This window comes from Camellia sinensis, chromosome 7 (genome assembly GCF_055761805.1).
Source record: "Camellia sinensis isolate YWXY chromosome 7, ASM5576180v1, whole genome shotgun sequence".
Taxonomy (NCBI): Eukaryota; Viridiplantae; Streptophyta; class Magnoliopsida; order Ericales; family Theaceae; genus Camellia; species Camellia sinensis.
This window is the reverse complement of record NC_138967.1, coordinates 17,250,641-17,322,729: the sequence shown is the minus strand read 5'-3', so window position 1 is coordinate 17,322,729 and position 72,089 is coordinate 17,250,641. Positions and strand designations below refer to the sequence as shown.

Sequence of the window (72,089 nt, the reverse complement as noted above, 5' to 3'; positions counted from 1 at the left end):
ATGATATCTGAGATCTTTATCAAAATAATACATATAATAACTTGTACAAATCAAGGGATGAACCAAGTTCATCTATCAAATCTTTCAAAGCTTCAAGGAATGCTTACTAGCATCAATATAATACAAGGGATGACATTCTGGACAAACCCACGCGGTAAACCGTCGTGGCAAGACAAAGGAGATATCTCAAACAAACGCGCTAGTTGCATTATAGTCCCCTAGCACTGAGAACTTTCCAAGACAAACGCGCTAGTTGCATTATAGTCCCCTAGCACTAAGGACTTTCCAAGACAAACGCGCTAGTTACATTATAGTCCCCTAGCACTAAGGACTTTCCAAGAATGTCATCAAAACAAGATAATATTTGATACAAAACTAGGGATAATCATTCATGCTTGATCAAATACTTTTCCAAAATGAAGCTAAGCTTTATCAAAACTTTATAACATAGCTTTATTAAAAATACCACTCACATAACTCTTCGGGTGTGGGGATTTCAAGCAAGGATCCAAGGCCTACAAGTACATAATAAATCCCATTGAATGCATTTCAAGACGACAAGAAGAGATGCTCAAAGATGGAGATGAAATGCATTCCTAAAACAAGCTTTGCATGAGTACAAATGATTTCGGCATTCCCTCAAAACTAAGTCAAGCCAGAGCAAAACATGCTGGGGGTTAAAACACTATCTTTTCATCTCGGGAAAACATGCTGGGTACCAATCAGGTCTTGGCCGAGGTCCCACACCTCTTGGCCGAGGTATGGTCCCGATGACCATATTCAGGGAAATAAAGTCTGGAAATTCTGGGTTTCTTTTTGAAGAACATGAAGAACAAGAATGCTAAAATCTTAACTTCTTTATTCAAAATCTAGGATTTCATGAGATGAGTTCGAAAACATGGACCTGGGTACCCATACTTGAAAATCTAATTAAAGAAACACAAAAACATGGATCTTGATATAAACTTTCGGATTAAAACATGGTTTTATTTCAAGAACACAAGAACATCATTTTCTCTTTCTAAAACAAGCTTTAAATCAATGCATGGCTCATGAATAATGCTAGATCATGCAATGTGATTAGATGAACATGGAGAATAATAAGAGCATATCAAGATTCTAACCTCAAAACGCGGATCTAACGGCTCAAGGTGTGAAGATCAAGCTTGGAAATCTACTCTCATTCTAAAAACCCTTCTTCCTCTCTTCCTAGAGCTTCTCTCTCTTCCTAGAACAAAGATATAACAAAATAATATGTTTTCTCTACTGCCAGCTGACTTAACCCTCTGCTGGGACACGTGGCAACGGCTGGTTGGCTATCCTCAAAAAGGTGACTGGCTGACAAGACAAAGGCATGACAAAGTGTATACAACAAGTAAGGTGACAAAGGTACTCTAACAAGGTAAGGACCTCGGGTCAAGACATAGGCTTCAGCAAGTAAGGTCTCAATGATCTCGGCTAGGAAGGATAACACTCGGCCTAGCTGTGCCACACCTCGGCCTAGATGTGCCACACCTCGGTCTAGGTCATCTCAGTCCCGGTACAAGATCACTAGGTGCAAGGTTCAAGGATGTCGGATGCCTAGGTGATAAAATCTCGGCCTGGATGATGATATCTCGGCCAGGACGCCAGGGTGAAGATGGAGGTTAACCAAAGTGGTTCCAAGATGGTCCTAGGTGTAAGAAGTTCAAAGGTGACCTCGGCTTAACACAAACTAAGCAAGGAACAAAGCATGCAAGCAACACTTAGACATAACAATTCAAGGTCCGAAAAATGCAAGTTTAAGCAAGACAAGGATCGTGCAAATGCACGCAAGCATGATTAAGACAAAGTGAGGGTTGTTACACATAGTTATACTTATGAGAAATGGTATATCACGAAAGCTCAAAGCACTGTCAGCAAAACAGAATTGAATGAAAATGTAAGAAATTATCCAGTTAACAATCAGAATTATCTGAATAAAAACCAGAGAAAACAAGTACCAACATGTTTCCAACAATGTAAATGTGCTCAATATAAACCATAATCACATTTATTAGGAAGGCAAAAAGTAAACACTACAAAAGAGTGATATTTGAAAACGTAAATGCCTCAACTTTAAAAGTAAATGCCTCAAAGAAGGCGAGTAAAAAAACCAGACTGTGCAAGAAATGCCATAATTCATACCAAAGTTGTGAGTCTTTGATTGACCATGTACAACGAAAAAAATTAAAAATTTATAGAGTCATGAGAAGCAAAATTGAGAATTTGCAAGTATAGGAAAAGGTTTTCGAAAAAAAGTAATTTAGAGGACACAAAGAACATGCAAACAAAGTTAATACGCAACAATAGGTAGTAACCTCACCATCAATAAAAATAATTAACAAAAGACAAAAGAAGAAGAAAGAATATAACCTGGCCCTTCTAAAACAGTCCACAACTTTCCGATTCATTTTGATTAGCCCGTCACAAAAGTAGAACAATAAATAAAGTCATCACTTTTGCCAATTCTTTTATGGCTTTCCTAAATTCGCTCACTGCTTTTTCTATTTCTTGGTTCTTCTCTTTATAGGCAAATTTTTCTTCCACAATAATTCATTTAACATGTCAGCAACTTAATTTCTTGCCTAAAGGTACCTGGTTAAAGTAGAAAACCCCAAAGAAAATCAATGAATAAGAATGTATCACAACCCAAACCCGCCCCTGTAGGTTAGGCATCGTAGCCGGCCAGTAATCCATGGATTACCAAAGGCCTCTGAACAGATAAGCATATAATAAGGGGCTGCAGAAGCAAATATATAAAATAGACAAGGTCCAATGAGCTGTGGTAACGTACACGAGCTAGTAGATTTCAAAACTTATATATATATACATGAGCATGCCAGTCAAAGGACGCCAATATTTACAAAGTATTTACAGAAGTGTACATCCCAAGACCTGACTTTACAAACAGTCACAGAGACTAGCATGAATACAAAAACAGCCATGGCATTAGACTTCGATCGGAACCTCCTCGGGAGGCACAACGGTTGGCTGACAAAAACAAAACAGAAGGCCGTTAACTCTGGCCCTGGTCACACGCCGGCTCACCTACACACATAATATAAAATGTGAGCGAAAGCCCAGTGGATAATAACATAGTAAAGGGGTTTCAATGAATGGGTCTGTACAGATTCAGAAATCATAATTCAGTTTCGTATCAAATCCATAATTGGTCCAGATCATATACAGAAATAATAAGTCATGCTTGAGTTTACGTGATACAACCATTAGCAATAACATAGTAGATACAGAATAGAGGCAGACACGTGAGGGTTACAAGTAACCAGTTCCTTAAAGGAACCTTCGGATCTGGGTAACAGAACAGAAGCTGAGCCCCCATGACGGGGCCTCCGGTACAGGTAACAGAGTGCAGACGGATATAAGTTCCATAAAGGAACCTCCGATACTGGGTAACAGCCAATAAATATCACATGATGCTAAGGATGTCACGAATACATATCAGAAATTGGACAATCATTCATTGTACAAAACATATTATTTCAAAAAACAGCTCTCATTTTGTCATACAGAAAATAAGTACAGTTGAACATAACTTTACTAAGTTATTACTCACAGTTGGCCTTGAGACAAACAGACGGAGCAGATTAGTCAGACAGAACGCGGCACGTGACCTACATAACACATAACAGATATACACTTGAAACACACGTTCTAATTGTACAAAACTTATGTCGTTCGCTCTTAATGTGTTTATAACCTTTAATCCTCATTAAAGGGCCTTAAACATGGCCTAGGAATGCCTAGGATGGAATGAGGATGCAAAAAATGTCTTGAAAACCATTTCTTAAATTTTGCTGAAGATAAGGTCCACGCTCGAGCGTGGATTATCCCGCTCGAGCGGACATGCAGATATTGAAGCTCCACTCGAGCATGAACTTCCTCGCTCGAGTGGACTGTAAAATCAACAAAAGTACTGGATGCATGATTTTCACGCTCGACGGGTGTCACGACCCAAACCCGCTCCTGTGGGTTTAGCACTGTAATTGGCCAATAATCCGTGGATTACCAAAGGCCTCTGAACAGATTAGCAAATAATAAGGGGTTGCGGAAGCAATAATACAAAACAGACAAGGTCTAATGAGCTGTGATAACGTACATGGGACAGAACATTTCAAAACTTATTTATATATACATAAACATGCCAGTCAAAGGACACCACTATTTACAAAGTATTTACAGAAGTACACATCTCAAGACCTGACTTTACAAGACAGTCACAGAGACTAGCATGAATACAAAACAACCATATAACGAGACTTCGATCGGAACCTCCCCGGGAGGCACAACGGTTGGCTGACAAAAACAGAACAGAAGGCCGTCAACTCTGGCCCTGATCACCCGCCGGCTCATCTACATACATAGTAGAAACTGTGAGCGGAAGCCCAGTGAATAATAACAGAGTAAAAGGGTTTTATGAATGATGTCCAGCACAAGTTAGGATCCAATATTTAAATCAGAACATATTCAGACTTCAAAACAGAAATAGATTTAGATACACACTCATGTTCATATTCAGATTTTGCATAAGATCATACGTGGTACACCCATTAGCTATCAGATCAATTTGGTCCAGAGACCCATATGCATAGTTGGTACCAACGACCATAAGGGTCCATATCTTGCGCGCAAGTAGCCATGGTATTGTTACCCCCAGGCAAGGGCCACGTGCAGATTGGCCACGATATTGTTACCCCCGGGCGAGGGCCACGTGCAGATTGGCCGCGGTATTGTTACCCCCGGGCGAGGGCCACGTGAACTAAGGGTGCCACAAATACTTTTCAAAAAATTGGACATTCATTCATAATTCGTAAGATAACATTTCAGAAAACAGATCATATCATACCAGTCAGAAAATACTTAAGTTAAACATAACTTTACAGAGTTATTACTCACAGTGGGCCTTGAGACAATCAGATGGAGCAGGTTAGTCAGATAGGATGCGGCACGTGACCTACATAACACATTACAGATACACACTTGAAACACACGTTCTAATTGTACAAAACTTATTTCGTTGGCTCTTAGTGTGTTTCTAATCTCTTATCCTCATTAAAAGGTCTTAAACATGGAATGAGGATGCAAGAATGCATTGAAAACCATTTCTCAAATTTTGCTGAAGATAAGGTCCACACTCGAGCGTGGCTTTCCCTACTTAAGTGGACATGCAGATAAAGAAGCTTCGCTCGAGCGTAGACTTCCCCGCTCGAACGAACTGCAAACTTATGAAAAAGTGCTGGATGCATGAAATTCACGCTCGACGGGCACTCAAACCCCGCTCGAGCATGTGACACAGACCCTCGCTCGAGCGTGGCTTCCCCCGCTCGAGCAGACTACAAAACACACAAACTTCTAGGTATATGCATTTCACGCTCGAGCGTGACTCTCGCCGCTCGAGCGGAAGTGCATGTACTCAGTCTTCACGCTCGAGTGTGAAAGTCCCCGCTCAAGCGTGGGTCAAATTTCTGGAAAATCCAGATTGACCTCCAAGCATGAAACTCAACCTTTAAGCCTTCAAAACTCATTTTTCTGGGCCAATATTTGAGGAAACATATAATGACTCATAAAACAACATGTATTAAAAATCATTTCAAGAAATCATGGCCCAAGAGCAACCCAAATTGTGCAAAAGCAACATGAACTCTATGAATATGCTATTAATTCAACATGCAAGAACCTCCTTGAATTCAAACCCTCCAAAACCTAATCAAACTTGATAATTTGATGGAAAACAAGTTGAATGACCATAATGTGAGTGAAATTAACACATGCATGGAAGAAATCTTAGAATTCAAACTCAAAGCATGGAAATTTATGCATGCATGCATGGATTGACTCTCAAAACCACACATTGAGCTAAGTCACCATGAATCTAGCAAGGACAACTCAAATTCATAATTAAAAGGATGAACTCCCTACCTTAGGTCTTTAATTCCAAGTATAGAGGCTCAATTATGCAATTCTTCTACAATTCTGCAAATTCTCCAAGTAATTCTCTAGATAAAACCAAACTTCTCCTCTCTCTCTCTCTCCCCTACGGTTTTGGTCAAGAAAATGGCTGAGGAGAGATGCTTCTAAGTGTAATGAGGTGTAATATAGTTGATCTCAATTTAAGCCACTAAGTGGCAAACTTGTAATAACTCAAACAAGTGTAAATTAACATTATTTAATCTAATTTAATCATACCAAATCAAATTTTAATTAAATCTACCATAAAATCACATATATTCTAACTAGTATGAAACACTAATCAATTTCGAAATCGGACACAGATAAGGCTTTCAATTCGCAGTTCAAAGTCTAAACATGAACAGATCATTTTATGGCAAACAGATAGAAACGTAAAGATAATGCAATACATATGCAAAATAATTCTAGGTTCCTTCTAAATTACTATTAGGCATAACTAATCATGTATTAGCATTAATCGGAGGTCGGGGTTATTACAACGGGCGCTCGACCCCCCGCTCGAGCGTGAAACTCAGAGTCTCACGCTCAAGCGGACATGCAAAACACACAAACTTCTGGGTATACGTATTTCGCGCTCGAGTGTAACTATCGATACTCGAGCGGAAGTGCATGTACTCAGGATTCACGCTCGAGCGTGAAAGTACCCGCTCGAGCATGGATCGAATTTCTGAAAAATCCAGATTGACCTCCAAGCATGAAACTCAACCTTTAAGCCTTCAAAACTCATTTTTCTGGGCCAATATTTGAGGAAACATAAAATAAGTCATAAAACAACATGTATTAAAAATCAGTATAAGAAATCATGGCCCAAGAGCAACCAAATTTGTGCAAAATCAACATGAACTCTATGAACATGCCATTAATACAACATGCAAGAACCTCATTGAATCCAAACCCTCCAAAACATGACCAAACTTGATAATTTGATGGACAACAAGATGAATGACCATAATGTGAGTGAAATTAACACATGCATGGAAAAAATCTTAGAATTCAAACTCAAAGCATGGAAATTTATGCATGCATGCATGAATGGACTCTCAAAACCACACTTTGAGCTAAATCTTGACTTTAAATACCAATTTCACCATGAACCTAGCAAGAACAACTCACATTCATAATTAAAAGGATGAATTCTCTACCTTTAGGTCTTCAATTCCAAGTATGGAGGCTCAATTATGCAATCCTCTCTTCAATTCTTCTAATTTTCCAAGAAATTCTTGATGAACTCTATTTTCTCCTAACTCTCTCTCTCTCTCTAGTCGGTTTTGGCTTAGGAAGATGGATGAAAATGATGTCAACACATAACATGGAGAGTAAACAAGGGCCTAGGATTGTCCACTAAGTGGTAAAATGATAGATAAGTCTAATTAATGTAATTTAGCTTATTTAATCCAATTTAATCATACCAAATCAAATTTCAACTAAATTTACCATAAAATCACACTAATTTTAATTCACAAAACACTAATCGGTTCCGAATTCGGCCGCCGATAAGGCCTTCAATTTGTAGTTTAAAACATAAAACATGAACAGATCGTTAGCAGTCAAACAGATAGAAACACAAAAAAAATAATGCAATACCTATGCAAATTAATCCCAGATTCCTTCTAAATTAATGTTAGGCATAATTAAGTGCGAATTAACATTAATCAGAGGTCGGGGTTATTACAGAATGGTACCATTGCATGTTGGAGAAATTATGGAATCCCAATAATTTCAGTAACGAAAAGATACATACAAACAAGATTTATAATAGAATTCAGGCCTCTGCACAATCATGAAGACAGTGCAGCAGTTTGTATCACATCCTTAAGCTGTGACAGATACCATGAAAAATAGGACTATCAACTTCCACCACATGAAATGCCTCTAGAAATTAAAAAGATTTATATTAGAATTCCGGAACATTATTCATCATTCTTAAAAATAAAATAAAAAAAATAAAAAATTGATACTTTAGATTGAAACAACAGAATTCAAGTTAATTGAAAAGGACTCGATAGTCTTAAAATCAATCAGGTGTTGATTAATTTGGGAGGAAAGGTGACTGCTAACAATGGTTTTTTTTTTCCCCATAAATTAAAATGATGACCCATCTATTCTATTTTATTATATAAAGCATACAGTCTAATTTGCTTGTCATTGTTTTGTATATGTTAGCAGATAGATTTTCGGGTTATCCATAGGGGCAGATCAAAAGGCATAGAGGCAGAGTCTCCAAATTTGTATCATGTTAAACACAAATAGGAATCATAAATCAAATTTATTGTCTAAAAGCATTACAAGAACCAATCAAACAAGCTAATGAGCAGTTCCAATATCAAAAAAAAATATAAAAATAAAATAAAATCAAATTGTTCATCTGTTGGAAATCAAATGAATATATCCTTATTTCTAATGTTAAACACATATATAAGGAAACAAAATATCTTCAGTTTTATTATTTTCATCTTCTTGTGTCCTAAACCCTAAATTCCTTATTCTTGTAGGAAAAATGAAGGAGATTATATAAACATATATATATATATATATATATATAGGAACACATAGAATACACGGAGAAAGAGAGGCAAAGTGTTGTTACCCAAAAGACAACCTAAGAGGGAAGGTGAATTAGGTTTTTATAATTAAAAATAATAATACCCTAATAAAAATTATGACTAGCACAATAGATAAATATAATTAATGAAATAAAAATAATTAAAACAAGTGTCTTAACAACTATGTTAGTTAATGATTTTAGCACAGTAAAAATGTGAAATATAGCTATGGCAATTTAAAATAAAATAAAGAGATAAAGGAGAGAGAGGCAAATAAATTTATAGTGGTTCGGCTTTAACGCGGCCTACGTCCACTCCTCAAGCTTCACTTGAGATTTTCCATTATACTCTAGCTTCACAGGGTGCTAGCAACCTTTTCACAGATGGAGCAATCCTTCACAAATTTTACACTGACTTTCTAAGTCAAGAACACTGAGTGTACTACACTCTTACAATGTTGAAAATAAGGTATTTTTACTTTCACAGAAAACTACAAGAATTATCTTTCAAAGATAGATATAAAAATGAAGCTTTGATTATTCTGTAAATCTCACACAGGAAAGATGGGCTTAAAGCTATAAGGCTCAGTGTATAATTTTTTAGAATAGATGTGAGTGATTATAGATCAAAGAATATTTTCAGGTTTTTTTTTTTGTAGCTTGTTTACATTAGAGGCTTTGGTATATATAATGAAAATTATAACCGTTTATAGCCATTGTATTCATTTGAATTTATAGCCGCTTATAGCCGTTGTAGTCATTTGAATTTATAGCCGTTTATAGCCGTTATACTTCCATCACTACCAATTTGAATATCTTCCACTCCATCATTACAAATTTGAATATCTTCCACTTGAACCTTTTGAACCTTTTGGCCTTTTGAACCTTTATAGCCGTTTATAGCCGTTGTACTTCCATCATTACTAATTTGAATATCTTCCATTTGAACATTTTGAACCTTTTGACATGCTACTGTGCTAGGTTGTTTGAACCTTTGTTTTGGGCTGTTTGAACTCCTAATTTAATCAAATATTAAATACATTCTAACAACATTTAGGATAAAGGTTTAGGTGAGAAATAATGGGACAAAATAAATTTTGATTCTATTTTTCTCTTTCAAATAAATCATTAAAATAAATTTTGATTAAAATATAATTAAATAAATCATCAAAATAAATTTTGGATTCTATTTTTCTCTTTCAAATAAATTAAAACATAATTAAATAAATCATCAAAATAAATAAGTCTAACAATCTCCCCCTTTTTGATGATGGCACATAATGATGTTTTTGATTTGATTTTGAAGTAACAAGGGCTCCCTCTCAAGTCATGCTCCCTGAATCCATTTCTAAATACATAGGTTAGCACATGTGTAAAAAAAATAAGTTTTAATCAATAACATGATATAAGATTAAGATATCAAACTATAAATACATAACATCAGATTAGTTTGAAAATAATACCACAATACATAACATCATATAATTTTCTCCCCCTGTGACATTATCAAAAGGAAATTATGGCTTAGAATCTGGAGGAGGAGGAGGAAAATGATAGTGATAAATGGCATCAAAAAACAGATAATCAAAACAGATATATACATATATATATATATATATATATATATATGATTCGCCTGCGTCTCTTTTTTGTTCGTCGAAAATCACGTCGGACACGCGTCCTCGCTTTTGCGTCAGCCGACCGACAAAACCGAGACGGGTCAATCAGTCAATCAGCTGCCTCAGCTCTCTCTCCCTTTTGTCATCTTTTCCTCCGTCTTCTTCTTAATCACTCTCTTTGCCTGCTTCTTCCTCATTTGCTTCGTGAGAGAGATAGAACAAAGAGACTGAGCAGAGCAGAAAGGCTGCCAAAAAAGACTCTCCTTTCGATTACATCTCTCTCTCCTACTATATGGCCTCGTCCCGTCCCCTTACTCTCTTTCCAAACTTGAATGATCCTGTAAGTGCTGCTGGGCCGAGTGCCCCAGCTCCCACTCTTCCCAACCTTCCTATGATGTCGATTGAGCAAATAATGACAGCTCAATCAGACATTAAAGCCAATCATTTCACATTGACATCCTGTATGGAGACGGTGACTGCAGTCACAAAATTGGCTTACCGACTGCAAACAGGACGAGTGAGCTCCAACAGGTCAACGCCCAACTCACTCTGCTCCAGCACATGTACAAGGATGCGCGAGCAGAAATAGGCGCACTGAAGGCCGAAAATAAAGAGCTTAAACGAAAGACTACCTCCATGGCCCGATTTGGAGCAATGTCGTTCTTGGCCTTTAATAGTCAGCGGGGAGTCGTTGCTCTCGACGAAAGCACGGGAGCAGGGGCGTCAAGAGTCGCCCAAGGTGATAAAAAGAAGAAGAAAACGATGGAAGAGGCGAGTAAGTAAGATCGACGTATGGCCGAAAAAAAAATGAAGGTTTTTTTTTTGTATGTTTATTTTGATCGGCGTGTGGTCGTAAAAAAAAATAAAGGGTGTTTTTTTTTATGTAAATATTTGTATTTTGATTTGTTTTTGTTTTTATGTTTAAGTACTAAAAAATGAAATTAAAAAGAAGAAAAAAAAATAAAAAAATAAAGTCCAAACAAAAAATAATAATGAGAAAAAAATAAAAATAAAAGAAATTAAGCCTAATAGCAAAATAAAAAAATAAAAATAAAATAATACCAGCAGAAATTAAACTTAATGGGATGTTGGTGTTGCTAGAGTAGTAATGCAAAAAAAAATACTATGAGGGTTTAAAAAAAATCAATGTATGCAAAGTTAACTTTACCTCAAGATGCGGAACCAGAAAAAAATGACACAATTGAGAATATAAAACTGTTAAGGAGAATAAATGTATGAAGGAATTGAGAACATTCAACTGATATAAATGTTTCCATATAAATGTTTCCATATCAATGTAGCAATACACATATATCATTTTAACAAAAATTTAAGTTTCACAGTCATAACAAAACTTTTTAAGTAGAAATCGACATTCCAAGCTCGCCATGAATAAAATTGAAGCGATACTCGCTTAGGGGTTTTGTGAAAATATCCGCCAATTGCTTGTCGGTATTTACAAATTCAAGTACAATATCCCATTTTTGAACATGATCTCTTAAAAAATGATGTCGAATTTCAATATGTATTGTTTGTGAGTGTTGAACCGGATTTTTTTGATTAAATTGATGACACTAGTATTATCACATTTAATAGGGATATGATCATAATGCAAATCAAAGTCCTCCAATTGTTGTTTCATCCAAAATATTTGGGCATAACAACTTCCTGAAGCTATATATTCAGTTTCGGCCGTTGATAAAGCAACAAAATTTTACTTTTTGCTAAACCAAGATACTAATGAGTTACCAAGAAAGTAACAAGTGCCACTGGTGCTTTTTCTATCAAGTTTGCATCCGGCAAAGTCGGTATCCGAGTAATTAATTAAATCAAATGCAGCATCTCTAGGATAAAACAGTCCCAAATTTTAAGTGTCAACAAAATATCTAAAAATTCTTTTAACAGCACTGAGATGTGATTCCTTAGGATTTGATTGATATCTAGCGCACATACAAACACTAAACATAATATTGGGTCTGCTTGCAGTTAAATAAAGAAGTGAGCCGATCATACCTCAATATTTTGTTTGATCAATGGACTTACCTTTTTCATCCTTGTCTAGCTTAATGGATGTGCTCATAGGTGTTCCAGCTATTTTTGAGTCATACATACCAAACTTTTTGAGTAGTTCTTTTATGTACTTAGCTTGGTTGATAAAAATTCCTTCCTTATATTGTTTGATTTGAAGCCTAAGGAAATAATTTAGCTCCCCCAACATGCTCATTTCAAACTCACCTTGCATACACTTAGCAAATTTCTTACACAAGGTTTTATTAGTAGCACCAAATATAATGTCATCCACATATATTTGCACAATAAGTAAATCATCATTTTTAATTTTAACAAGAAGTGTTGTGTCAATCGTTCCTCTAAAAAAATTATTTTCAATCAAAAATTTACTTAATCGTTCATACCATGCATGAGGTGCTTGTTTCAAACCATATAAAGCTTTTGATAGTTTAAAAACATGATTTGGAAAAGCATGATCATCAAAACCTGGGGGTTGTTTAACTTATACTTCCTCATTTATAAAACCATTAAGAAAGGCACTTTTTACATCCATTTGATAAAGTTTGAAATCTCTAAAACATGCAAATGCAAGTAACATGCGAATGGCTTCTAATCTAGCAACCGGAGCAAATGTTTCATCGAAATCAATACATTCTTCTTGATTGTATCCTTGTGCAACAAGTCTAGCCTTGTTTCTTATAATTGTGCCGGATTCATCAAGCTTGTTTCAAAAGATCCATTTGGTACCGATAATGGTATGATCTTTAGGTTTTGGCACAAGTTCCTACACTTTGTTTCTCTCAAATTGGTTAAGCTCTTCATGCATAGCTATCATCCAATGTTCATCGAATTCGGCTTCTTAAAAGTTTTTAGGTTCAATCTGTGAGAGAAAAGCCAAGTTATTACAAATATTTCTAAGTGAAGAGCGAATTTTAATACCTTTTGTAGGGTCACCTAGGATTAAATCCTTAAGGTGATTATGAGCAAACTTCCATTCTCTTGGTAAATCGTCATTGTTTCCTCATTCTTCTTGAGGTGGGCGAATAGGTTATTCAATCTCTTTGTTCAACTTACATGGTTGGTTCTCTTCTTTATAGATACTTGAATATTTCACATTTAGTTCCAAATCTATATTATCACTAACAATTTGCTTTTGAGCAGAGATGTTAGTTTCATCAAATGCCACATGTATAGATTCTTCTACAACAAGAGTTCTTTTATTAAAAACATGATGAGCATTGCTAGTTAAGGAATAGCCAAGAAAAATTGCTTCATCAGATTTTGAATCAAATTTACCTAAGTTATCCTTACCATTATTATGCACAAAACATTTACAACAAAAAACATGCAAGTGACTAATGTTGGGCTTTCTATCATGCCAAAGTTCATAAGGAGTCTTTTTGAGAATAGGTCTAATTAATGCACGATTTAAAATATAGCATGCATTGTGAATGGCTTCGGCCCAAAAATATTTAGAAAGATTATTTTCGCAAAGCATTGTTTTACTCATCTCTTCTAAAGTTCTATTCTTCTTTTCTACTACACCATTTTGTTGAGGGGTTCTAGGTGCTGAAAAATTATGTCCAATACCATGCTCATCACAATACAATTCAAATTTCTCATTTTCAAGTTCTCTACCATGGTCGGTTCAAATATTAGAAATAAGAAAGACTTTTTCAATTTGAATTTTACGACAAAATTTTATGAAAGAAGAAAAGGTTTCATCTTTGTGTGCTAAAAACATAACCCATGTAAATCTTGAATAATCATCAATAATAACAAGACAATAATGATTACCACCTAGACTAGATGTCCTTGAGGGACCAAATAAATCTATATGCAATAGTTGTAAAGGTCCAGTTGTGGAAATATGAGATTTTGATTTAAATGATGTTTTAGTTTGTTTTCCTTATTGACAAGCACTACAAAGATGATCTTTTTCAAATTTAATTTTTGGAAGTCCAATGACCAAATCTTTTCTCAAAAGTTTAGCAATTAAATCCATATGAGCATGACCAAGTCTTCTATGCCAGAACCAACTATTTTCATTATTAACATATAAACATTTAACATCACTGGCATAGAGATCATTAAGATGAAAAACATAAACATTATCATGGCGATTACCAACGAATAAAGCTTTATGATCATTTGTGCTTTTAATTGTGCAATGTGATTTATCAAAAATAACTCGATTACCTTTATCACATAATTGACTAATACTAAGTAGGTTATGCTTAAGTCCATCAACCAATAAAACATTTTCAATAGAAGGGTTAGGAGAAATACCGATGCTACCAATACCGATGATTTTTCCTTTCTTGTTGTCTCCAAAAGTAACAAATCCTCCATCTTTCAATGATAGTTTAGTAAAGAATGATTTATCTCCGGTCATGTCTCTAGAACATCCACTATCAAGGTACCACTTCCCTTCTTTAGCTTTGGACTTAAAGCAAACCTACAAGATGACAATCAAGTGTTGGTTTTTGGTACCCATAGTTTCTTGGGTCCTTCTTGGTTAGTTTTGTTAGATCCCTTAATAATCCAAATCTTTTTAATTCTCATGTTCATATTCTTTTTGAATGGACAATAAGATATATAATGGTCTTTCTTTCTACAATAATGACAAGTAATATGAGGGTGTGTAATGAGAGGTGCCTTATCAAAAATTGTATTAAGATTCTTTTGTTTCTTAATAGGGTCATATCCAATACTCGCTTTATCAAAAACACATTTTTGATTTCCAAGAACTATGTTAAGATTATCTCTACCTTTTACAAAATTTTCAAGTGTTTTTGTTAAATCATCAACATTGTTTTTTAAGGTAGTTTTCTCATTAGAGATAGTATCAAAATCATTTTTTAAAATAATTTTTTCTTTCTTTAATTCTTCTACATTAATAGATAAAGATGCAACAGATTTCTTCAACAAATTATTTTTGGCACAAACTTTTCTAAATTCATTTGATAGTTCATGGAACGCACTTTCAAGTTCTTCATAAAGAGTAGTTACCTCATTTTGAGTAGAGTCTTCATCTTCAAGAGCCATGAGACATAAGTTAGCTCCTTCATTTTCAATTTCATCACTTGAGCTTTCATCTTTACTTTCTCCCCAAGCTGCTACCATGGCCTTTTTGTTTCTTTTGTAGTCTTTTCCATGATTCTTCAATTTTGGACAATCCATCTTCATATGTCCAAGATTTTTGCACTCATAACAAATAATAGGCTCTTTCTTGTTATCTTTGTTGTACTCTTTCTTGAAAGGTCTTCTTCCTCCATAATTGTTTTTCATGAAGTGCTTTTTGAGATTTCTACTAAACATGGCATAGCTTTCATCCTCACTGGAGTTTTCATGTTCTTATTCATTTGATGAGACTTTGAATGCAATTTCACTTTTCTTTTTATTTTCAACATCCTCATGTCCTTTCATGGTGATCTCATGAGTCATAAGGGAACCTATAAGCTCATCTAATCCAAGTGTGGAGAGATCTTTGACTTCTATAATGGCGGTGACCTTTGCTTCCCAATTATTTGGTAAATACCTAAGAATTTTTCTTACCAACTCACTGTTAGTGTTGTTACCCAATCAAAGTGTTGATACACATAGAATACACAGAGAAAGAGAGGCAAAGTGTTGTTACCCAAAAGACAACCTAAGAGGGAGGGTGAATTAGGTTTTTATAATTAAAAATAATAATACCCTAATAAAAATTATGACTAGTACAATAGATAAATATAATTAATGAAATAAAAATAATTAAAACAAGTGTCTTAACAACTATGTTAGTTAATGATTTTAGCACAGTAAAAATGTGAAATATAGCTATGGCAATTTAAAATAAAATAAAGAGATAAGGGAGAGAAAGACAAACAAATTTATAGTGGTTCGGTTTCAACTCGGCCTACGTCCACTCCTCAAGCTTCACTTGAGATTTTCTACTATACTCTAGCTTCTCAGGGTGCTAGCAACCTTTTCACAGATGGAGCAATCCTCCACAGATTTTACACTGACTTTTTAAGTTAGGAACACTGAATGTACTACACTCTTACAAGGTTGAAAAGAAGAAGTTTTTTCTTTCACAGAAAGCTATAAGAATTATCTCTCAAAGATAGATATAAAAATGAAGCTTTGATTTTTCTGTAAATCTCATAAAGGAAAGATGGGCTTAAAGCTATAAGGCTCAGTGTATAATTTCTGAGAATAGATGTGAGTGATTATAGATCAAAGAATATTTTCAGGTTTTTTTTTGTAACTTGTTTACATTAGAGGCTTTGGTATATATAATGAAAATTATAGCCGTTTGTAGCCGTTGTATTCATTTGAATTTATAGCCGTTTATAGCCGTTGTAGTCATTTGAATTTATAGCCGTTTATAGCCGTTGTACTTCCATCATTACCAATTTGAATATCTTCCACTCCATCATTATAAATTTGAATATCTTCCACTTGAACCTTTTGAACCTTTTGGCCTGCTGCTGTGCTAGGTTGTTTGAACCTTTGTTTTGGGCTATTTGAACTCCTGATTTAATCAAATATTAAATACATTATAATAACATTTAGGATAAAGGTTTAGTTGAGAAATAATGGGACAAAATAAATTTTGATTCTATTTTTCTCTTTCAAATAAATCATCAAAATAAATTTTGATTAAAATATAATTAAATAAATCATCAAAATAAATTTTGGATTCTATTTTTCTCTTTCAAATAAATTAAAACATAATTAAATAAATCATCAAAATAAATAAGTCTAACAAGTGTGCTTACCAGGAATAAAGAGATGACGGCGGTGATGATGGTGCAGAGAGAGAAAAGAGAGAGATTGCAAAGAGGTCGAATCGTTCGATACAGAGGGTGTAGAGATTGTGTAACGCCCTCAAAATAATAACATTAAACCCATCAATATAGACATACATGGATATATATAAAAGTTCCACATTCTTCTATTCATCAGAGTTTCATTACAAAAAGTATTACATGTTAACGACAAAAGCAAATGCCCTAAAGGCTTACAGCTTTCCAAGCTAACACTTGGTTACAACAAAAGAGTACTAACTCATTTACACATTAAGCCCTTGGCTTGAATATACATGTAATACATCAAAAGGGAAAATACAACAAAAGTCTGCCCGCCTCTAGCCTCCTAAGCTACGTCCTTGGAGGTGGCATGCTACCTGTACCTGAAAATGATGTTCCCATATAGGGTGAGCCACAGCCCAGCAAAGATATACTAAACCAACTATGAGCAATGACTAAAAGATTAGCAATTGATAGATGGCCAACACCGATACATCTGCATATATCACGTCACAATTTCATAACATACGAGTCTATGTCACTTTCCATTTTCTATCCTTATTTTATCGATAAGCATACTAGCTATATCAACACATCAACAGATAAACATCTTACGCATCAACAGATAAGCATATAAGTTGTATCCACACTTCACTAGACAAGCATATGAGCTGTATCTACACTTCACTAGATTAGTTTTAGTTTGCCTAATCATCATGCATTGTCTACAACAATCACGACTATCCTCCACCGATAGCCCAAAGCAGTTATTTCTAAGCAGAAAATAAATGCACAAATGGATATTAAATCAACATTCCAACTAGGTGAGTGATAAATAATCCAACTACACCCTTTTTATCCCATGACTTCCCAAATCAATTCCTCATTTCTCATAATTAATTATGCAAATTAATTAACCAATGTAATTAGGGCATTTTCCATAATTTACATTACAACCCTTAGGTTCCATTTTCATTAATGTCTTGACATTAATTTCACATTTTCCATGCTAAACATGCATCTAGGTTTGATATAGTTAAAACCCCAACTCTTGTAAATTTACACAAAAGCCCCCAAACTTTCACAAATTACTAAACCAACCCCAACATCTCAAAATACTAAAATTTAAAGACAAAACTCATAAAGAGGAGTAGGATATCCCCACCTCAAAGTTTGAGCTCCAATGGAGATGAAGACCAAAACCAAAATGCTTCAAATTCTGAAATTTTCAGATTAAAATGTAGCCCTCGACGATCAACACAACTTTCGTAAAGACCAAAAGTGAGCAAACAACTCCTACTAGATTAAATCTAAGAGAGAAGGGCCGGTTTTAGAGTGAGAAGCTCTGAAAATGGTTTTTTGGAAAAGTAAGAGAGAGAAAAGATCTTGAAAAAGTGATCCAAAAGTCGGATCTCGGATTTATATAAAAGTCGCCCTGTTCGAGCTTCAAACTTCCTGCTCGAGCGTCACTCACAAACTCCCGCTCGAGCGTCAACAATCCCGCTCGAGCGGCGGATACACACTCCCAGAACTTTTACAGAACCAGGTCTCCGCTCGAGCGTCAAACCTCCCCGCTCGAGCGTCACATACAACATCCCGCTCGAGCGTCAAAACTCCCGCTCGAGCGCATAACACTGCAAAGGAGATACTGGAAGATGGAAAACTACGCTCGAGCTTCGGAAACCCCGCTCGAGCGGACAGACAACAACGAAGGGCCCGCTCGAGCGTCAAAATCCTCGCTCGAGCGTGAAAGCCAAAATCTGGGCAACTACACTTGGTTCCTAAACTCAACCAACCTGTTATACACCTGGCCAACACAACCCAAGACTCAAATACAAAAAGTAAAGGATGTAAACGAGATGTACACAACAACCAATGAAAAGGGAAACCGGGATCGCTATAACCTCCCCCCCTTAAAGAATTTCATCCCCGAAATTAAACACAAATTTTTCAAAAACAGGTTTTCTCCATTTCTAACAACATTTCAACCCAATATTAAACATTTCGACCCATTACCAGTCAATTTCATCTCTTTTGAAGAGGCATTTCACAACATATATTACAAGTGCATTATCAACATGCAATTTTCTTCCATTTCCAACCATTTTCAACATACATGGTTCACAGTTCATATCATAATCAATATACATGATACAACTCCAATTTTATAATATAGCCAACATATGCAATATCATAATCAACTCTTATATCAAGGTAAGTTCTACAACATACTTCCATTAAACCAAAGCATTACCAATGTTTTACAACTTAAGACATATATAAAGCTCTTAAGTCCAGCAATATTACAAAATCTAAATAGAAGATTACTCATCAATAAACAAGTCCGGATATTTCTCGCGGACTTCCAACTCACGTTCCCAAGTGGCTTCCTCCACCCCGTGATGTTTCCACAAAACCTTTACCAAAGGGATGGTCTTGCCACGCAGGACTTGATCCCGCCTATCCAAGACCTGAACTGGTCTCTCCTCATACGAGGCGTCCTTATCTACTTCTATGTCGGTCCAATCTAACACATGCGATGGATCCGGCTCATACTTCCGAAGCATGCTAACATGAAAGACGTCATGCACCCCAGACAACTGCGGCGGTAAAGCCAAACGGTAAACGACTTCCCCAATCCTCTCAAGGATCTCAAAGGGACCAATAAATCGAGGGGATAACTTCCCACTCTTCCCAAACCTCATCAAACCTCGCCTAGGTGATATTTTCAAGAAGACGTGATCACCTATCTCAAACGCCAAAGGCCTCCTCCTACGGTCGGCATAACTCTTTTGGCGACTCTGGGCTATAATAAGCCGCCTATGGATAAGCTCAACTTTCTTCGTTGTCTCCCTAACCAACTCCGGACCCAACAAAGGTGTATCACCCACCTCGGCCCAACAAACTGGAGACCTACACGATCGGCCATACAAGGCCTCAAACGGTGCCATACCGATACTCGACTGAAAACTATTGTTGTAGGCAAACTCCACCAAGGGCAAATGCCTCTCCCACGTCCCACTAAAGTCAAGGACACAACCTCGAAGCATATCTTCAAGGATCTGAATAGTACACTCGGACTGACCGTCAGTCTGGGGATGGTAAGCCGTGCTAAAGGTCAACTTAGTGCCCAAGGCACTCTGCAAACTCTGCCACAACCTAGTAGTAAAACGAGGATCTCTATCTGAGACTATCGTCACTGGGACCCCGTGCAATCTCACTATGTCCCGAATATACAAGTCGGCGAGATGATCTACCGAATCTCTCACGCGCATAGGGATAACGTGCGTCGACTTAGTCAACCGGTCTACAACCACCCAAATAGCATCACTACCCCGCTGAGTCCTCGGAAGACCTACAACGAAGTCCATGGTGACATGCTCCCACTTCCACTCGGCAATAGGCAAGGGTTGCAATAAACTCGCTGGCCTCTGATGCTCGGCCTTCACTTGCTGACAGGTAAGGCACTTCGACACGAAAGCTGCCACATCCCTCTTCATACCTCGCCACCAAAACTGGCGACCCAAATCATGATACATTTTAGTGCCTCCCGGATGCATCGCAAGGCATGAATGGTGGAACTCTCAGAGTACCTCCCCTCGGCAAGACTCCGACACAAACAAACGGTCTCGGTATCTCACACTCTGGTCGGGATACACCGTCAAACCCTTCTCCACCTTCCCACTCGAGATCTTCTCTCGGAGGGATTCTACCTCAAGGTCACCTCTCTGTGCCTCTAACACCCTAGTCACAAGTGTAGGCTGCGCAACAACAGAAAACAAGGCCGCAGCCTCAACAGATTCGCCTAGATGCAAATCAAACTCACCAAGTGTACCCAACATCTCCCATTCCCGGATGGCTATACAAGCTACATCACTAATGGATTTTCTACTAAGGGCATCGGCCACAACATTGGCCTTTCCTGGGTGATAGTGCAACTCAAAGTCGTAGTCCTCAATGAACTCCATCCATCTCCTCTGCCTCAAATTCAAGTCTCTCTGTGTAAACAGATACTTCAAACTCTTGTGGTCCGAGAACACCTCGAACTTCTCACCATAAAGGTAGTGCCTCCAAATCTTCAAGGCAAAGATCACTGCTGCTAACTCTAGGTCGTGTGTAGGGTAATTCCTCTCGTGAATTTTTAACTGATGTGAGCCATAAGCTACTACTTTCCCCTCTTGCATCAACACACAACCCAAACCCTCTCGTGAGGCATCACAATAAACCGCATAACCCAACCCTCTCTCCAGAATAATCAAAACCGGAGCGGTGATCAATCTAACCTTCAACTCTTGGAACGACTTCTCACAAGTCTCATTCCACACAAACTTGACCCCTTTCTGTGTCAATCTAGTCAACGGCGAAGCTAACTTGGAGAAATTTTTCGCAAACCGACGGTAATACCCAGCTAATCCCAGAAAGCTGCGGATCTCAAACACACTCTTAGGCTGTGCCCAATCCTGCACTGCCTCTACCTTGGATGCATCAACAGACACCCCTTTTTCGGATACTACATGGCCTAAGAACTTGACTTCTCCCAGCCAGAACTCACACTTCCCATACTTGGCGTACAGCCTATGGGCTCTAAGTAACTCAAGCACCATTCTCAAGTGTGCCTTGTGCTCCTCCTCAGAAGGCGAATAGATAAGAATGTCATCCACGAAAACGACCACAAATCGATTTAAAAATTCCCAGAAGATCTGGTTCATCAAGTCCATAAAGACTGTCGGTGCATTGGTAAGCCCAAATGGCATCACCAGAAACTCATAATGGCCATACCGTGTACGGAATGCCGTCTTCGGAATATCCTCCTCCCTGACCCTCAACTGGTGGTAACCCGATCTCAAGTCTATCTTAGAGAAACAACGGGAACCCTTCAACTGGTCAAACAAATCATCTATACGGGGCATAGGGTACTTATTCTTGACCGTAGCCCGATTCAACTTTCGGTAGTCGATACACAATCTCAAGGCACCATCTTTCTTCTTAGCAAAGAGGGCGGGTGCTCCCCACGGTGAAACACTAGGGCGAACAAAACCTTTATCTAGCAACTCCTGGAGCTGAATCTTCAACTCACTCAACTCAGCTGGGGCAAAACGATAAGGTGCCATAGAAATTGGTGCCGTGCCGGGCACTATATCAATAGAGAACTCTATCTCTCGGTGAGGTGGCAAACTAACAAGGTCCTCGGGAAAGACATCTGAATACTCACAAACCACCCTCGGCAACACAAGCTGGGTCTCATCACACTCACTACTCTCAAAGCTAGCAAGTAGACCACTAAGCTCACTCCGCCCTCGCGAATCATACCCCGGTGGCAAAACACTACCAACCCAGTCTCCCAAGAAATGGAACCACTCCCCGCTCAAGGTACATAACGTGACCCTCTGGTGGTAGCAATCAATAACAGCCTGGTATGACGATAGCCAATCCATACCCAAAATAACATCAAAGCCCTTCATGGGCATGACCACAAACGGAAAAGGAAGCCTATGGTCGGCGACCTCTATATCACAACCCCTACATCCATGTTTCAAAATCAACTCACCCCCAATAGGCGATACTACACAAATAGGAGATACTAGCAGTGCCAACTCTAACTCTAACACAGATGCAAATGCAGCAGATACAAAAGAATGAGATGCACCCGTATCAATCAACACATTAGCAACTGAGTTGCAAAACAAATAGGTACCTCTCACTACTGATGGAGTCGGTACTAGATCCTGCGCGGTAACAGCATACACGCGCCCTGTAGGCCCCTGATCCACCTGCTCACCTCTAGGAGCAAACGACTGCTGCACAGACTGGGATGACGAAGCTCCCGGATTGGCCCTCGAGGCCTGCACAGACCGAGCTGGCTGAAAACTCTGCGTCTGCCTAGAACCAGATGCCCCTGAAGTAGCACTCAACTGTGGGCAAAACCTCTTTAGGTGCTCAGGCTGACCACACTGATAACAAGACAAGGACTGGCCTCTGCCCTGACTCTGGCCCTGAGGTCTAGCTGAAGAAGAAGCAGCTCGCTGACCCCCTCCCTTCTGCGGACAAACCGAAACCTTGTGACCCAGCTGGCCACACTTGTAACAGGTGAAATCCCCCTGACTACCTCTCCCGGAGCCTGCACTCGGCACTGGAAAAGACGACCTAGCCAGACCACCCTGAGACTGCTGAGGGTTGGGACCCCTCTGTCTCCTACCATCGCCCTGACCATCTTGGCTCCTCTTGGAGCCTCTTGGCTCCTCTTGGAGCCTCTCTGCCTCTCATCCTCCTCCTGCATCAAGAGCTCCATATGAGCTGCAGCATCCACCAACCGTCTATACTCTCGGATGAAAGATCCACCAACCCTCATCTTGAGGCCTCGCCTCAACTTCCGTTCAAACTCAAAGCAACGGCGCTCCTCAGACGCCACTAGTTCAGGTGCAAACCTGGATAGACTAGTAAAAATAGCCTCAAACTCGGCCACTGACAGGCTCTGCTGCTTAAGTTGGCAAAACTGCTCCCTCAGCTTCTCCCTTGCAGCTGAAGATAAAAACTTCTCCTAGAAAACATTCACAAATGCCTCCCATGCACCACTAACACTGCCCTTCTCGTACTTCCACCATTGACCCACATCTCCCTTCAGTTGGAAGGATGCCAAGGTCACCTTTAAAGCCCCGTCCTCGATGCCAAGCATCTCGAACGTCTTCTCCATCTGTTCCAACCACTCGTCAGCCTTAAGTGGCTCCTTCGGATCCCCAACAAATTCGTCCGGGTTAGACCGGAAGAACTCCCTCTTCAAGAAAGAAGGTCCAGCCTCAGTAACTTGATTTTCAGCTCTGAGAATACCCAAAGCTCCCGCTATCTCTCGGGCCAAGGCACCCATAGCCTGCTGACCCGCTGGCTCGGCCACGTTGGCCTACCAACTCCCTCCTGCACTGCCGGAATATCATCCGGTAAAGGTACTTCCTGCCTCGCAGGCCTACCACGCCTAGCACCTCTTCCTCGTCCTGACATCTTAATAAAAAAAACCAAGACTATTAGCACATTCACAAATGTGCCGAAGGTACAACACTCGCGTCCTAATGCATGGACAACTGTAATTCATTCCACGTAAGCACATAAACACATAAGCACTTACGAATTTCATTTCCGGATAATGATAGTCCCGTGGCGTTACTAGAGTTCCGGTTAGAAACAGCATTGATCAAGTGCCTTTCCAACAAGACTCACAGAAACCCAAGGATCCAATCAACATCCTAGAAACTAAATCCCATACCCACATAGTCACATAAGCATGTTATCAATTAAACACATAGCATGCAATACTATTCCGAAGTCTCTATCAAGCGAGACAAACCCATTGTGATACTAATCACTTCCCACGTACCCAAAGTATTCGAACCCGGTACGCTTTGATACCAAGTTGTAACGCCCTCAAAATAATAACATTAAACCCATCAATATAGACATACATGGATATATATAAAAGTTCCACATTCTTCTATTCATCAGAGTTTCATTACAAAAAGTATTACATGTTAACGACAAAAGCAAATGCCCTAAAGGCTTACAGCTTTCCAAGCTAACACTTGGTTACAACAAAAGAGTACTAACTCATTTACACATTAAGCCCTTGGCTTGAATATACATGTAATACATCAAAAGGGAAAATACAACAAAAGTCTGCCCGCCTCTAGCCTCCCAAGCTCCGTCCTTGGAGGTGGCATGCTACCTGTACCTGAAAATGATGTTCCCATATAGGGTGAGCCACAGCCCAGCAGAGATATACTAAACCAACTATGAGCAATGACTAAAAGATTAGCAATTGATAGATGGCCAACACCGATACATCCGCATATATCACGTCACAATTTCATAACATACGAGTCTATGTCACTTTCCATTTTCCATCCTTATTTAATAGATAAGCATACTAGCTATATCAACACATCAACAGATAAACATCTTACGCATCAACAGATAAGCATATAAGTTGTATCCACACTTCACTAGACAAGCATATGAGCTGTATCTACACTTCACTAGACAAGCATATGAACTGTATCTACACTTCTCAAAGATAAGCCTATGAGCTGTATCTTCACTTCTCTAGACAAGCATATGAGCTGTGTCTACGGAGTTCATCCCCCATCTCCTCCAGTCCTATCCGGTTTAGAGGTACATCCCCCATCTTCCCCTAAATCGCGGAGTACATCCCCCATCTCCTCCTCTATACACAATGCATATAAACACAAAGGTTCTATACACAATCAATCAATACATAAAATTAATGTATTCAATCCACCGTCACACTTTATGACACATTCAATCGATTAGTTTTAGTTTGCCTAATCATCATGCATTGTCTACAACAATCACGACTATCCTCCACCGATAGCCCAAAGCAGTTATTTTTAAGCAGAAAATAAATGCACAAATGGATATTAAATCAACATTCCAACTAGGTGAGTGATAAATAATCCAACTACACCCTTTTTATCCCATGACTTCCCAAATCAATTCCTCATTTCTCATAATTAATTATGCAAATTAATTAACCAATGTAATTAGGGCATTTTCCATAATTTACATTACAACCCTTAGGTTCCATTTTCATTAATGTCTTGACATTAATTTCACATTTTCCATGCTAAACATGCATCTAGGTTTGATATAGTTAAAACCCCAACTCTTGTAAATTTACACAAAAGCCCCCAAACTTTCACAAATTACTAAACCAACCCCAACATCTCAAAATACTAAAATTTAAAGACAAAACTCATAAAAAGGAGTAGGATATCCCTACCTCAAAGTTTGAGCTCCAATGGAGATGAAGACCAAAACCAAAATGCTTCAAATTCTGAAATTTTCAGATTAAAATGTAGCCCTCGACGATCAACATAACTTTTGTAAAGACCAAAAGTGAGCAAACAACTCCTACTAGATCAAATCTAAGGCCTCGTTTGGGAACAGGCTAATTTAGTAACTATTTGGCTAAAAAAGTAGGTAAAAAAAACTTATATGTTTGGGATGACTTTTTGGCTAATTACGAAAATATGTGCAAAAAGTAGAGAGAAAAGAGAATCTTTGACTTTTTTATATGAGTTGTTGGCTTTTTGGCTAAAAGGGTAACTTTTTGGCTTTTTGGCCAAAAAGGTAAGTCCCCAAACGGGGCCTAAGAGAGAAGGGCCGGTTTTAGAGTGAGAAGCTCTGAAAATGGCTTTTTGGAAAAGTAAGAGAGAGAAAAGATCTTGAAAAAGTGATCCAAAAGTCAGATCTCGAATTTATATAAAAGTCGCCCCGCTCGAGCGTCACTCACAGACTCCCGCTCGAGCGTCAACAATCCCGCTCGAGCGGTGGATACACACTCCCTGAACTTTTACAGAACCAGGTCTCCGCTCGAGCGTCAAACCTCCCTGCTCAAGCGTCACACACAACATCCTGCTCGAGCGTCAAAACTCCCGCTCGAGCGCACAACACTGCAGAGGAGATACTGGAAGATGGAAAACTACGCTCGAGCTTCGGAAACCCCGCTCGAGCGGACAAACAACAACGAAGGGCCCGCTCGAGCGTCAAAATCCTCGCTCGAGCGTGAAGGCCAAAATCTGGGCAACTACACTTGGTTCCTAAGCTCAACCAACCTGTTATGCACCTGCCTAACACAACCCAAGACTCAAATACAAAGAGTAAAGGATGTAAACGAGATGTACACAACAACCAATGAAAAGGGAAACCGGGATCGCTATAGATTGGCAATGCTACTAGCGACGATGGCGACCGGCAAGGCTACTAGAGGTAACGGTGATGGCGATGTCGATGGCGATCGGCGTAGTGGAAGAGCAAGAGATGAGTGCGGCGTAGTGGAGGACCAAGAGATGAGTGTGAGACAAATGTTGAATACAGTGAGATATAAGGGGTGGGTGTGTTAGGGTTTAATTTGAGAATTGATTGTGTGTGTGTGTGTGAGAGAGAGAGTGTGTGAGAGAGAGTAGTAAAATAAATATATATAATTACACTTATTTAAAATGTGTGATTAAAAAAAAATATTATCTCACTCATTAAATCAAGTGTGATTAAAAAATCATTTTAATTTTTTTAATCACACTTCTAATAAAAGTGAGATATTTTTAATTCTTCTTATGTGATCTTTAATCACATGTTAATTAGGAAGTGTGATTAATATATATATATATATATATAATCACACTTAATTGAAAAGTGACATAAAAAATAAATATTATCACACTTAATCAAATCAAGTGTGATTAAAATATAAATCTAATTTTTTTTATCACACTTCCAATAAAAGTGAGATATTTTCATTTGTCAAAGTGTGATCTTTTACTGTTTTTGTAGTAGTGTCTTTTTTCACTTCTTTGTTATCTTTCCTTTGTTCAAGGATGGGAAGGTCTTTCCCGCCATGGTTGGCTATGCTAACTTCCATGTCATGTAAATGTGTAGCTAACTCTTCAAATGTTCGTGGTTTTATTCCTTGAAGGATGTAAAGGAGTTCCCAGTGCATGCCTGACATGCACAACTCCACAACTAAGATCTCAGAGAGTTGGTCTTTGCAATCTAGACTTAGAGCACGCCAACGGTTGATGTAGTTTACTATGGGCTCATCCTTCCATTGCTTGGTACTGGTTAATTCCATCATGCTTACCATACGACAGGTGCTATAAAAACGATTAAGGAATTCACGTTCTATTTGCTCCCAACTGTCGATTGACTCAGCCTCCAAATCAAGATAACAATCAAAGGAATTTCCTTTGAGTAACCGAACAAATTGTTTGACAAGTAGATCTTCGTTTGCCCCGACATTGTTGCAAGTTTCAACAAAGCGAGTGACATGTTGTTTAGGATTATATTTTCCGTCGAACTGCTAGAACTTGGGAGGTTGGTATCCACTAAGCATTCTGAGAATGTCTATCCTCTTTGTGTAAGGCTTGGAGTACATGAAAGTGCTTTGTGAGGGCCTACCGTATTGTGCTCGGATGGTATTTGCAATCATGTCTTGGGGTTGTTGAACAGACAAAGAAGCAATGGATGCTGGTTGACTACTTGTGCCAATCATTTGCCTCGCAACAAATGTATGGCAAGTTTTCTCACCAATAACTTGCTTGGACTTATACGCAGGGTTCACATTCTCAACAAATGTGCCTTGTGGTGTAAAGCCAGGTTGATGAGAATTGTCTTGACTTGCCTAGTCAGCATTTCGTGCTTCTAGCTTGTTCATCAAGGTGGCAATCTGAAGATCTTCTTCCACATTTTTGGTGAGCTTGTCAATGGCACGAGCCATGGTCGTCAATTGTTCTTCCACTGAAGTGGTGCCAATGGTCATGACTTGCATAGCCACCGATCGAGACAAATCTGAGTGATTCGATGAAATTGAACGTTGAGGACTATTAGGAGATGATCCTAAATGTGAGCCTGTACTTGAGTTTGCATTAAAAGCTACAGGTGTTGGGTGTGGAGAGAAACCTTCTGGTAGAGAATCCTTTGAGACAGATGTCACGCCCCAAAATTCGGACAATTAAATATTAAATTAGGACTAAACCCCAATAATATTCCATCATCCAAATCTTAGGGGTGAAACAAAAAATTAAACGCTAACCAAACCATCTATCATAATTTTATAACTATCAAATACCTCCAACATTAAAGTAGCAACAACTAGTCAAAACTACTTAAACAATGTACGGTTACAAACTATGCCAAATTATTCCAATACTAAAGTCATAAAGAGAATAATAAATACATAGACTAATATCAATCCTAAGATCAAGAAAACAAAAGAAGTCCAAACGACATGTCCAACACTATAGTAAATCCACGTCACCATCGTAACCCCAACTAATCCTGCAAAGGAAGCTCAGCTGCGCTCAAACAGAACGCACCCGAGTTGCCAAGAGACAAAATGGGTCAGTATACAGGTATACTGATATGAGTACAAGATTTAACACCCATGTGTCCACCAGACACAAACAAAAAAATATTTAATTCTTGTTACGGGACGAGACAAGTAGTTTCATCCGCACCGAGACGAATGGGTAGTTTCTCGAGATACGGTGACATTCAGTTTCTTACCCGTACACAACAAAATATAAATTAAGTATAGAATAAACAAAATAAAAATAAAAATATGATAGGTCAACCCTGCATAAAAAAAATTAGTAAGACCCACCATCCTGCAAAACAAATAAAGTTAGTATAATTTAATCATAAGTAACTTGCTGAAAAAGTATAAAAATACACCGTTTCATACTTAAATAATTCGAATTGATCAAAACTCAAAGAACGAAAGTTGTACAGAATCAAATTTTCTAAAAGACAACGTGAATGAATTTAATAGAAACTGAACAGGTTGAGAGAAAAACTTGATAGAAAAACCTAGACGAAATTCAATCGAAAAATCTGAAACTGAAAACGAACAAAAACTACCCTAAGATGATTTTTTTCAGAAAAGTTCAAAACACAAAAAGTGTGTAGAATAATATTTTACTTCATTTTACGCGAAACCAATAAAAATCAGCTAGTTTCGTGAGTTAAAACAACCTTTAAAATTTGCATTGCTAAAATGAATCAAACCGACAATAATCAAGATCATCCAATTATAAGTTCTAATCGATCTTTTTAATAAAAAACTAAAACACAAAAGTTGTCTAGAATCACGTATACATGTCTCTGCTCAAATTTCATAATTTATCGAGGTCGTTTACTATTTTTCAATATGAACAAATCGATACAACTTACACTATAGAAATAAACTCATAATTAAATTCTTTGTACCTTAACTCTACTACTTCGGCCCTCCACTTCCGGCCTACACATATATCCCATGTGCCTCCTGTATATCTAACGCCGCTCCGAAGCCAAACTTGCACGGGGATATCGTCCCGAGTTTGACTCACACTCCCCGGATAGTTAGCATATACGTACGTGCGTAAATCAAAGCACTCGTCTACTCATGAGAATGATTCAACAATATACATATACAAAACATCTCACTCATGAGAACAACATAACAATGCCAAGCCTAAGGCATTCAAATAAATCTCATAATCCTCACTTTTTTTTTTATACACTCTTTCTCACCATCACTCAAATAAAACAACAATCCATGGAGTCATGGTGGAGCATAAGGAATTTATCTATGGGTTCTTAATTAATTTTAATTTCATATAACCATATTAATTTTAGTTTCATATAACCATGATAGTGATTACAACCATAAAATAAATCCATATAAAACAACTAATCAAAATAATTAAAATCAATCAATCAACTAAAAACCATAAACCTTACATACACCACTAGTCAAAATAATTAAAATTAATCTATCATCTTTATATAAATACAAAATCAAACTAATATCAAATAAATAAATAAAAATAAGAATTAAACATAAATCAAAGGAAGTAGATTTTGTACTCACAATATTATTTTAAAAATCAAAAAAAATATTTAAAAAATTAATGAAACCCCCAAAATAAAATCTTAACCCTAATCTTCCTTTCCTTTTCTCCTCTTCTCGCCCCTTTTCACGCCTCACCCAACACTATGTTTTGATCTCTCTCTCTCTCTCTCCTCGCTCCGAAGCTGCTGTTCTGATTTACTTTTCCTTAATCTATACTATATATTAAGCAAAAGGGGGTTTTTAACCCCAAGCCTTGTGGGAGCTTCAATCTCTCAATCTAAATTTCTTGATTTTTTGATTTAAAAAAAAAAAAAGAAACCTTAGCATTTATTAACTTCTCCCAACCCCCAAGTCTTACCCTCATAATAACACTTTAATGCATTAAGAACAAGTATAAAAAAAATTCTTTAAAATCCAACACATATGAATTCCTTAAAAAGTCCCAACACATATGATTATTATCCCTCATAATAACACTTTAATGCATTAAGAACAAGTATAAAAAAAATTCTTGAAAAGTCTAACACATATGATTATTATCAAAATATTAAACTTTAATATAATATAATAATAAAAAAGACATTTAATTCTTTGAAAAATCCAACACATATGATTATTATCAAAATATTAAACTTTAATATAAAATAAAAAAGGAAAAAAAGAAGACATTTAAAAAAAAAAACAAGACATGTAAAAATCGCAATTCACATATATAAATAATTATAAATATATTAAGAAAAATGGGGTTTCTAAACTCCAAACCTTGTGGGACCTCCAATCTCTCCATCATAATTTTCTAAATTTTTTATTTAAAACAAAAAAAAAATCTCAGCATTTATTGATTTGGTCAAAATCCCCTGATCAGCATTTATTAACTTTTTCCAATCCACATGCCTGCATTTATTGATTTGGTCAAAATCCCCAATTAGCATTTTAAATCCCCTCATACAAATAATTATAGATACAGCCCGTGCATAAACCTTGTGGGAGCTCTAATCTCTCAATCTTAATTTTCTAAATTTTTGATTTAAAAAAAAAATCTCAGTATTTATTGATTTAGTCAAAATCTCCTGATCAGCATTTATTAACTTTTTTCAATCAACATGCCTGCATTTATTGGTTTGGTCAAAATCCCTGATTAGCATTTAAAATCCTCTCATACAAATAATTATAGATACAACCCGTGCATAATTACTGCAGTAGCCTTTTTAATTTCTCATGTACACTATGGTTAGTGATAAGATTATTAAATTATTTTTATAAAAAATCTTAAAAAACATAATTTATATATTAAAAAAAATTAAAACAAATATAAATATATATAATAGGTTTTTAACCCACAAACCTTATGGGAGCTCCAACATTCCAATCTTAATTTTCTAAATTTTTTATTTAAAAAAAAATCTCAGCATTTATTAACTTCTCCCAACCCACAAGTCTTTTTGATTTTTCCTATACTTACTCCTACACCCTTTTCAACTTCTCTCATACACTATGTTAGTGATGGGATTGTTAAATTATTTTTATAAAAAAATCTTTAAAAAATAATTTGTATATTAAAAAAATATCTAAAACAAATATAAATTCTTATTAAATCTATCTATCTATCTATCTATCTATCTATCTATCTATCTATTTCTATATCTATACTATATATTAAGCAAAAGGAGATTTTTAACCCTAAGCCGTGTGGGAGCTCCAATCTCCCAATCTAAATTTCTTGATTTTTTGATTTAAAAAAAAAAATCTTAACATTTATTAACTTCTCCCAACTTCCAAGTCTTACCCTCATAATAACACTTTAATGCATTAAGAACAAGCATAAAAAAAATTCTTTGAAATCCAACACATATGAATTCCTTGAAAAATCCCAACACATATGATTATTATCCCTCATAATAACACTTTAATGTATTAAGAACGAATATAAAAAAAATTTCTTGAAAAATCCAACACATATGATTATTATCAAAATATTAAACTTTAATATAATATAATAATAAAAAAACATTTAATTTCTTGAAAAGTCCAACACATATTATTATTATCAAAATAATAAACTTTAATATAATATAAAAAATGAAAAAAAGAAGATATTTAAAAAAAATATATTTAAAAATCACAATTCACATATATAAATAATTGTAAATAAAATCCGTACATAGTACGGGTGATATGTTAGTTTGATTTATAACCTCAAACACTTGTTATATACCTAATAGTTATTATATTATATAATACAAATATAATTTAAATACAACCTAAATAAATATGATATATATATATATATATATATATTTATATTTATGTTATTAAACAACTACAACATATATAAATATATTTTATAAAAACAATACATATAACACCCTCTTCTTTTTCCTTTTCTTTTTCTTTTTTGTATATATGAATATATAAATATTACTATTCTGATTAATTATATTCAATTAAATACCACATTAAATTAATTAAATAACACATTAATTTAACTAAACAACACATTAAATTCTCATGTAATCTCGCAATTAATGAAGCCAAAAATAAAATAAGATAAGAATAATCATAATAATATTAAATAATGACTTAAAAAAATTAGGGTCGCTACAACAGAAGTGGACTTCTTCCATTCCCTCACTTCCTTTTGCATAGCCCCAGATATGGATACCATGATAGGTTTGTGAGACTTGCCTTGCGCTTGCTTTGTTGCATTGGCGGTCGGCATGACCCTGTGAATGGCGAGAGCACTGGTTGCCTTGGTCTTGCTACGGGTGATCGGACCCGTAGAAGTGCTGCTGTTGCTAGTCGTGACAGTGGCATTCTTGCTGGCGTTCTTATTGATCGGAGCAATTTGAACTTTCTTTGAAGCCATTATGCTTGATCAAACAAGACTCTAGGAAGATGCTTTAGGAGAAAGAGACGAGAGGCAAAGAGGTCCCGCTGGGCGTGCCAAAATTTGTAAACACAAATTTCGTATTCTGCAATTAAGACGCGGAATAAATGCACAAATAATTAATTTTATTGACTATAATAAATGGGTACAATTTTCTATGAATTGCTCTATTACAAAAGAAAAAATCCTCTGACTCACTTTTTGAAATAGGTTGCAATCCAATGGTTGTAGAAGCTTGTTGTTGAATCAAACAAGTTGATGGATTTTTTCAAATCTTCGAATGGAGAAACTTGGAGAAGAAAGATTTGATCGAAGGCTTGAACGGCTTGATCTCGAACAAGTCTTGAAATGATCTCGTTGAAAAGAGAGACCAAATTTGTATTTGTAACTTAAAAAGATTGACACAAGTTTGGAGTCTTTGATAATCATTTCTTTTGAATTTGAGGAGTTTTAGAGAGAATTTAAAGAAAAGAATTTGAGCTTGTAAGACTATTAGCCAAAAAAATTGTGTCCTTTTTCCCCTAATGAGAGCCTCTATTTATAGCCTTGGGATGGGAGGGTTAATTTTGGAAACTCTAAAATTAACTCTAATTTCCAAAAAACAAGCAATTTACCTATCATAAAAATTATTTGTATAGAAATTATTTGTATTGAAATTTTGAATTTAAATTTGAATTTTTCCACCAAATTCTAACAAAATATTTTTATGGGCCCCACACTTTTGGGTTGACCTAATTGTCAAAATAGGTTCACTTTTCTTTTAGTGTGACTCATAATTTAAAATGGATTAAGATTCATAATTTTAGTAGGACCCACATCTATTTAAAAATTTTGACCAATTAATCAAGAAAATTTATTTGCCTTGATTAATCAGTCGGTAATCAAGACACATAAAAATTTAAGTGTCTACACTATTTTAGATGCCTAAAAAAGTATTTTTCGGCTTTTAAAAATAAAAATTTTGAAATTATATAAGACTAAAGTTATATGTGGAATTTCTTTTTAAAAAAATTTAAATTTCAAATTAGATATGGATTAAATATAATTTTTTTTTTTTTGACTTTTTATATAAAAAAATTTTAGATCCCTAAATTATAGATACTATTAGATGGGGGCAAAACAAATTATTAAAAATTCTTTGCGACATATAATCAAAGAAAATTAAAAATTTACCATATTAATTATTAGAGTATTTAATGAAATGTTAAGAAAAACATAAATAGTATATTTAAAAATTCAAAAATTAGATTAGAATTTGCAAAGAGGTAATAATGTTTTTGCTTGTATAAATTCTTTGCCACATTTATAATCAAGAAAAATTAAAAATTCACCATATTGATTATTAGAATAGGGGATTTTTTTTAAGGTCACTATTATTAAGATTTTATAGGATAAACGATATGCAATATTTTTATAGCGGTTGGGTTCCTCAACATTTTTTCAGAGAAATTTCGATCTAGAGAAATTTTGATCAATAGAAATTTCAAAAACGCAAATTCTCTATGTTTTGAAATTTCTCTGATTTGCTTAAATTCTCTGATTTTCTTTGTGTTTGGAAATTTTTCTGATTTGTTCACAAATTTCTTTATGTTTTGACAAATTTTCTCTAATTTACTCACAATTTTCTTTGTGTTTTGTGTTTTGATCAAACTAGAGAAAATTGAATTACAAAATTGAACAGAGATAAACTGGTCATAACCATTCATGGTGATGATGATATATCCACACCAAATCAATTACCCAAATCAGCAACAACAACAACCAATTTATGAATCAAGAAGATGAAATTCACAACAATCAATTTATGAATCACAACTCATGCCATTGAAGGCACTAGCTGCAACCCAACAACTTAAACCTATAAACACCAGAACGATCAAAAAACAATAATGTGCGAATTCATTCCAAATTGCAGAACAAATAAAAGGCTAATTCATGAACAAAATGAGAATCAATACGTGGCCAATCGACTCCAAAGAAATACCACATCATTACAACCGAACCGATTCTTGACCTAATTGTTGACTGATGAACAACATAATTTGTTCATATATATATATATATAGAAATACATACGAGTTTCTTAAGCAAGGCACGAATCCTCGAACGAATGTGCTTGGCTTTGATGGAATCGAAGGGCAGGAAAACGAAGTCCTTCAAGAAAGGGTTGTTGTCGATGATTAGAGATGTCCTGATAGAATCAAATAGGTATCAGAAGGAGGAGGAGATGCAGTGGAGTTGCGACAGAGACGGAGGCAGCAAGAAAAAAAGAAGGAAGAGGACCAGAAGAGACCATAGGCTACAAAAAAAATTAAATATTATGGACCTCTCCCAATACTAAAAGTTGGACATGTATGTTAGACTAAAATATCTCATTAGGATATTAAAAAAAAAAACCAATAAAAAAATTATTATTATAAATTCAAAAAAAATTAAAATTTTACTAGAATTTTAAACCTCAAACAAGCAATAATATTAATATTTTTACATATATAATAGTATAGATTTAGCCTCCGTTTGGGAAGTGGGTTGGCTTTTTGGCGATTTTAGCCTGGTTTGGGAAGGGCTTTTTGGCTTTTTGACTTTTTTGACTTTTTTTGTGAGGGAGGATTGTAATGATTATGGATTGGATTTGATGTTTTATTTTTTGTGATTAAAATAGCCTATTTTATTTTTTGTGACTATTTTAGCCCCTAACCCACCCAAACCTTCTTGCCAAACAACCTCTTAGAAAATTTATAAATTAATTTAACCACAATCCCTCCAAAATGAGCTTTGCCATTGATGTGTCCAGATCATCAACTTTTGTTGCAGCTTAAAGAAGTTAATTATAATTTAAATTATTTAATATAATTTCTGTTTATAATAGTAAATAATTTAAATAAATTTTTTTAAAAAAAACTATTTTTTTAAAAACTAAATTATCAACTTTTATTATACAAGAACAATCAGCGGCCGGCGGAAGATAGAGTTAGAGAGAGAAAGAAGAAGCAAATCAAGCTCCGAAAATGGCGGCAGCTAAAGCTGCGTGCTTGAACCACGTCTCAAGAGAGTCATCAGACATTAACCGCCTCTCCAAATTCTACCAGGAGGTATAATTAATACTCTTCTTCTCTTAATTTATCTTCAACTTTATCTAAATTTGCTCCAAATTACTCTGATTTCTCTGATATGTATGTGACTATTGGATCATGTATGAATTTATGTATATATAAAAGACATGTAATTTGTGAGTTTGGGTTGCAGATTTTTGGGTTTTAGCTTGAATTCAATGCCTAACTTCAAATTCCTCTAAATTAGTCCAAAAATTAATCTGATTTCTCTGCTATGTATGTTTGTATATGTATAAATATGCTTATATAATTTGTGGGTTTGGGTTGCAGATATTTGGGTTTCCAGAATGCAGATATTCAAATTCCTCTAAATTAGTTCAAAGCAATCTGATTTCTCTCATATGTATGGATTATGTATACATGTATAAATACGCTTATATAATTTGTGGGTTTGGGGTATAGATTTTTGGGTTTGGGGTATAGATTTTTGGGTTTGAACATGACACAGCGGAATACACAGGGACTAGATATCGTTCTAGTAGACGAACGAAAAGGGCTCTCGAATCCACGAGAAAAATAGAACCTTGAATCCACAAGGAAAAGAAATATTATTGAATGAATGAATAAAAGTTGTATAAAAGTTGTCTTTGCCATGAGGCTTACATAGCTATTTATAATAAACTAAACCTAATACTTGTAGGAAAAGTGATTCCAAAATAAACTAGGAAACTTAAATCAACACAAATTAAGTAACCTAAGAGAACTAGGAAATCTAAGAGACTAAAATTCTAAACTATTTAAAATCCTAGTCAAAATCTAATTCTAAAATAATAAAATTATGAAACCTAATAATTCTAAAATATTTATACTAAATTACAAGAATCCTAATAATACATCAAAAATATTAAAACTAAAAATATAAAAACTAGAATTCTAAACTATTTAAAATCCTAGTCAAAATCTAATTCCAAAATAATAAAATTAAGAAACCTAATAATTCTAAAATATTTATACTAAATTACAAGAATCCTAATATTATATCAAAAATATTAAAACTAAAAAATATAAAAATTCTTAAAATCTTGTCCTTAAAATCTTGTCCTACATCAGACTCCTCTTTTTTGAAAGAACTGGTCCTCGAGTTCATATTAGAGATCTGCCATCGTCCATCCCAAATAAAAAGATACTTGGAATACTTCAGTTGTTTGTCCCTCTTCTGAACATTATATGCAGAGAAGTTTACTTTCTGAAAGTTGTTCTCTATATGCTTCAACTGGTTGACAAGATCAATTAGACAAGCATTGAAAATCAAATTAAATTGCTCCACACCAAGAAAATCAACGAAGTGTATTTTATGTTGATGTTGGATACTCTTTGGACTCTGCTCTGTCTTAGAATCAGTTGGATATTCAATTATCAATATTGCAATATCAATTGCAACATCCTCAATCAACTTCTTTGGTGCACATGTCAACTTTATTACCTCATCTTTAATTTCTTCTTTTCCATTGAGTTCAGCTAGATCTCCGTCTTTTGCGATCTCATAACCATCATAATAATCAAGAGATGATAGTTCTGTCATTAGAAGCTCTTGGCTACCTTCAACGTTTTTCTCTTGCTTCACCTTTTCATTGTCTTCTTCAAACATCTTGATCAAAGTAATTTCAGTGACCTCTCGTTCATCAATTTCAACGTTCTCACCATTATTGAAATCAACTTGATTTTCTACTTCAATTGAATGTCTGTTTGGGCTTTCAAAATTTTGAAACATTGAGATATTCAAAACCTTTTCTTCTTCAATGTGTGGTGGAGCGTAACAAATTTGTTGACCTATAAGACTTGATTGACCCAAACTTGGCAAAGCCGTAGTCATGTTTCTCGAATAATCTTTATCCACAATTGCATAACAATTATTGAGTTGCGAAGAATATTGTGAATCAGAATTACCTTGGAACAATTGTTTCGATTCAAGCTTTCTTTGATATTGTTGATACAATATTTGCCCATGATTTGATTGAAGGAATCTAGAACTCATCACCTTCTTCATCTTATGCCACGTCCTAATGGGTTGTTTGTATTGTCGCCTTCGACCATATTGCAATTGTTTCCACCATGTAGACACATAACCTTGTAACTTACGTGCGACATATTTGGCTTGCTTTTCTTCAGAGATTTCCATACACTCAAGGAATTTGTCAACTTTACGAAACCAATACATAAAATCCTCGGCATGACAAGAAGCATTAAAATAGGGAATTTCTAGTGGTACTTGATAATTTGAAAAGTCATGATTGATACAATTATTGCTATTGAACACATCATTGAATCTTTGATGTTGCCTTACCGACTGATATTCACCATAATCCTCAAATAACTCATCTTTAGATTTATCCTCATTATCATATTGACAATAAAAAGATCGTCTCAAGACGTTGTGGTTAATAGGTTGGCCTTGGACAAATCCCATAGCACGGTTCCTATTAACATTGTGACTAACAGGTTGGCCTTGGGCAAATCCCTTGACTCGAATCCTATTAGATCTTTCTCTATGATCATCGTCAATAGAGCTTGTGCTTCCTCTTCCGATGAATGACATCGAGCCAGAAGAAACCTTGCTCTGATACCACTTGACGCAGTGGAATACACGGGGACTAGATATCGTTTTAGTTGATGAAAGGGGCTCTCGAATCCACGAGAAAAATAGAACCTTGAATCCACAAGGAAGAGAAATATTATTGAATGAATGAATAAAAGTTGTATAAAAGTTGTCTTTGCCATGAGGCTTACATAGCTATTTATAATAAACTAAACCTAATACTTGTAGGAAAAGTGATTCCAAAATAAACTAGGAAACTTAAATCAACACAAATTAAGAAACCTAAGAGAACTAGGAAACCTAAGAGACTAAAATTCTAAACTATTTAAAATCCTAGTCAAAATCTAATTCTAAAATAATAAAATTATGAAACCTAATAATTCTAAAATATTTATACTAAATTACAAGAATCCTAATAATACATCAAAAATATTAAAACTAAAAATATAAAAATTCTTAAAATCTTGTCCTACATCAGAACAAATAGAGAGCCCCAAGCTTGAATTCAATGTGATATATATCTTCAGCTTCCTCTAAATTTTCCCCAAATTAGTACTCTGATTTCACTCATATGTATGCATATGTATCATCTATGAATTTATGTATATATATATAAGACCTGAAATTATGGGTTTGGGTTGCAGATTATTGGGTTTGATCAGATATAGAGCCCGAAGCTTGAATTCAATGTCAAACTTCAAATTCCTGTAAACTAGTCCAAAAAGTAATCTGATTCCTCTACTATGTATGTATGTATGTATGTATGTATATGTGCTACGTATGTTTATATGTATAAATACACTTATATAATTTGTGGGTTTGGATTGTTGATATTTGGGTTTGAGCATATAGAGAGCCCCAAGCTTGAATTCCATGTCATGTAACTTTAAATTCGTCTAAAGTAGTCCAAAGCAATCTGATGTCTCTGATATGTATGTATGTATGTATGTATGTATGTATGTATGTATGTATATAAATACGCTTACATAATTTGTGGGTTTGGGATGCAGATTTTTGGTTTTGAGCAGATAGAGAGTCCCAAGCTTGAATTCAATGTGATATGGCTGAAACTGGGCCCATCTTTCTTTCTGCACCTCATCGAGAGGAACGCAGAGACAAAGCTTCCGGAAGGACCGTGGAGTGCCGTCTCGGCCGTCGCTGACACTAAGAATCTCCCCAGAGGTCATCACATCTGCTTCTCCGTCTCCAATTTTGATTCATTTGTTCAAACCCTCAAGGTATATATTTTTTCCTTCTCTCTGTGTCTCTATCACTGTATCTATCTATGTATGTGAATACATGTGTGTATACGAGTATAGAAAGTGTAAATTACTGTTCAGATTCATAATATTCCTGTGGCTTTTGGCTTCTGTGGTTGTTTAATTTCTATTGTACTTTCAATCATTTGTAAAGTAAGGATTTTTTTGGCGATAAAATGTGTATGAATTTATGAATTTTTGCCAATTGTTGTTCTGGGGCTGATATTACCTATGTTACATGGACACTCGACACTTGGGTAAAAGTACGAGATGTGTCCAACATGTGCAGTTCAACATTCACCCAACAAGAATATTTTACATATAATATAACTATGCATAAAATTTCATAGTATACATGAAATGATATATTACACCTTGTAAACACCATTTTACCCTAGAAAATTAAAGAAATATATTCATAAATATGAATGTTTTGTCGTGTCCCCATGTCCTTGAATGTGAAAACTAGATGGACAATCACCCAATAGGTTATTTATTATGCATGCAAATTTACGTGGTGATTCGCAGGAGGTTCAATAGTGTACCCATATAAAGATTTTATATATACTGAGGATTTAAGAGATGAGTTTAAAGCCACTATAAAGAAATGAAAAAAAAAAAAAAAAAAAAAAAACTACAAAAAGCTATGGTGCAGACTTATATGTACCTAGTTAGTTAGTTATTTGTTTTTTTTTTTAAACTCTCTTTGAAGTTTGAACTCTTAAATGGTTGTAGTTGTACATGTTTTGCAATAATGATTAAACTACACTGGTGAGTTTATACGAACAATGGCCATATTTGAACGTCAGTAATCCAATAACATGCTCAAAGATTCCAACTAGCTTAGCTGTTAAAATCTCTTGGTAGTCATGCTCGAGATCGAATCTAGGTTCATCTGAGTTAAGTGGTAATCGGGCAGGGGGTGGTCTACCCCCTTGGTGCACACGTTGTCCAGCACATTATGTTGAACTCAAAAGATAATGACAATACCACTAAGAGGCACAAATACCTATTATTTTCTCATTTGTTATATGGTAGAAATTTCTTCAATATTAGGTTCCCAAATTTATGAATTATCTTACTAAGGTTTAGTTTCAGCTGTTATGCAGTACGGACAGATTAGCGTGTATTATCATCGCGTTGCATACATGACTACATAGATATGTGGGGTAGCCATTACCTGTAGTTTACTTCATTTTATATTTAATGTCTCAATGGGCTCACCTTGTGGCATAGGCTGCCTTAAAACCATAGACAAACACAAGATTGGTCTACGTTTCTAATATTTTTCTAATTGATATAAGAAATTAAAATATGTTAATAGAAAACAAAGAATGTACTATGAGAAGGATAAGACATCCATTCAAGAGAAAGAAAACAATAGTTGCAGGGGATATGTTTTGGTGGCCAGGCATGGTGGCACATTTCATTTGGATCAATAGTTAGCTAGAACTGAGATATGACTCACAAAAAAATCCACACCTTTCTAACCCTCTAGATCCCAAGGGGAGGTCAAATTGACTGACAAAGCTACTTTATCCTCACCAATGAATTGGCCCTTTCACAGCTTGATTTTTGTAACCCAACTAATCTGCACCTCCGAGGAATAGACGGTTCCATGACTCCTCTCATAAGATGACTACCCTAGGAGCCACGCGAGCTGGACTCAGTCCAATCAACAATCACCTTGAGATCACCAGCAACCAAGCAAAGTGAAAGGGCTTGCCAACTGGTATTTCCAATACCCATGCCATGAAATATCATTTGAAATCAGAGTTCCAATTATCTTTTATGCTGTATTTGATTGAGGGATTTGAGAAGAGATTTGGAAATAGAAAGGAAAAAGGTGTGTGAAACTAGGTAAAATGTAGGTATATTTTATTCACATTTCACCTATCTTTTTCCTTTCCCTTTCCAAATCCCCTAACTAAACACAGTGTTGCTACTTCAAAAATTGGTATATAATGTTTTTTCATTCCATGAAGCTGTTTGGCAATGTCTTTGCTTGTTCCCTAGATAGGTTTTTATTGCTGAAGCACTTGTTGGACTAGAAACGAAATTTAGGTAAAAACTAGGGTAGCTTCATCATGTGATAGTGACAAGATGATTTTTTAGAGTGGACGCTCGATTGCCCTTGTTTGGACTCATTCATGGGAGAATGAGAAGCTATGAAGCACGGACACGGACACGGACACGGACACGGATACGGATACGGACACGGGACACGGCAATTTTCAAAAAAGGGGGACACGGACACGGCGGGGGACATGGCGAATTTTTTTTTTTTTTTAAATATATATATTTGTATGTGTTATGTAAATTAACAAACACTAACATAGTAACCATTAATTCAATAAATATAAGAGAGGCAAAAGATTCAACATCCAACATCTTGAAATAAATATAAGGGGAAAACATCCTAATATCTGGCAGATTGTGTTATTGGCAGAATTTGAACTAAACATTTTTCCTATAAATTAACATTAACATTAGAAGGATAAAAAATAAAAAATAAAAAATAAAAAAAGAAGAGTTTACATACTGTATATATGTATATATATAAACCTATAATTATTATTTTTTAAATACAATTTTATATATAGACACATAAAAGTCTTACAAAAAAAAAAAATATTTTTTTACAGTTTTTAATATATACTCATAAAAATCTTACAGTTTTAAATACAGTTTTTTTTACATATAATTAAACAAAAAAAAGGTCTTATATATGTAAATGTATAAACAAATAAAAATAAAAACAAAAATAAAAATAAAAAAGTCTGGTCAAACGTATAAAAAAAAAAAAGAAGACAGTTCAGTTCAGTCGAACCGAAAGCAGAGCAGAGAGAGAGAGAGAGAGAGAGAGCGAAAGAGAAAGAGACAGGCGAGAGAGGGGCTTACCTTCGAAGACGACTAGATCGAAGGTCGAAGACGCTGGATCGACTGAAACAGAGACACAGACGACTGGATCGAAGGTCTACGATCGACTTCGGAGGGCTTCGATCGACTTCGGAGGGCTGCGACTGAGAGAGAGAGCTTCGATCGACTTCAGAGGGCTTCGACTGAGAGAGAGGAGGGCTTCGACTTCGACTAGCAGGTCTGATTTTACTCTATTTTACCTCAGTTGTTCGATTAGGGCTTTGCCCGTTAGTTTTTTTTTTTTTTTTTTAAACTTGTTAAATATTATACTTTGACCCCAAATAAATATTGAAAATTTAAAAAAGAACCCTGTTGTGTCCCTTGGCGTGTCCAAATATAGACACGCGTGTCCCCGCCGTGTCCCTGCCGTGTCCCCTTCCAAAAAAATTATTAAATTAAAGGGACACGCCATCTGGCGTGTCCCGTACGTGTCCCCGGCGTGTCCCCGTGTCCCCGGCGTGTCCGCGTGTCGGACACTGCCACGGCACCATTTTTGGAGTGTCCATGCTTCATAGATGAGAAGTGGCTACGAAATTCTGAAGTACAACTAACAGTCACGCCTCCTTTAGTTAGGACCAATGATTTGCATCAAGCTAAATAATTCTCTTTTACTTTTCTATGTAAGTCAGACATGGTTATGTTGTGCAGGAGAAGGGAATCGAAACACACCAGAGGGCCCTGCCAAATGGAAAGATCAAGCAAGTATTCTTCTTTGATCCAGATGGTGAGCTTTTATAACCCCCTTTGTTTCAAATAGCCTCATGAACACAATTATATGTGAATTAATATATTTTTAATATTATTGTATTTATTTTTCTTTTCAAGTTCGAGCTTGCGCTCAGTTCGTTTATGTAATATAGTTGACTCAAGCTGACCTTGAGCTCTAGTAATTTTCAGTGAACCGAGTAGCTCGGCTTCGCTCATTTGCAGCCCTAAGTATTGAGAAAATGACCAAAGTATCTTGAAGTGTACAGCTCTCCTTGCTGAAATATTGACACCGTTATTTGCTTAAAAGCATAATAGTTGCCATCAGCTGCGGGGCCACCAGCCACTTTTAATCAGCAAACAGAGTTCTTTGTTATGTTATTAGTTGACATTTTCCTTGCATGTACTTGATGGAGTTGCAATTAGTGAAATTTATTGAAATCATATTTTTTGACGTGCAGGGAATGGCTTGGAGGTTGCAAGCCGTGAAGATCCAGAACAGTAAGCTGGGGTGTTCCATATGCAAGTGGACCTGATAGAATGAATCGATTGCGAACAACAGATGAATTTATGTTGACATGTAATTACATAAGAGGTCAAAAAAATCCAAAGACCCTAAATTTGGATGATTTGTGCTGTAAATGAATGAACTTGTAATGGGTATTGTATATGACTTGCACTCCAATTGGTACTTTTACCTCCTCTTCTTGTTTGGGATAATTTTATCTGCATTATATTCTATGTTCTAGTACTACTTATATTCTTTTGGGTTTTTGTCCATGATAATAGTGATTTCAGATTTCGTTTTAGGACCCTTTTTTTTCTTAATTTTCTAGACATGGAATTTTTGTTTTGTTATGAACTTTAAATCCTTTTAGGAAGCTTGTTATTCAAGTTGTCATTGTGACTGTTTATTTTAAGAAAAATTACCAAAAAGTGGTGAGTAGACAAACTAGTTACAATTTGATGGAAATTCAATATAATTGTATTAGAGATGGAAACTTGTAATTTTATTCAAGTGTAATTTTTAATCCGTCCCTATTTTTCTTTTCTCTCTCTTTCCTTTCCCTCCCCTCACGCCCATCTAATTTCTAGTTTTTGAGTTTTGAGAAAGTTAGATGAATATATTATTAGGACGTGTTTTATTTAAGATGTCATTGTGATGTGTTACCAATCTATGGCATTTTTGGACTCTCATTAATAGAATAATTTTTTTGAGTAATTATTAAACAATTTTATAGTATCATGTAAGGCCGTGAATGAATTAGATTTAATCTGAATTCAATCCGAAAATTTCAATGCATTTACAAAATATCCGATCCGGTAATTCAATAATCCGAATTCGTTTGATCCGTTTATTAAATAGATTGAATATGCAAAAATTTAATCCGATGATCCGATATGATTATTTTAATTTGAATGCAGAAAACACAAAATAATATTATCCCTAGTATCATGTAATATACATGGCAATTTTTTTTTTTTTTTTTTTTTTTCTCTTTTCGGCCGCCAAACTGACACTTGTAACTTCAGGAGCTAGCCGCCAACAGCTGAGCTCTCCCAGGTGCCACGTGTACTACTACAATCCAACACACCCACTCACTCATCTGACACGTGTCCTCTCAAAAGTAACGTGTCCCATACATTCCTCACTCAAACAAACCTATATATATAACTCTTCACACTTCCCGTAATCTGACCACATCATGAGCCAAGAACAGCCACGGCAACCTCAAGATGTTCAACAAGAGCCCATCAAGTACGGCGACGTATTCGCAGTCTCCAGTGACCTGGCGGAGAAGCCTATTGGACTGAAAGACGCCACCAAGATGCAGACCGCGGAAGCCACCGTCTTCGGAGAGACCCAGAAGAGTGGGGCCGCCGTGGTCATGCTGGCGGCGGCTATAGTCAATGAGAGAGCTGGACTTGTCGGCTCCAATGAGGTCGCGGACGTCACCGGAGACATAGGTGTAACCGTCACGGCAACCGACTATGGTACCCTGGTTATAACTGAATCAATCGCTGGACAGGTATCAATATATGTCATTTTATATTTCTCAATTTTTTACATGGCATTCATTGTATCAGGTTTAAATTTTTCGAATTTAATTTTTTAGAAATTAAATTTTTTATCCTGTCATATTTTATTTTATTTTTTTAGTAAATATTTTTTAAATTTTAAATAATATTTTAAAAATATAAACTCAGCCTTTTACATTTGTAAAAAACTGGGTTTATTTTGAGAGTGGTTTGGTTTGTATAGGTTGTAGGACAATACTATGAATCTACACAAGTGCAACAACAGCAACAAACAACTCCTGGATCGCTTGCGCAGACAAAAATAACAATAGGTGAAGCACTTGAAGCCACGGGCCATATAGCCAGCAACAAGACGGTGGACAAGAGAGATACCGCTGCGATTCAGGCGGCGGAGGTGAGGGCAACTGGTAGCAATGTCATAAGCCCCGGTGGTGTTCCTGTGGCGGCTCAGTCGGAAGCTTCTTTGAATGCCGGGTTGGTCCGTGATGAAGACAAGATCAAGCTCACTCATGTTCTCACGGTAAGATTCTCGCCAACCTCATTCATGTGTTTGAGAATAATACACTATTATTATAATTTTTTTTTTCTTTTTGGAGGGGCTGTGTTTGGTTGGGGGATTTGATGAGGAATTTAGAAAGGGAAATAGAAAAGTTAGGTGAAATGTGAATAAAACATGTCTAAATTTTACCTAGTTTCACACACCTTTTTCCTTTCCCTTTCCAAATCCCTCCATAAATCCCCAACCAAATACAACATTAATGTTTGTTAAATTAGTATAAAAATTAATTTTAATTGGAAAATACACGTGCATAAAAATAAAATTCAAAGAAAAAAGAAAAAAGAAAAAATTACAAAAAAAAAATAATAATAATAAAATTCCAGGACCAAGGGGGATCTCCATAGTAATTAGTCCCTTAAATTTCACGAGTAGGAGATTGAGACAGCCCCCTAGGGATGGGAAATTCATAAAAAAATAATATTTTAATCATTAAAATCAAAATAAGTATACATAAGATATCTAATATATATTTTTTATTAAGTTTAATGACTAAAATACTTTCTTTCTTTTTTTTCTTTTTTTTTTTATCGATTTTACTTAATAAAAATAGATAAATGATTTAATTTGAAAAAAAAATTAAAAGATTGGGAGCATTTAAATTGTTTCCGGTTTATTTTGTTACAAGGCGCGAAGTGTGAGTTAGTTTTTTTTTGTTTTTTTTGGTAATTGTCCCAAAAAAAAAAGAGAGTAAATTGCATTGTCCCTTATGACCTTGTTTGGATGAGAATTTGAAAATGAAAAAGAAAATGAGAAAAAAATAAATATATATATTTCATTTACATTTTTTTTTAAATTTATATTTAAATTCATGATTTAAGGCTAATGGTTATTTACTTTAGCTTATATACTCTTTTTTTTCCCTCTCTTCATTTTGGCTCTAAGCATTTGTAATTTTTTTTTTAAAATTATTTTTAAAATAAATTTTGTTCAATTTTATATATAAAAAAAAATATCATGTTAGATGTCAGTCACGTAATATAAAAATAAAGTAAATTATATTTTTCAGTTTTAAGTTTCATAATTTTTTCACTTTGGGGTAATTTTTTAAAGATTTTTTACTTCTTTTATTTAATGAACGCCGATGTTGGTGTATAAATTTATTTTTTTGACGTATATATATTTGCCTCTTGATGTTAGAATTTTGGGTCCGTCTTGCTGCAGGGTGCAACTGCAAAGTTGTCGGCAGACAAGGCAGCAACAAGAGAGGACGCAGAGCTGAGGAACAACCCTAACTTGGAAACACATCCTGGAGGAGTGGCTGCAGCTGCTAGGCTCAATGAGGGAACCATATGACCACAACCACGAGACTGTATTGAGCATAGTATGTGACCTTGAAAAAGAGACATGTCTTCTTTGTACAATGTTAGATGAATGTTCCGTCTGTTCCTCTGATTGTCTTGTTTTACTTTTTTGTGTGTTTAGACATGTAGAAATTTCATATGATTATGTAATTTTTGGTCTTTTCAAAGTTTTTTGAAAATGTTAAAGAAAGGGTTGATGATTAGCTTGCTTTTTCGTCCCAACTTAATTGGAATCGTTTAGTTTGTTTTGACGTTTTTTCCACTTACCTCTATTTATTGACGTTCATCTTTGTATTTTGTATATTTGATTTTCATTAATAAATTTTCTTTTACTGATAAAAAAAAAAATGTATGCTATTACCTTCAAAAATATAAAAAATAAAAAACTTCCGGTCCAACTTCTCTCCAATCAGACCGTGTTGTTTTGAGATAAGAGGTTACAATTCCTTAATTCGTTGGCTCTTCTCATTCTTACTTGTCCAGTCTTTTTCATGAACTTGTACAATTGATGACACACAAATATATAGTAGGAATATAAATCAAAACATCTCTATATTCAGTCTTAATTATTAGTAAGATGGTCAAAATAATGCTAGTTGATGAGTCATTTTGAAAGCAAAAAAGAATATGATTTTAGAAATTAGTTATTGATTTTAGAAATATGATTAAATTGTAAGTCTATAATTATTAGTCTAATATTTTTATAGATGATCTATACTTATGGGTTTTAAAATTAATAAAGGGATTGAATTCTCAAAGTGAATCCCGTGATGTAATCACAAGAATTCATGAATAACACGAGTCAATCTTCTCTTCTGACTGAAAAAATGTCTTGATTAAAGTTTTGGACAATTTAAGTTAAATATTGAACAAGGGGAAAATAAATAATAATCAAATCCCATAAGCAAAGGTCAGCCATTGAAAAGTTCTTTGACACTAATTTGTCTTCTTTCCACATGTTTCCTCTAGGAAGTGTGTAAAATAGTTAAACGTATGGAATTTCACAATCTCAAACTGTATAATTTCTTAGTAATAAAACAACAATATTTTTTATTGTCATTATTTTTTTTAATATTGATGGTGATAAAACGATTAATCAGTGTGAAACTTCACACTTTCACTAAAATCTCAAACTATAAAACCTGTGAAATTTAAAATTTCACAGTTTCAAACCTAAAATAGTTTAAAATTTTACTTTTATTTTTACATAATTTTATATTCAATTAAGATCTTGTCTGATAGCCCTTCTCAAGTAGGTTCTAAAAACATAAATTTTATTAAAAATCAGACGTGTACAATTAAAATTATAGAATTTTAAAGTTTCTAAACATAAAAAGACAAATGTGTGTGCATATCAGAGCATGAAACAATGATAATTAATGAAAGGTATTGTGGTCAATAATAGGGGTGTAGGATTTATGAGGTGTTGTTAAAATGTCCTAAAATTATTTCGTAAGTGGAGACTCAAACATCGAATTTATTTCATATTTTAATATCATAATAAATTGTTGACCTCTAACTCATCTCAAAATTTAAACTATTAAAAGACATAATTTTAAAGAAAATTGGTGAAAAGTCCATCATGAAGAGTATATAAGGCAATAGATTTAAGGGAAAATCTTATTTGGTGATAAAGACACGTTGAAAAAGTTGCTGGCGCCAAAAAAGTCACTAGCAACTGCAGCAGGGTGGTGGTGAGATAGAAAAATGTGTAATATTCGACAGATATGGTGTTGAATCAGTGACGTGTTACATTTCAACAAATAGATGATTTGGTGAATTTCTATAAATAGAAAAATAGGCTTTGTGAATTTTAACAAATAGACAAATTGGGTGATTTCAATGGATAGGGTGATTTCAAGAGATAAACAGATAGATTGATTTCAACAAGTTGCGTCCTTTTGCCCCAAAGAGATTAAAGTTTAGGCTTAATGGCCCAAAAAATTCAAAAATAAACCTATGACCTGAATGCTCATAATTTTATTATTTATATTCTTAACATTTTCAAAATTGCACTTTCAAAACAAGATTTCCTTAAATAATTTGGCTAAGAAATAAATTCAAAACAAAATAACTCCACATACATGTTTAAAAACAATTACAAAGGTGCAGTCACAAGTAGTGATGAAAAAATTATCACATCCCATTGTATTTGTCCCAACACAATTTTTTTATAAAATATTTTTTTGAAAGAACATTTTTTTTTCTTTAATTACCAAAAAGGAACCTCATTGAGGTGGAAATATTGTACAAACAAAGATAATACATCAATGAAAAGCAATGAGGAAACAAATGCATCAAATCTCAAAAATATATCTCAACTATATTGGCACATGAACACTAAAGTTGTGTTTAAGGAGAAATTTGAAAAGAAAAAGAAAAAACGGGTGTGAAATTAAGTAAAATGTAAGTATATTTTATTCACATTTCACTTACTTTTTTCTTTTTCCTTTTCAAATTATTTTCTAAATTCTTAAACCAAAGAAAAAGAATAAACCAAATCATGTCGGCTAGATGCCAATACAATGCAACACTAGACAAATAACAGAAAAAACGAGAACAGATAGGAAAAGACCATTGACAGGGAATTCAAATGTCTCAACACTCGGGTTCAAAAATTTGAATAGAGATTAGGAAAATGAAAGGAAAAAAAAAAATATATATATATATATATATGTGAAATGTTAATAAAATATACATATTTTTTACCTAATTTTGTATACTTTTTCTTTTATCATTTTCAAATTTCTTCCTAAACCCATAAACTAAAACACAGCTTAAGAACTCCCAATTCATCCTCCAAACTTCTTCACAATGAAACACCAAAACAGAGACACTCAATTCAGGGTAGTATAAATTATGGAGGTAGAAAAGTCAAAATTATTCGGAGTAGAAAAAATTATATCATTATAATAATCAAATTTAAAATTAAAATTCATACATAAAATTTAAAAAAATCCGAGCCGTTACTATCCCTAGTTACAAGTACACTAACCTCGTGAGCATTTTTTGAAGGACAACAATGATGCAGAGGTTGAGTCTGAAACCCACCAACTAAAGCAGGTGAAGAGGCCAAAAGAGGTTCTCTGTTACATAGTTATAAATATGAGCTTATGGGTGTTTGGAAAGTTGTTATTTTAATAAGTTATTTTAATTTTTTATTATTTTAGTAGGTTAAAATTCTTGTGTTTGGGAAGATGATTGAATTTTTTTAAAATTAAATATGATGTTTGTGAGAGGAAATGTGAAATGATTATGAATTTGATGTGATATTTTGTCTTATTAGTTATTTTACCCTATTTTGTCTTTTTCTAAATTTTAGCCTAAAAGAGGCTAAAATCTTTCTTTCCAAACACCCCCACGCTTTTGATAAAATTCTTTAAAATGAACTATTATTTTATATTAGATTTAACTTGTATTGACATTGAATTTTTTTCGCTTATTCTTTTATTTGTTTATATGCTTACACCTTTTTATATAAAAAATGTTATATATAAGTTTAATGAATAATCTTACAACTAACTAGGTACATGATGTTAGATAATGTTTCAATGGGACCACATAATTAAATATGGTGTTATCATTTATAAGAAGCCTACAATTTAAGTGATTCAATTTAGTTAATAGGCTTAAGGGTATATGTGTTATAGACCTAATGTGTAGATACTAGTTGTATAATTTCTATTTCTATGAGGGGCAGAAATAGAAATTAAACCACATTGGTTAAAGTTGGTTTTCATTCCTTTTGAACTTCCACAACCTTTCAGTTTTGAAAACCAATAAATAGAAATTAAAACCAATAATGGTTAAAGTTGGTTTTCATTCCTTTTAAACTTCCACAACCTTTCAGTTTTGAAAACCAATTACAACCTTTAAAAGGTTATGGTCCCTATTCCTTCCCAAGTGAAAAAGAACACTGCCATTTTTCTTTATAAATCCTCTCAAGGAGAAACATAAGGCACCAAAGGGGAAAGGATTAGAAGGCAATAACATAATCAATAACAAAGAGTTCATTGATAATCACGCTTCCATTTAACCGTTCATTAATGGATTCAAGTATGTCATTTTGTCTTGATTTCTTGATAATACACATGATAAATGACCCAAACTGTAAGGTTTATGTTCTGAAATTTATGTTAACAATTGGTATCAGAGCATGCATATCATGTGTCTTATCAGAATTGATATGCTTTATTCATTCTATTTAGTTTCTTGGAATCAGATTCTGAATTTTCTTATGGATGTAAATTCTGTTTTTTCCTGTTTTGTTCTGTGAAAATGGCAATCTATTTTCTGGAATTGTAAAATGATTCGGTGGGCAGTTTTTTTTTTCCTCTCAGATGGATGAACATCATGTATTTATATATATATAGATATATCTTGCGATTTGATCGGTTTAATTTTGAACATCATAAAAAAAAACTATTTGTTTTTTGGACCCGTCAATTCTATTTATATATGTATATATATATAATTGAAATTGCTGCAGATTATATAACATATACAGGGTCACAAATTTAGAAATCTTTAAATTTAATGTAATTTCATACAACGTCTACAGAAATTTAATTTTCTAACACTCTCAATATAAGTCAATTCAAACAAAATGTCACAAAAATGATCTCTCTTGTCTATATTGTTTTATATGGAATGTTTTGAAGTTCATGTCTGTGTATCTCATGCGGGTATTTATCGGTTCAAAGACATGATTAAGACTTGGCAGAATTACACACACATTTTGTGGTGATAAACATGTGCCAATTGTCAAGAAAACCTAATGTGAATAATAAATCCATCAAAAGATAGATTTGTTATTTGACATAACTTATTGTCAATGTTTGATCAGTACAACAAGAATACCACTTACAATTAATATCACTACCCAAAGGCTTGGTATTAATGTTGTGCTAGGTATCTTGAGATGTTGTCATTAAATTAATTTATTTAGAGATTATCTGTTTGGTAACTTAATGTGAGCATAATTGTTTATTCCTTTTATTTACGGGGTTACAAGTTTTATGATCCCATAAATAGGTCAATATTTGAGACGGGAATTGCAACATTTTTTGAGGATGTTGAGTTTGAGGGGAGAAATCCAGTTAGAGACATTGTCTTTGAGGAGGAAGCAGGAGTAATCCCACTTCCTACTATTACTTTTGACCAATCACAGGTTCCTATACCTGTCATTGCTCGAGAAGTAATTTCGGATCCTCAACCAGACAATGTTGTTCAAGATAATATAGTTCAAACCCCCATTCAAGATGAGGTAATTGTTTCTGAGGAACAAACTCTACAACCTCAACCTCAAGAATCTGTGCATTAAGGCGATCCACCAGAGAAAGGAGATTTGCATTTTCAGATGATTATATTGTATATCTCCAGGAACATGAGGTAGAAAATGGAATGTCGAAAGATGATCCAATCAACTTTCGTCAAGCCATGGAAAGTTCCAACTCTCATAAGTGGATAAAAGCCATGAATGAAGAATATAAGTCTATGCAAGACAATAAAGTTTGGGAACTTGTCTCATTACCATGGCCGCAGAATTTGTAGCATGTTATGAGGCATCAAACCAAGGGATATGGCTGCGGAATTTTGTCACTGGGTTGCGTATTTTGGAAGGCACTGCAAGACCACTTAAGTTATATTGTAACAATAAGTCTGCAGTTTTATATTCCAATAACAACAGGAGCTCGACGAAATCAAAGCATATTGATATCAAGTTCCTAGTTGTAAAAGAAAGAGTGCAGAGTGGACAGATTTCCATAGGGCACATTGGGACAAACTCCATGACAGCGGATCCACTTACGAAGGGACTACCACCCAAGGTCTTTCATGAGCACACTGCTCAGATGGGTGTTGTTCTATTTGAGAACATTCTGGTTTAGTGAGAGTTTGTATTTATATTACTGCTTTATGTCAGCCTTGAGTTTTATCTATGTAATTAGATTAATTTCTGCAGAAATGAAATATTCAGTTTATTACGCTCTGTTACGTATTGTGAAGTATTGATCTCAATAAAGTTAAGTAGGACCAGTTGGAAATAGGCATGTATGGATCACATCACATGTAATTTCCATGCTACGCATCCATGATTGATCTATGTCATTTAGCTGTATTAGTATACGTGACCATTGGTGGGTCGAGTTACGATTGATGTAACGAAGACCGCTTTGATCCTATATTAATATAGTTAATGGACAAGATTGTTTGGATACCCTCAAGTTATGATAATAAATTTCTGAGCTCACTAAAGTTAAGCACATTTTTCAGGATACATATGTGGTCCAGTGGGAGATTGTTAGATAATGTCTCAATGGGACCACATAATTAAATGTGGTGTTATCATTTATAAGAAGCCTACAATTTAAGTGATTCAATTTAGTTAATAGGCTTAAGGGTATATGTGTTATAGACCTAATGTGTAGATACTAGTTGTATAATTTCTATTTCTATGAGGGACAGAAATAGAAATTAAAACATATTGGTTAAGTTGGTTTTTATTCCTTTTGAACTTCCACAACCTTTCAGTTTTGAAAACCAATAAATAGAAATTAAAACCAATAATGGTTAAAGTTGGTTTTCATTCCTTTTGAACTTCCACAACCTTTCAGTTTTGAAAACCAATTACAACCTTTAAAAGGTTATGGTCCTTATTCCTTCCAAAGTGGAAAAGAACACTGCCATTTTTCTTTCCAAATCCTCTCAAGGAGAAACATAAGGCACCAAAGGGGAAAGGATTAGAAGGTAATAACATAATCAATAACAAAGAGTTCATTGATAATCACGCTTCCGTTTAACCGTTTATCAATGGATTCAGGTATGTCATTTTGTCTTGATTTCTTGATAATATACACGGTAAATGATCCAAAGTGTAAGGTTTATGTTCTGAAATTTATGTTAACATATGAATATAATTTAGACAATAAACCTAATAAATACAATATATATAAATATAAAAATATATAAATAAAAAGAATATATGAACCCTATGTATCTAATATATGCAATGTAACTATAACATTAATTTTAGCACATGAAAAAGAGAAGATGCCTTTTGTTACTTGTTATTTGTCACAGGTTGAGTCACATGTCCTCTAGTTTTCCAGGCAAAGGGCTTCTTGTCCATGTGTACTGGGATGTTTGCATTGACCCAACAAATTCATCAAAATGAAATGAGCAGCAGAGAAGCAAAGCGGTGCACAAGTTGGGTTGAGTTGAATTGAATGGTAACTTATGTAAATTTGATTTAAAAATTTATCATGTATTAAAATATATTTAGGATTGGTCTTTTCACATAATAAGCTAATCTCGAACAATTTTTAATAAATCGAGTTCGAGTAACTTAGTTCGTTTAATAGTTTTAAAAGTAAAATGGTAAATTATTTAAATTTTATTTGAAAATTTAATAAGTATTAAAATATGTTCAAGATTAAATTTTTTACATAACAAGTCAATCTTAAACAAGTTTTTAACAAGTCAAGTTCATTTAACAGATCTAAGAAAAAGTAATTATTCATTGATTCTAAAAATAATAATAATAATAATAATAAATTTACTTGGTGTACACAAAATTTTGAAAACAAATGTAAGTGAAAATGGAAAAAATGTTTAGTGAGTTACTAAAGGGAATAATTCTAAGGGGTTAGTTTGGCAGTCAAAACTAAGAGTCTAGAGATGTACTCCTTTCAAGATCTCAGATCCAATATTTTCTATGTGCAAATAATTTTTTAAGTCAATACCAGTTTTTATGAAGTGTTGGTGAAAATATCAAAAAAATTATATTTTATTAATAAATAATGTAAAAAAAATGAGATATAAATAGATCAAGTTGATGCACGGATATCTCATTTTCTTTAAGGAGATCAAACTCACTACGGTAGGAAGAACCAAAATACTGATACAGCAGTCACTAAACTATGACTTGTCTCCTCCAAGATACAACAGCCCGATCACTTGTCATATGGTTCAGGCCAACTCTGCACAAGTGTCACAACCCAAACCCGCCCCTATGGGTTTAGCACCGTAACCGGCCAGTAATCCAAAATTACCGAAGGCCTGCTTAACAGTGATACAGTAAAACAGAATACAGGGGCCTGGCGGAAGCCAATACAATAAATAAACAATGTCCAATGAGCTGTGACAGTCTGTATGCCAAAAGACTTTTCATTCAAATATATATACAGTCGGACAAAACAGTATGTGCATATATACAATCATTCAGTTCAGGGACCTAATCCCTATTAAATAGTACAGTACAGTAAACAAAATGGTTATAGAGACAGAAGGGGGAACTAAAACACCCCTAAGCCATAACTTGACAGGCTCGGAACCTCACAGTGAGGCACAATGGTTGGCTTGACAAAACTGGAGCTTACCCCGACGCTACTAATCACGGTCTGGTGCCTGTACACCTACATATATATATGAGCAGTGAGCTAAAGCCCAGTGAATAACGTAATGCGTAAAGAGGTTAAGAATGAATGTCCTTTCAGTATTGAAAACAGTCAGTTGATTCAGTATATCAGTCATTCAGTCATAACAGTCATATGTGGTACATCCATTAGCATAACAGTATAGTAAACAGTAGGTCTTAAAAGACCGAACAGTAAATGATGGCCATCAATCAGTAAACAGTAGTGGTTCCAACAAGGGAACCGACAGAGATCTCTGTAACAGTAACAGTAAACAGTAGTTGCTAAGGATGCCACAATACAGTTCAGAATATAGGACATACATTCATTCAATTAACAGTATCAGTTCAGAAAGCAGTACAGTTCAATTGTTCAGAAGATAATCATTTTGAACATATCTTTACACAGTTGTTACTCACAGAGTTCTGGGCTACAGTAAAGCTAGAGCGCGTCCCCAGTTGCCAACCCTATACAGTTACAGATTGAACACACACACTAAACTATACAGTTGGGAAAGATGATAACTTAATCCCTAATTTGCCTCGGTGTGTTCTACATTTATATCCTCATTAAGATGTCTTAAACTAGGCCTAAGAATGCCTAGGATGGGATGAGGATGCAAAGATGCACTTTAAAAGCATTTTCAGAATTTTCAGAAAACAGGAGTCACGCTCGAGCGTATGTTACTCCGCTCGAGCGGACATGCAAACAAAGGTTTCCGCTTGAGCGTATACTTACCCGCTCGAGCGTTCTGCAAAACAGTCAAAAGTGCTGGATAGGTGAAAATCACGCTCGATTGGGCGCTCGACACTCGCTCGAGCATGAGACACAATGTCCCACTCGAGCGTCATTTATTCCGCTCGAGCGGACTTCAAAACAGTGCAAAGTACTGGGAGCACGAATTACACACTCGAGCGCCAATCACCTTGCTCGAGCGTGAGTTCAAAATCTGGAATTCCCAGGTTAGATTTGAACCTCAAGCTCAAATTCAAGTTTTAAAACATAAATTTCGATCCTCTTGGGCCAATTTTCCAAAAAACATCCCAAAACTCATAGTTTAACATGATTCCAAAGCTCAATTGTAAAATCAAAACCCAAGGGTGTTTCAAACAACTTAATTTCAAACCAATTTTCAAGAATATGAAAAACATGCAAACATGCATGAATTTAAACCATTTTAAAGCTTCAATTTCATGCTCTAATGAGCTAATTCTTTCAAAGACAAGATGAAATCATGGACTTAAACACAATATAAACATGCATGTAACATTTTACCATGAAATCAACTCACAACTCAACAATTCAAACATGCATGCATGAATTAAGCTATAATTCAACATTATTAGACTAAGACATGACTTAGCTCTCTCTAGAGGCTTAAGAACCATGCAAGAACAACCTTAAATACATCAATGAAAAGGTGAAATCCTTACCTAAGTCTTGAATTATAAGGTGTAGGAGCTCAAACTCACAATTAACTTCTAAAATCTCCAAGTCTACAAGCAATTATTAAGGAAGAACTCACTTTCTCTCACTCTAACTCTCTTGGTCGGCAAGAACAAGGGAAATGAGCTGAGCAAATGTTTGATCTAGGTGTAATAAGGCTCAAAGGTGGTCTTAGATAATGGCCACACACAATGGCAAAATAGTAATTAAGTTAACAATGTAATTTAACTCATTTTAATCCAAATTAATCATACCAAATCACATTTTAGATAAATACACCATAAAATCACATTAATTCTAAGTATCACAAATCATCAATCAATTTCAGATTCGGCCGCCAATAAAGCCTTCAATTCGCAATTTAAACACAAAGGCATGAACAGATAATCAAACAGTCAACAGATAGATATACAATTAAACAGATATACTCAATCAATTCAGTTCCAGATTTCAGTCAGTCAGTTCAGTATTTCAATCAGTTCGATTACCAATCATAATCAGTCTCGGTTTAGCAGTAATCGGTAGTTAATCGATAAACAGTGATGAGGGTTGTTACAACAAGATAGTGAATCCAAAGCTCCACCAAGAAAAAACATCATTCTTTGGCTAGTAATCTCTCAAGTGTAAAAAATAGTTGGCCTAGAAAAGAGTAGATGAGAGGAACAATTTATAGGCCACTAAAAAATAATGACCATTAAACTAGAGAAAATGAAAATTCCCAAAACCTCCAAATATTAACTCACCACCAAACCCATGACCTTCCAATTAATCTTCATTCATGAATAAAACAAAAGGTCACCAAAAAAATAAGATTCATAAACAAGACAAAAGATCATCAAAATAAATAAATAAATAAAAGATATTAAAATGGTCCAACAATCCCCCACTCACTTGAATATCAACAAGGACAAAAAAGATTATCAAACAAAGATAGATCAGTATGCATCATGAAGGTATGTTCTGCATTGAACCTTCATTAGTAATACAATAACCTCTACTCCAGAATCAGTAGTGGTCTCAGACTTGAACTATGACTACTTAGGAGAAATAAAGTATTACTGCTCACACATAATGATCCAGGTATTGACACGAGCTTTTAATAGCCAGCACATTATGGCCTTGTGTCTATCATAGTTTTCATGAGCATATTTGAGAATAAGCCTTATTCTCATAGAAAGTGGCCCCACTTCTATGATCACATAGGTGAAATCTATCAAGGATGTTCCAGTAATTTACACACCTCACTCAACAAGAGTTACAAAATCTCATTAAGAGTATAAAAACTCAACCCTCTAACATTACAGGACAAATGTACTTACATTATAATGATGGACAACAAAATATTAAGGAGTGTATTTTTTTTTACAACCACCATATGATTCGTTCTTCCCATTGAACGTAGTTACAGGATCTCTGGTGTCTAGGTTGGGTGTCCTCATACATGATTTATGATTTTATAGGTTTCAAACCCATCTCCCTCAATGTATTCCAGACCATATCTCTCGCTAAGGCCTTAGTTAACAGATCCGCAAGATTATCATAAGAATTTACATAATTCACAGTTATGATGTCATTACTCAAATTGGATCTCACATTACTGTATTTCCCTCGAATAGGTTTGGATTTACCATTATAAAAATGGTTGTTCACTCTACCAATAGCAGCAGTGCTATCACAACGAATTAACATATAAGGAATTAGTTTTGCCTAAAAAGGGATTTCATATAACAAATCTCTCAACCAATTCGCTTCCTCACATGCTGAAACTAATGCTATAAGCTCAGCTTCCATTGTAGAATTAGCAAATATAGTCTGTTTTTTAGACTTCCAACATATAGCACCACCATCCAAGGTAAAAATAAAACCCGAGATAGAAAGAGAATCACCTGACAAAGTGTTTCAATCAGTATCACTATATCCCTCAAGTACTGCAAGATACTTGTTATAAAACAAACCATAATTTTTTGTGCTAGATACATATCTCATAATTCTTCCCATGGCTAGCCAATAATCTTGACTTGACTAGCTAGTAAATCTGCTAAGTATTACAACAACATATGCAATGTCAAGTCTAGTACAATAAGTAGCATAACTCAAACTACCAATTATGCTAGCATATTCCTTTTGATTAATCATTTCTTTTTCATTTGTTACAACAGATAAATGTATGCTTGCATCAAAAGGAGTAACAACATGTTTACAGTCTAGAAAGTTATATTTCTTTAAAATTTTCTTAGCATAATGCAACTGATCAAGAAAAATGCCATCATTAGTCTTGGTAATTTTAATTTCCAAAATAAAATTGGCTTCTTCAAGATCTTTCATATCAAAGTGGCTATTAAGCATATTTTTAGTCTCATTTATAATATGCAAATTGGAGCCAAAGATAAGTAGATCGTCCACATATAGGTTAATAATCACATGTGCATTCTCACAAGTTTTATAATATATGCACTTATCAAATTCATTAGTCTTATAGCCATTCTCAACTATGCAGGAATCAAGGTAGCGTTTGGTAGAGTTTGTAAATGTGATTTGAGAGTATGAGTTGTATTTTGAGTTTGTGTGTTGTGGAATTATGATTTGAGTGTAGAAAATTTGTTTGGTAAAGAGTTTTGAAAATAGTTTTGGAAAAGAGGTTTGATTTGAGTGGGGAATTATTGATGTGACATTTGATATGTGATACAAAAATTTACAACTCATAACTAAACATACAACTCAAAATTATTTTAAAGCACATAAAAAATTTAAAAATTTTCAGAAAATATTTGTCCCGATTATGTAAATCAATTGCAAAAAAAAAAAAAAAAAAAATCTGGAAATCAGCCGGACATCCGGGTGGTCTACCGGGTGGTCATCCGGGTGGTCTACCGGGTGGACAACCGGGTGGACAAAAAAGGCGTCTGTGCATCAGAGTTCTCTCTGCAGAGTGTAGAAAATTGATTTGAAAACGAAACCAAACATCATGCTCCAACACACGGGTAGAAAACTGATTACAGAGCACAACCAAACAGAGCCCAAATTTCTCATGCCACTGTTTAGGAGTTTGTTTTAAACTATAAATGGATTTAGTTAGCTTACACATGTTGCTTTCTTGGCTAAGCTCTACAAAGCCCTTGGATTGGTCCATATAAATCTCCTCATCTAGATCTCCATTTAAAAATGATGTTTTCACATCTATTTGATGAGTTTTTAAATCATGAATTGTAGTCACTGCTATCAATAGTCTAATGGATGTAATTCTAGTAATCGGAGAAAAAGCATCAAAGAAATCAAGGTCAACTTGGTGCTTAAAACCTTTAGCAACAAAACCCCACTTTATATTTATCTATAGTTCCATCCAGTTTAAATTTTTTACGAATGACCCATTTACACCCAACAGTTTTACAACCTGGAGGTAAATCTATTAGCTTCCATGTTTTATTTGAAAGTAATGAATCTATCTCATCATTTACAGCCTCTCTCCAGAAAATAGTATCAGATGATGATAAAACTTTTTGCACCGTAAGAAGAATTTCTTCCACATTGTAAAGCTAATAGTCAAGGCCAAAATCTTTTTCAACTCTAGCTCGTTTACTCCTCCTTGGTTGGATTTGAGAATTTTCTTGTTCTTGAAAAACTTGAGATGGAGTAGAAGAGCTAGGTATGGATAAAATATTTTCAGAAATTATTTGACCCTCACTATTTCTAGATTTGAAAGGAAATTTATTTTCATGAAAAATAGCATCACCTGATTCAAAAATAATATTATTTTTCATATTAAAAAATTTATAAGCTATACTATGCAACGCATACCCAAGAAAAACACAAGTGGTAGCTCGTTTACCTAATTTAGGTCGTTTAGGATCTGTAAACCTCACAAAAGCTAAACAATCCCAAACCCTCAAATAACCTAGATTTGGTTTATGCCTCCACCATAACTCATAAGGTACAATTTTAGTCTTTTTGTGTGACACTCTATTTATCACATGGCAAGATGTCAAAAAAGTCTCGTCTCAAAGATTTGAGGGAGCGCCTGAATCAATAAGCATAGCATTCGTCAAGTCAATTAACGTTCTATTTTTTCTTTCAACTACACTATTAGATGAAGGTGAATATAGTGGAGTAATCTCATAAATAATTCCCAATAACTTAACAAAAAAGTTGAATCCTAAAGATTCATACTCCCGGCCTCTATCACTTTTAATTATCTTAATCTTTTACCGAATTGATTTTCTACTTCAAGAAGGAATTCTTTAAATTTTTCAAAAGTATCACTTTTATTTTTTTAATAAATATACATTTATGTATTTTGAAAAATTATCAATAAAAGTGATAAAATACCGGTTACCATCTAAAGTTAAAATTCCTTCAAACTCACACAAATCAATATGAAATAATTCTAACAATTCAGTATTTTGCTCAACACTTTTATGTGGCCTCTTGGTAATTTTTACTTTACTGCAAACTTCATATTTCTCAAAATTTCTTGTCACTTTAGGAATTAATCCTAAACTACTCATGATTCCCACATATTTATTGTTAATATGACACAAGCGAGTATGCCAAAAATTAATTGAAGACAACATATAAACCAAATTGATAGATGATTTATTAATCTCAACATTCAGTTTGAACATCTCATCACAAGCATAACCTTTATCCACAAAAATACCCTTCTTGGTAATCACATATTGATCAGATTCCATAATTTGCTTAAAGTCAGCCTTATTTAACAAATAACTTGACATCAAATTCTTTCTCATGGACGGTGCATAATACACATCTTTAAAAGTAAGCACACGTCTAGAGGTGAACTTAAAGTCAACCTCATTACTCCCAAGTATCTTAGTTTGACTAAAGTCATCAAGCACAATTATTTTCTCATCGTCAAAGGAAGTATATACCTTGAACCAAGCTTTATCATAACAAACATGTCTATTAACACCAGAATCTGCCCACCAACCATCCACATAATTAACCATGCAAATGTCTGTAATCATCGCCACAAATGGCTCCTCGATAATGTTAGCCTTTGGGGCAGGTGCACGTTTTCGAAATTTGCAAGTTCGAGCAATATGCCCACTTTTACCACAGACAAAGTATGTAAAATTTTGTGAAGGCGGTAGACCTTGGTTCTTATTTGGATTAATCCATTTATTGTGAGGTTTACCATAATTCTTCATATTCTTTTTATAAGACTTCAAATAAGCATTCTTGGAATTGTGACCTTTGTTTGGGTAAGTCATTATTTATTGAAACAAAGTTTACCTTTGTAGTAGAATTGTCATTACCCTCTTATGTTATTAATGCATCTTGGCCTCTAGCCTCCTCTTCGACTCAGATGCGAGTAATCAACGCCTCTAAGGAAGTCTTCTTTTGTTTATGGTGCATGCTCTTTTGGAATTCTCTCTAAGATGGCGGTAACTTGTTAACAAGCCCTACAACTACCAAGTTGCCACCAATCTTGATACTTTCAAATCTTACTTCTACAACTATCATTTGAAAATCTTGTGCTTGCTCCACAACAAATTTTCCATCCACTATTTGGAAGTGAAAAAATCAGCTAGATGCATACTTTTTTGCTCCTGCCCCTTCAATATCATACTTAGCCTATCAAGCTTTTCAAATTTTCTTTGCGGAAGCATAAATGGTGTCATAATAATCATAAAATTGATCAGCAAGTCAATTTAAGAGACAAAAATGACAGTTATACTCATCTGCATTGTATAAAGCCACTTTTGCTTCATGTGCCTCGTAGTCTTCATCATTCAACTCCTCAGTTGGGATTTTGTTTGGGTTCTTCTCGATAAGAACATAAGCAACTTTCAAAAGACTGAGGTAAAAAAGAACTTTTTCGTTCCACATCTTAAAATGAACTCCCTTGAACTTGAAAGGCTTGTTGAGATCTCCAATTTTGTCATTGATTTTTTGTGGTACTTGTTTCCTTTTGATCTCCTTAAAATTGTTAGTGAAAATACTAGAATAATTATATTTTATTGATAAATAATGTAAAAACAATGAGATACAAATAGATCAGGCTGAGACATAGATATCTCATTTTCTTTAAGGAGATCAAGCCCACTGCAGTAGGAAGAACCTAAATACTGATGCAGTAGTCACTAAACTATGACTTATCCCTTCCAGGATACAACAGTCCGACCACTTATTGTATGGTTCAAGCCAACTATGCACAACATGGTGAACCCAAAACTTTACCAAAGAAAAAGCACCATTCTTTGACTAGTAATCTCTCAAGTATAAAAAATAGTTGATTTAGAAATGAGTAGATGAGAGGAACAATTTATAAACCACTAAGACCTTACAAATTACACCGAAAAGTAATGACTATTAAACTAAAGAAAAGGGAGAGTTCCAAAACGTCCAAATATTAACTCACCACCAAACCCATGACCTTCTAATTAATCTCCATATATGAATAAAACAAAAGTCACTAAAAAAAAAAAAAAAGATTCATGAATAAAATAAAAGATCATCAAAAAATTAAATAAAAGATATTAAAATAGTCCAACATAAAATTTTATCCCGATTTTAATTAGCCTCCCACTAGTAAACAGTAAAATTAGCCTCAAGTGAGACAGATGTCAAATTATTAAAATAAAAAACAACAACAGCAGGTCAAGATAGTCCTAGTGGTAGTATCATAATATTGATTCAAATGTAATTAGATTCTGTTAGAATGGTTAGTAATATAGTTACAAGAGTCGGTGATTAGTCTGGTTTCAGGAATGAGTAATTACAAGTTTTGATGTAATCATATATATATGTATTCATTCTACTGTGTTTGGCAACAAGTAAAATAAATTATTTACTGATTTAATAATTTATTTTTATCATATTAGTTTTTTTTATATTGTTTTATTAAAAAATTTTAAAAAATAAATCATAGTCAAAAGTTCTGTTTGGGAAGAGCTTTTTCAAGTTTTTTTGACTATTTTAACTACAAAAGACAAAATAGGTTATTTTAGTCACAAAAAATAAAATATCACATTCAACCCATACATTACATTCAACCCATAATTATTACACTTTTCTCTCATAAAAAAAGTCAAAAAAGGCAAAAAGTTAAAAAAAAATTTCTAAACCAAACTTTTAGTCTAAGTTAAAATAACTAAAAAAGTTAAAAAATTAAAAAATTAATTCACTTTATAAACGGAGACTAAATAAAAATTATTTTCTCATTTTTCTTGGATTAATTTGACAGAGAATAATACTATACAAAAGGGAGAGACAAAAACAGTCGAATGACACTTTTTGAGGCAACAAACACACTTTGTGAATTGTGATATACTTTCTCTGATTGATTTGACTTGGAATAAAAAGGAGATAAGAAAAAGAAAAAATAGAAGCAACAAAAACAGTAGTCTCTCTCCTCACTGCACGGAGAACTCAGCAGTCGAATGACACATTTTGGATAATTATTGAGTGAACTTATAATATGAATACGTGATATTATATAATATTAAAATTAGTAGAAAAAATAAGTAGGTGATTGAGAAATATGCGTGGATATATTGAATGATAATTAATTAAGAATTATAAACATGTGATATTTCAAAAATGTTAAATAATTTCTTCACATTTCGAGACAAAGTCGGATTTTGGAAATTTCAATTGTAATTAATTTGGTGTTCTTTAAATTTCATCAATTTTTTATTTATTTATTTTTAAATTTCTATTGAAATTTATGATTCAAACACAGTATAAGGATATGTTTGGATTATGAATTTGTATAGAGATTTAGAAAGAAAAAGTAAAGAATGATAAAATATGAATAAAATATATATATATTTCACTTAATTTTTCACTTTTCTTTTCTAAATCCTTATCCAAATTATTCCAAACGCATCATTACTTTGTATTTTGATCATGAATTTTGGTAGGAATTTGAAAAGTAAAAAAATATATATATGTGAAATATGAATGAAATATATCTATATTTCATCCATCATTTTTGTTTTCCTTTCTAAATTTTTATTCAAATTTAAAATCCAAACACAACCTAAATAATACAACAATCTTACAGATTCATTAGCTTAGATTCTTTCTATACGGTATACTAATTAAATTTTTACCACTTATTTATTTTCAGAATAAATTTCTTGACCCAAGAATTAATGAAATTTCTGCCAAAAATATCTCAACAAAAATGCCAATTCCTCGTCAAGTTAGCATTAGCTTTGTGCTACTGCCAAAATCTATATACAATTTACAGAAAAATCTCCAAATCACGAAAAAATATCAAGATAGTTATCATTAAAAGTGAAGTGTAATTGAGACTAACGTATTGTAAAATTGATGAATCTAAGTCACACATTAATATTGTTAAATAAAATTTTGAATACATAATATTATTGTACAATTTACTTTGCAATCGTAAATCTTTTAAAAAGATAATGTTGTAATTTACATTAAAAAAAAATTACATAAAAAATGATGGCCTTATTGATAATGATTTATTAGTAATTAAAAAATTCTATCACTACCTCTACGGATTACAATTATAAAAGATTGAGTGATAATATGGAAATATCAAGTTTTCGCATAATTTCATATAAATTTGTTTTTTCCTTTTTTTTTTTTTATATGCATGATTTACGTGCAACAGCCTATAAAATGATTAGTTCCTATCATGAAAGTAGAGTTGGGTATAGGGTTATCCGACCTGCAAGAACAGCTCAACCTGATCCAAACCAAACTGCATACAAATGAACAATTTTATGTGTAGAGTAAAATCGGGTGTAGTTTAGATTAATCTTTCATTGCGGGTTGCGGGTTTCATCTGCACTCACAAGCACCCATAAGCACTAAACAATTTTTTTTTTTTTTAAGCTTAATCCTTCATTGGTATGTAATGTTTCATGCTGCTGGACTTCAAACTTATTACAGGTACAACAATAGCATCCTCTTTCATGCACAAGTAAGTAAGGAAAAGTCTTTTAATGACAAACTTTAGCTGGAATGGTAATTTTATAATGAATCCTTTTTTCTATCTGAAGCACATGACACTGACATACTATAGTGCAAAGGTTGAGTTGTGGAATTGTCTCAAATAATTGCAAATGTATTTTTGAGTGGGTAGGATAGCTAAGCATGATTTTATTTCTGGTAGCAAAAAGTTTTTAAAAAGAAAAATTCAATCCGCTTGTATATTCGTGAATTCTATTTGCATAAATCGTAATCCGCATTGTGGACGGTTGCGGGTTCAATTTTTCCAAGTTACAGACATGCGAGCGAGTTCAAATCACAAACCGAACCATCCAAAACCGATCCACAACCATCCCTACATGAAGGTAGAGTCACAATGGGGCCATTGAGCTAAAATGCAAGTCTAATCCATTGTTATTAAAAACTTTATTAGATATTCTCAAAATGTCATGGGATATTATCTGAATAGAATTTATGGCCAAATGGGTCCTATTTTATCACCTAACTATTTAATAAATGTGAGTTAACAAGGCTCATATGTAAAAATTTTCATTACATAATTGATTTAGAACACCATTTAAGCAATGGCATGAAATTCCAGAACTAGTGGACAATTACTCCCAAGTGAAGTAAAGGGAGGAAAAATATTAGAGAAAATACAGATTTAAAAAAATAATTACAAATTGATAAAAAAATTTAAAATTTTTAATTATTAATATTTATATAATTTACCATTAATTTGTAATATTTTTTTAACATACAATTGATTTGATATTTGCTCAAAAATATTTGGTAGTACACCAACAATCACTAATTTTGTCGTGACCACGTACTTTTTTTTTTCTTTCAATTTTTAATATAAAAAATATTTAAGAGTTTTAATTGAACATCTCTAATTCACCCTAATGATATTGAATGAACCCACACTCTTCATTTATCATTCCTTTATATCTCTATCTCTCTCGATTCTCTTTCTCTTCTAGAGATCAAAATAAAGATAATATATTGTGAAATATAGGACCATTCTTATCAATATAAATCAATGGATCCAATCACATTCGATGAAGGGTGACAGTAACCATGGACAGTAGGTATTACAATGATACCATGTTGCAATAATTCCAACTAATTAGTAATCTTTACTTTGTAAAAGAAACTACAATTTAATCAAACTAGTGAGAAACAAGTTTTGTGCACCTAATAGTTTTTTTCAAATTTGTTAACTGGTGACTATGTATAAAATGTGTCATTGTCACATTCAATATTATTTTTTAGTAACTATTTGCCTTATCTTTCACTCTATAGTTGCCATTTGATAATTGATTTTTTGATTATTTTATTTTGAAATTAAAAGTTTATTTGGTTTTTTTTTTAACTTTTTTAATTTTTGTGAGAGTAAAAATAAAATAATTATGATTTAAATATACATTTTATTTCATTACATTTTTAATCAAAAAATCAATGCCAAACGAATTTGTATACCAAACAACAATACTAAGAACCATAAAAAAAAATACTTAAAAAAAATGTATTCATACAATGAATTCACATTTCACCAACTTTAAATTTACAGCATCTACCTTATTTACAGATGAAACTCAGTACAATTTCATGATATATATAGCATTTTCCCATACCAAAACCATGGATAAACACTACATATGAGAGAGCGCTCTCTCTCTCTCTCTCATGCAGATTGAATTTTAGAAAATAAGTATTTTTATTTTATTATTTTAAAATTAATATTATTATGGAATTATTTAGTTATTTAGTTTCTTTATTTTTGTATTGCATTATGGCAGTTGCCAATTCTCGTTGTTTCCTAATTAAGTTAGGTCTATGTTTTAGTAGTTGTCAATTCTGGGTGTTTTTTAATTAAGTTAGGTCTATGTTTTAATAGTTGTCAATTCTTAGTGTTTTTAATTCTGTGTGAATCAACTTTGGTTGAGCCTTTAAACTCGGTATTTTTGGGAATCAACGGGTCTAAAGAGGAGTCTTATTTACGGTATTCTTGTGTGAATCAACGGATCTTAAGATTGTTACTATTGTTTCGATCAGCACTGCATCAGTTGGTATCAGAGCTTGCTACGTTCTTGCTTCATGTTGAGGAATCGCAGTGATGCTCGAGAGGTTCCTATGGAGGAGGAGGTAATAGATGATGATTCTAACCCGCTGAGTTTTCATAGTGAAAGACCGAGGAGAGATCAAGCATTGAAAAATTATAAAGATCACATGAACCAAATCACTAAACAGGATGATCTGATTAAATGGCCTTTTACATCAAAATTTATTCCAGATCCGATTGTGGATTGGAGTAAACCACCGATTTTTGATGATAAACCATTCATTGATGGAATTAATGATATGTTTAATCATATTTTGTCTGTTGGAAGCATAAATCAGAGTTATGGAAGGGTTGGTGTTAATTTTATTTTTGTGGAAGATCATATACTCGGTTTATATGAGTTCAATGAGCATTCAAAATCGATTTACAATATGGAGAATATTTTCTATGATCTGTTTGAAGAGAAATTTCATGAAGAGTTGACAAATTTGAGTTTGACCCGTTCAAATTTGGGCTTTGATGAAGATGTGCTAAATTTGTTAAAGAAATTTGTTCCTTTAATTTTCGGAGACTCTTCTTTGAAGTTTAGATTTGAAAAAATTAAACTCAAATATAAGGTTGATGCGGATAAGTGCAGACGTGCCAAGTTATTTTGAGCAATAGAAACTCGAGGACAAGTTTTCTCAAGCGGGGAAGAATGATGCAGATTGAATTTTAGAAAATAAGTATTTTTATTTTATTATTTTAAAATTAATATTATTATGGAATTATTTAGTTATTTAGTTTCCTTATTTTTGTATTGCATTATGACAGTTGTCAATTCTCGTTGTTTCCTAATTAAGTTAGGTCTATATTTTAGTAGTTGTCAATTCTTAGTGTTTTTTAATTAAGTTAGGTCTATATTTTAGTAGTAGTTAATTCTGATTGTTTTTTAATTAAATTAAGTCTATATTTTACTTATAAATAATGGACGTAAGCATCAGCACTGCATCTCTCTCTCTCTCTCTGTGAAAGAGAAAATGTCAAGCATATTCTGGAAAAACTTCTACATCTGCTTCTCAAAATTCAAGTGCCCCTTACAAGAAGAAGATCACAACCATCCATCACCCACCACATCATCATCAACCCTAATCAACACCTTCAATTCTCTCAACCACCTCACCTCCACCTCCACCTCCACCTCCACCACGACCACCACCATCTCCTCCGATGACTTCTTCTCTTCCTCCTCCGACTCCGACACCGCTGACTTCGCCGCCATCTTTGCCTCCCAACGCTTCTTCTTCCCCTCCCCTGGCCTCTCTAACTCCATCATCGACTCGCCGGAAAACTCTCCTCCACCACCACCACCACCACCACCACCACCACCACAGTCCTCCTCCTCCGATACCATAGTCGCCGGAAGTGTCGCCATTCGAACCTACTCACCGGACCCGTATTCGGATTTCCGACAATCAATGCAGGAGATGATTGAAGCTCGTCAATTAATGGATTTAAGGGCCGATTGGGATTATCTTCATGAACTTCTCTTGTGTTATCTAACACTAAACCCTAAACACACCCACAAGTTCATTATCAGTGCTTTTTCTGATCTTCTCATTTCGCTTGTGTCGTCGACAACCACCGACCACAGTCGCCGGAAATCCAAGAAACAACCAAGATCCGCCGCTTTACCACAGTTGTTGTAATTTTTCCTTTTTCTTTTTTGTTTTGTTTTTGTTTTTGTGCCGGAGGTGGTGGATGTTGGGCTGGGATTGTCCATGTAAGTTTATAAATGAATCCGAGTCTAATTTAGTAGTAAATGTTGAAATTTAGTTTGACAAGTTTGAAGTCTAAAAAATGTATAATGTTAGTTCGTTAATCAGTTCAAATTGATTTCAAAGGAGTTTTAATCTATCAAATTGACTAACTTAAATTTTCATAAATTTATCAAGGTCAGTAAAGTTAAACTCATAAATTAATATGATTTTTGGTTTTTTTTTTAAGCAGCGGTTTTTTATTTTTGATTTTTAGTTTTTTAAAAATACTTTTCAAAAAATTTTACTTTCTTATTATTCATTTTTTTTTTTTTTACTAAATTTTTTTAATATTTTAAGTAATTTTTAAAATTTTTATACGTACCTCACATAAATACATATATAAAGTATAATTTTTGTGAAATTTTTTTTAAAAAAATTTACTAAATATCAAAAATATAAAAAAAAAATACGAAAATTCAGTATATTTTTTATAATTTTTTTGTATTTATTAATTTTTTAAAATATTTTTCACAAATTTTTTAATTTTTAGATATATCTAAGTAAGGTATATCTAAAAAAAATTAAGAAATACTTAAAATTTTAAAAATATTCACTAAAAACCAAAAATATGAAACATAAAAAATTTAATTTTCAAAAAACTTAATACAAAATACTCAAACCAAACACACATTATGGCCTTGTTTGATTTGACTTTGAGAGATAAGTTTTCAAAAAATATTTTAGAAAGAATTTAGAAATTTTTGTAATTTGTTTGGTTGTATATTTTGAAAATAGTTTTGAAGTTTAGGGGTTTGGGATGATTTGATATTTTGTTATAATTGAGTAGATATATGTAAAAGAAAAAGTGATTGAAAAGAAGAGATGAGATGAAAAAAAAAATGATTGATTGATCTATAAGAGAAATTTTGAAAAAAATTTAAGAAAAATTACAAACCAAAAAAAAATTTCAAAATTTTTCTCCAAAATCTTTTTTTCAAAGCCAAACCAAATATTTTTTAAAATTGCTGAAAGAGTTTTTTTTTTTTTTGGTGAATGAAAAGGGTGATGTAACATTGATATTTGATTTTGTTTTTTTTTTTTCAAGTTGATGACAAGCAAAAAAATGTTTGGCAATTGAAATAATCAAAAAAAAATCAAAAAGTGAATATAAAAAGTCAACTTATTTTCATACTATTTTTTTTTTTTTGACATCTTTTTTGTGAAATAGTTAAAAGAATTATTAAAAAATCAATTTCCAAACAATCCTTAAGTACAGTGACCTTTTAATTTTTTAACTTTTTTAACCATAAAATGATGTTTTTGTGAAGTTCCCGAACGACCCAAAATATGTGTTTAAGCGAAGTTTATTTGTAAAGGGGTCGTGCTAGGGAGCTCGAATCTGAGCTCCCCCGAATGCCCCGAATTCCTTTTTTTTTTTTTTTCCGCAGAAGAAAGAAGAAGACGGAGGGGGAGGAGGAGGAGGAGGAGGAGGAGGAGGAGGAGGGGGAGGGGGAGGGAGACTGTAGGGGGCCTAAAAAATGGGCTGGAGGCAGAGGTGGGGGCCGCGGCGATCGGCGATGGCAGAGGCGACGAGGAGAGGCATGGCGATCGGCGACGAAGGTGGAGGAGCGGCGATCGGCGACGGTTCTGCGACGGATCGGAGACGACGGCGACGGCGACCTCTTTCTCTCCCTCTCCCTCTCCTTCTCCTCCCCCTCCCCTGCAGGTCGAACGAAAATGACAGGAAAAAAAAAAAAAAAGCCTAATGCCCAAAAGGACGTCGTTTTGGGGATTAGGGGGGCTCAT

At 34.2% G+C, this 72,089-nt stretch overlaps 3 protein-coding genes across 3 annotated transcripts; all 3 read left to right on the top strand.

The window, feature by feature from the left end:
- Positions 1–35,973: 35,973 nt before the first annotated feature.
- On the top strand, positions 35,974–44,554 carry LOC114268580 (Lactoylglutathione lyase / glyoxalase I family protein). The gene is made up of 4 exons (XM_028209773.2): positions 35,974–36,351; positions 39,919–40,146; positions 43,735–43,810; positions 44,253–44,554. Exons 1-4 carry the CDS (start codon positions 36,268–36,270, stop codon positions 44,294–44,296), a joined length of 432 nt encoding a protein of 143 aa, XP_028065574.2. The 5' UTR covers positions 35,974–36,267; the 3' UTR covers positions 44,297–44,554.
- An 891-nt stretch (positions 44,555–45,445) lies between these two features.
- On the top strand, positions 45,446–47,866 carry LOC114268600 (late embryogenesis abundant protein D-34-like). The gene is made up of 3 exons (XM_028209788.2): positions 45,446–45,821; positions 46,055–46,351; positions 47,552–47,866. Exons 1-3 carry the CDS (start codon positions 45,498–45,500, stop codon positions 47,681–47,683), a joined length of 753 nt encoding a protein of 250 aa, XP_028065589.2. The 5' UTR covers positions 45,446–45,497; the 3' UTR covers positions 47,684–47,866.
- A 21,669-nt stretch (positions 47,867–69,535) lies between these two features.
- On the top strand, positions 69,536–70,346 carry LOC114268598 (transcription repressor OFP16). The gene has a single exon (XM_028209786.2). It carries the CDS (start codon positions 69,564–69,566, stop codon positions 70,230–70,232), a length of 669 nt encoding a protein of 222 aa, XP_028065587.2. The 5' UTR covers positions 69,536–69,563; the 3' UTR covers positions 70,233–70,346.
- The last annotated feature ends 1,743 nt before the right edge of the window (positions 70,347–72,089 follow it).

What these genes read in the sequence shown, in the direction of transcription:
- LOC114268580 (XM_028209773.2), top strand. Translation starts at nt 36,268, where the DNA reads ATGGCGGCAGCTAAAGCTGCGTGCTTGAACCACGTCTCAAGAGAGTCA. An exon ending in TCTCCAAATTCTACCAGGAG is followed by an intron (nt 36,352 to 39,918) that starts GTATAATTAATA and finishes TTTGGGATGCAG; the next exon opens with ATTTTTGGTTTTGAGCAGAT. An exon ending in CATTTGTTCAAACCCTCAAG is followed by an intron (nt 40,147 to 43,734) that starts GTATATATTTTT and finishes TATGTTGTGCAG; the next exon opens with GAGAAGGGAATCGAAACACA.
- LOC114268600 (XM_028209788.2), top strand. Translation starts at nt 45,498, where the DNA reads ATGAGCCAAGAACAGCCACGGCAACCTCAAGATGTTCAACAAGAGCCC. An exon ending in CTGAATCAATCGCTGGACAG is followed by an intron (nt 45,822 to 46,054) that starts GTATCAATATAT and finishes TGGTTTGTATAG; the next exon opens with GTTGTAGGACAATACTATGA. An exon ending in AGCTCACTCATGTTCTCACG is followed by an intron (nt 46,352 to 47,551) that starts GTAAGATTCTCG and finishes GTCTTGCTGCAG; the next exon opens with GGTGCAACTGCAAAGTTGTC.
- LOC114268598 (XM_028209786.2), top strand. Translation starts at nt 69,564, where the DNA reads ATGTCAAGCATATTCTGGAAAAACTTCTACATCTGCTTCTCAAAATTC.